The sequence below is a fragment of the Coptis chinensis genome, chromosome 1, assembly GCF_015680905.1.
Source record: "Coptis chinensis isolate HL-2020 chromosome 1, ASM1568090v1, whole genome shotgun sequence".
Classification (NCBI taxonomy): domain Eukaryota; kingdom Viridiplantae; phylum Streptophyta; class Magnoliopsida; order Ranunculales; family Ranunculaceae; genus Coptis; species Coptis chinensis.
This window is the reverse complement of record NC_141456.1, coordinates 44989939-45062027: the sequence shown is the minus strand read 5'-3', so window position 1 is coordinate 45062027 and position 72089 is coordinate 44989939. Positions and strand designations below refer to the sequence as shown.

Here is a 72089-nt window from a genome sequence, read left to right as displayed (position 1 = left end):
GCATTGATGTTTACGATATATAACACTAGATGGTTTATTTCTTACCAGACCTTAATCTCATGCAAGGCTAAGTCCAATATGAAAGAAATATGAACAATAGTCAAACAACAACCTGATATACTAGAATTAAAACTCCTCCGATAGAAGAGACGAGGAGTGAAAGAAAGAGTACCCGAATGCCTCTTTGCTATGCGTATGAATAGCGTCTTGTATACGCAATCCCAGTGTATTTAAGAAGATGGAAACACTGAATATATATAAAAATATGAACAAAGCGAGAGCTGGTGACTCACCTAGGAAAATCGGGTTTTGCTTCAGATGGGCGTGGGTGCACTTGGAATCAGGCTAATAAGGTCGCGGGCGCGCTCTTGCTTGACACGATGTCCAGTAATTTGAGGGCGGGCGCACTCAAATGATAGGCTTAATAAGGCACAGGTGCACACTCCAAAAAATTTGAAATTTTTACAGTTGTTTGCTAGGATGTCTAATACATCATTTGTAAAATTTCAGATCAATCAGAGTTATGAAAGTCCTTCTACTGCCCTTCAAAGTGTGTGAAACAGTTTTCGAACACAACACAAACAACTGAATGGTTAACCAATCAACCCAAAGCAAAAAATTGCCAAAATTTTACTGAAGATTTCTGACAGATCATGCGGATTCCTGTAAAAATATTACAGTAATTGGAGTTCTACAAACCCACCTTATCGGCTGTTGTTCCATAAATTAAGTGTTGCAAAACTGCAGAAACACACTGAAAACAATCAACTAGTTAGATAGTCAAAACAAATCAAAAAATCTTCAACATTTTATTGTAAACTCCTGAGTAATGATAGATACTCCTGTAAAAATCTTAGAATTTTAGGAACTACCTATATAACCTTACTCATCAGTTTTTTCGAAAACTTACGGTTTGAAAGCTGAAATGCAGCACTGTAAAGATGCTATTAGTTCGCTAGGTACAATAACTTGGAAAACTCTGAAAATATTTCAGTAAATCAATAACACCTTAAGGATTGTGTCTGTAAATTTTTTAGAATATTTCAAAATTTACAAATACCTTTTCGGCAATGTTCTTCACTGTGAATCTGCAGACACAAGGGAGGGCGGGGGCGCTCTGAGCAAGGTAAAATGGAAGGCATGCGCCCCTGTGCCTAAAATAGTGAACAGTACCGAAAATGCAAGAAATAAGAAAGAAAAATTAAAAGGGTGGGTGGGTTGAGAATGGGGGATTGCCTTTTGGATTCAACCAATTGAATTCTTGTCCTGAATGAGTTTAAGATGGATAACCCATAAAAACTACGGGATAATGTCGTTGTAGTATAGTGGTGAGTATTCCCGCCTGTCAAGCGGGTGACCCGGGTTCGATCCCCGACAACGGTGCCATTTGATAACTCGTAAAAACTCAACTAGATTACTTTAACTTTATTCTTACGGTATAAATTATCTATTTCCTACTCTCACGTGTATATTCATGCAATATATAGAGTAAGAAATCGTTCCACTCCTAAACTACCAAGATATAATAGAATCTAATTAATCATACGGAATCGTTCCACTCCTAAACTACCAAGACATAATAGAATCCAATTAATCAAACACAAGGAACAATGGTGAGAGTAATATTTATAGAGGTGAATTTATACTATGAAACTAAATATATGAATTTAACTTATACTAATTTAACTAAGCAATTAAATATGACTTGAATAAAATATGGAGAAGAAATTAGGTGGATTTGATTCCACTTTGATTTATTCATAATATGCTAGTGTAGATTATTACAATCCTAACCAATTAAGATTAAATATTTGATCCCTAATTATTCATGGCAATCTCGGCCAGCTAATAATTAACTTGTGAGGAAGTTGAACCCATTTTCATGGCAAACCAACTAACCTACTAGAGTGAAACTTTAAATAAGCAATAATTCTAACTAACATATCAAGTCTTCATCAAACCCCTCTAATGGAGGTTTATCTAGAAGTCATTAGACTATCATTAATAGAAGAATAAGAAGAAGACATAATGAAGAACAATAACTTGACTTTTATTAAACTAATGGAGGTTACAAACTAAAATAATTAACTAAAACTAAACTAAACTAAAAAGGGAGAGAGAGAGAGAACCCTAATTTAAAACTAAACTAAAGATGGGAGTAGCTAACTTTTGTTTTAGCCTTAACCCTCTTTATATATGAGAGGGTTAGGTTATAATTTCGTGCATGGGCTTTGGATCCATGTTTTGGGCCATGAAATCAAGCCCAAAACCTAATTACATATATCTAAGAAGGGTTTCTCTATGTGAAATTACTTCAACACTCTTTTTCTCCACTTTTACTACTCTGATTGGGTCAAAGATTGGACCATTAGAAAGCTCTTTCCGAGCAGGTCGTTTTGACATATTATAGGCCCAATTATGAGGTCTGAGTCCAAATATACGGCCTGTGGAAGTTCTGTTGACTTTTCTACTCTTTTTCTACCCGCGTTAACTTTGACTTTTCATATTTGACTAGGCTTTAAAATGGCTTTTTCTCCTTGAAACTTGGGCTTTAACTATAGAACTTCTTAGCAACCAACCTTTGCTCCTTTCTCTTACAAAAGTGACATATTTCTTTACATATTTAACTCCAAGACCTGAAATACACAAAAGCACGTAAACAATACTAACTCTCATTTATTATATACATAATTGGTCTAAATATAATATTATTAAGGGGTTAAAACTACATTTTTGGGCTCTTATAAGTCATGCTTACTATCGTTTTCTTGATGGCTATTCCGGCTACTTCCAAATTGTCATCGATCCAGTTGATAAAGAAAAAACAACTTTCACATGTCCTTTTGGAACCTTTGCATAAAAACGAATGCTTTTGGTATTTACAATGCCCCTGGTACTTTCCAACGCTAGCATGTTTCACATTTTTAATGATATAGTGGAACATTATATGGAAGTCTTCATGGACGACTTTTCCATTTATGGAAACTCCTTTGACGACTGCCTATCCAACCTTTCTAAAGTGTTAACAAGTTGTGAAGAGAAAAATCTGGTAGTTAATTGGGAGAAGTGTCATTTCATGGTTACCAAAGGAATTATTCTAGGTCATGTTGTTTTGAAAGACCGGATAGAGGTTGATAAAGATAAAATTGTTAAAATTGCTTCTATACTTATTCCTTGAACAGTTCGCGATATCCGTGCTTTTTTAGGCCATGTTGGGTTTTATAGGCGATTCATTCAGGATTTTTCTAAAGTTGCTCGACCCTTTACCAATCTTCTGCTTAAGGATGTGATCTTCGACTTCAATTTCAATTGCAAACAAGCTTTTGAAACTCTAATAATTTCCCTGACAACCGCTCCTATCATTCAACCCCCTGATTGGTCTCAACAATTCGTACTGATGTGTGATGCTACCGACTTTGCTATTTGTGTCGTACTAGGCCAACGACGTGATGACAAACCTGTTGTCATTTACTACGCTAGTCAAACTCTTAATGACGCTCAACCTAATCACATGACAATTAAGAAAGAGTTTGTTGTCTATGCTTTGGATAAGTTTTGCCCTTACCTGGTCGGATCTTCAACCATCGTATATACTGACCTTGCCGCACTTCGGTACCTACTTGCGAAAAAGGATGCAAAATAGAGATTGTTCCGCTGGATCCTTCCCTTGCAAGAATTCACCTTGGAAATCAAAGATAAGAAAGGAACCGAAAATGTGGTGGCCGACCATTTATCAAGGTCGTTGGTTAGTGGCATTGATACTGATTCTGACGCCATCTATGATTCCTTTCGAGATGAGCATTTGTACTCCATTTTCTCCTCTCCATGGTACGCAGATATCGTTAACTACCTAGTTATTGAGGAAGTTCCTTCCTCTTGGTCACACCCTGATCGTAAAAAGTTCTTATCCACTGTAAAATATTATTTTTGGGATGATCCCTACCTCTTTAAGTATTGTTCCGACCAACTCATTCATCACTGCAATCCCGACTGGGAACACACCGACGTGTTATCTTTTTGCCATGAACAATCTTACAGTGGTCATTTCAGTGGGAAGACAATTGCGGCCAAGGTTTTACAATGTGATTTTTATTGGCCTACCATTTTTTGAGATGCACACGAACATTGCAAAGCTTGCATTCATTGTCAACACCTGGGTTGCATTACCCAACACAATATGATGCCCCTAAATCCCATTTTAATTGTGGAAATTTTTGATGTTTAGGGCATTGATTTTATGGGATGCTTCCTTATTTCTCAAGGTTTTCTCTACATTCTAGTCGTTGTGGACAATGTGTCCAAATGGATTGAGGCACTCACATGTCACTCAAATGACCATAAGACTGTTGTGAATTTGTAAAAGAAAACATTTTCTCTCGTTTTGGTGTCCCCGAAACTATCATCAGTGATGGGGGTACACATTTTTGTAATCAATTTTTTGGGTTTTTGATGAACAAATATGGAGTTACTCACAAAGTTGCTACTCCGTATCACCCACAGACAAGTGGCTAAGTGGAAGTCTCCAACAGAGAGATAAAGTTCATTCTGGAGAAAAATGTCAATCCATCAAGGAAAGATTGGTCTCTCCGCTTATCAGATGCCTTGTGGGCATACCAAATGCCCTTTAAGACACCTATAGGGATGTCTCCTTACTGCATCGTTTTTGAAAAACCTTGTCATTTGATGGTTGAACTTGAGCATCGTGCCCTATGGGCCATCAAAAGCCTCAATTACAATATCAACGCGACAGGCGAGAAGGAGATTCGTAGTGATGCATATGATCTCTTGAAATCTTACAAAGCACATTTTGCGTAAAGATTTCAAAATTGTCTAAAAAGTTTTACTTTACAACTCTAGATTACACATTTTTCCTGGTAAATTGAAAACTCGATGGTATGGTCTTTTCATTATATCAGCTGTGACCCATTATGGGGCAATCTCTTTGCTTAATCGACAAGATAACAACAAATTTCAAGTAAATGACCAACGTCTCAAACATTACCACAAGTTACACTCCCCAACTGTTGCTCAGACTCTTCTTCAGGATCCGGTCTACATAGACTAGATGTTTCATTTGACGTACTCAATCTTGTTTTTATGTAAAGGGTACGTCATTTTGGTAGCCGGGCCATCTTCTATTTTATGATCTCAAAAGTACTTTGAAGTGTGTGGTTGCATGCGCCAGAGCCGTAGTCCACAAAAACTATATTTCATAACTGAGTATAAATTTCTTCTGAAATGCGAGCAAACGTTCCTATTGGTAAATGGTGGGTTCCAAAAATTTCTCCTCCTTCTTTCTCCACTCTCTTCTACTCTCTTCCTACCCACGTTCAAATCATCATTTAGACAAAGTTTCACCCCTCTCAAATTGGACAAGGTCGCAGTACTTTTGCTCGTCGACGACATGCACGCAGAATGGGGTGGTGTATGCATTGTCAAACCCCTAACTACCCTGGTGTTCATCTGCTTGGTGAAGGTGTTTATTATAACGTTTACACTTGTTTAACACTAGCAGCTCGAGATCAACTTTGCCATGTCGTTCCTCCCACAGGTTGGGATTCATCTTGAGGATCTGACGTTAAAAGACTCACCCTGTATATATGTATATGTTGAGGCCTTTTAAATTTCCCCTTGCATTAATATTGTACACAAAGAGATTCGTGTTTGACCTCGAATGTTGCCTACTTGGGACATGGGCAATGGATTCCACCAGGCCAACCCCTAGATATTGGTTACATTGAGTTCCCTTTTGGGTGGTTTGAGGCTAGCCATATGTAATAAGGGTAATATTATTAGATCGTAGCGCGCACGGTCAAGGATGGTACTGTCCTGCACCCTAGACATAAAGTTATAATACATAAAGGTGAAGGATGGTTGGATTGGCAGAGCCGACATGACAGTTGCCTAAGAGTTTAGATGGAGAGTCTTCTAGTCATCCAGTGTTGTTCACATTAATCTCCCTTGTATTAAAAAAAAAATTGTTTATAAATAAAACATCCCTCATTTTTTTCAAAAACTCTTTTGGCCTTTAAGCATGCCACATATAATTGGATTGAATTTTTCATGCCGATTATTTCTGTAGCTTATTTATCCAATTTGTAGTCCGAATGAGTCATGTGTGTGCGATTATATTTCTTTAGGTTTGATTTAGGCTTGGAAAACAATTGGGCCTGACCAAATCTTGTGATTCTCGGCCCATTTATAACCCGAGACACCTCACCACGCATCACCGTTCCCTTTTTCTTCTCCCACAAAAACCGGATCTCGTCCCCTCCCATTCCAGTCTCGCACGAGACAACCATAGGTTAAAATTGAGTCTCGCACGCGACCACCACAACTCCATTTCAAGTTTTATTTCGCCACCAACTTCAAATTCTTCCCCTCATCTCAAAACAATACCCGTCCTCTTCCTCCGATCACCAAATGGCCGGAAACAAACGAATTTTAGTCGAACAGAATTTTGTATCCCTCTTTGAAAGTGGGATGTTTGCCCCATTTTTTGATACTAAAATTCAATCTAGAGGATGGGAGTATCTATTGTATGCTAATAGAGGTCTGTATTCGATGGATTTGTTGTTGAAGTTTTACAACAATGGCGACTTTAATAACGACCATTTTTGGGTCACCATTGACGACGTGCCCCACCAAGTCAGACCTGCCATAATCTCCGGAATCACTGGCATACCTTTGGTCGACCAGGTACTGACCTAGTAGCAGTCCGTGTATCTATGGACTTATGACCTCATACTCAACACGCTAATCAAGGGTGATTATAATCTAGATGGAAAATGCGCGTATCAACATTCTGTGTGTCATAACCAACTTGTCGTGACTCAATGGCTGGGTCAGAATGTCATTGGCACCTCTAAGCCATCAGACATTAACAAGACATTTCTCCACCTACTCTAGGTCCTCCAAGAGCGAATGGGAAACTTCTGCATGGTGACCTTTCTTTTCGACATCATTAGTCATGCCACACTCAGGTTAGCCCCTCTTGCCGTTCTTGTCATGCAAGTTATGATAAATTTGGGTTTCATGTTGGCTACACCTTTAGTTCCTATGCTGCAACATGAGAACATGCATATTTTCAAGAAGTGCATACAGTCCCTATAGGAACCCACAACAAGCATGACAATGGAACACGATAAAGTGACTCCACTTCCACCATCCCCTCCAACTTTCTTTGATGAGGCTGCTATAAGCCAGATAAGCCATCTTATAGATGCCCTACACACTATGAACAGTGGCATGTGAGACATGTATACGCGCTAAGTATAGATGGAACGTTACATGGGCAAATTTAGGGAAGATATGAGCACTCATCATGAGTCACTAACTGACACCATGGGATAATTTCAGCAAGAAATGCGCACTTCCATGAATGCATTTTAGGATCAGCTAAGTACTCGCCATAACCAGTTTCAGCGAATGCTCATGGCCAACTAGCACCAGTTTCAAGCCCAGGTGATGCATACTCTAGGCGATATCCAAGAGCAGTTAGCCTCCTTGGGAGCTCATCCTGTACGTCGTCGCAGGACTCCTGGTTTTTCTTCAACAACCCCTGAGGATTCCCAGTAGACATTTTATTTTCCTGGCCTTGTATTTTATTTATTTCGGATATTTTATTTACGTATTTCCATTTTAATTTTCTATCTACGCATGTCATATATTTCCTACATTTTCCACAATATTCTGCTTGGTCAAGTATTATATTAGGTCTTATATATCTCCAGTATCTATTCTAAAAAAAATAAAAAAAAAAATAAATAAATAAAAATTAATTAATTAATTAAAACAGTTGACGTCACACATAACGACAAGCTTTTCGTCAACTAACGATCTGCAACGGTCAGAAAATGGCTCCATTTCCTTTCTATAAATAAAAAGTTTGCCACCTCCTTCACATTAACTCCTTTCATCTTCTTCCCTCTATACTTTTTTTTTTAATTCCAATTACATTTTTTAAGTTCTTACAAATCTTCAACTTCATGGATGCTCTAGAAAAGTTTGAGCAACAACAAATTGAATATGCTACTCATGACTTCATGCTCTTTAGTTTTATTATCGTAATGTTGTTGATGTGGCATATAGTCCTATCTAATATCTAGATATGTATTTTGTTTTCCCGTTGTCATTATGGTGTGTTTTCACATCCCTGTACATTGTTACAACTTATTGTGAGATTACATTTACGTATTCCTTGTTCTTCTACTTACGCTACTTATGCTTGAAAAAAAAAATATATAAAAAAAATAAAAAATAAATAAATTAGGAAGAGTGCGCCACTCCTTGTAGTCACATGCACTATTCTTTCCCCTCCACACTACATCCACTTTTGCGCCTTGTTGAATTGATTTATGAATATACAAGTTGGTCAAACTACCCTGTGAAACCTTCACTTGTATATTCTATCTCTTCCCACGTTTGATTCATAGTCTCAAGGATTTGACTTTAAATTATCTTTTGGGCAAGCACCTCGATAGAATTATTTTAGAAGATACACGTGGTCTAACTACCCTGTGACACCTCGATCTGTATTTTCTTAACTTTCGGATTGGTGCCTATTTATAGCAAGGCTAGACACCTCTCAAATCCTGTCTTCCCTTTTTCACTAAATTATCTTCACTACTCCATTCCTTCCATCTTTAATGGCACTTACTCGAATTTTCGTGCCTGAGCAAAACTTTATGGAAAATTTTCAGATTAGTCTATTTCAACCATATTTTGATACTGAAATTTTACTTCGAGGATGGTTCCCTCTATTACATCATAAGGAGGCACTTTATTCCAGAGAATTGGTTCTGCATTTCTATAAACACAATTATTTCCAAAACGGGCAATTCTTTGTCCGTGCAAACGGATGCGAGCGCGAGTTGACTCTGGAAATCATCTCCGAGGTCTTTCAAATTTCCATAATGAACCCTGGGGTACACCTTCAGGATTCACCATTCGACAATATAAGGCATCTAATGTTTGCAACTATCCTTTACAGCGAATACAACCAGAAAAACCGCATTGTTTATCGGTGATCCTTACAAAGGAACCAATTATCTGTGATCCAATGGCTAGCCCATAATGTGCTCAACACATCTAAAACTTCCAAAATAAGAAAATCCCTCCTCCATCTACTCTGGGTACTGCAGACTAAAAACAATGATTTTTACACAATTCAATTTCTCTGGAACGCGATTGCACGTGCCAGGAAAAAGTCAGCTCCTTCGCCAACCATTGTGACACTTATCATGGTGCGTTGCTGCTCCTACTACTTACCTTAGAACAACTAACATTCTCACCATTCACTTTGTCTATATGAACAGTTTTTGGACTCCCGACGTTGCAAAGAACCATGCCGGTGCAGAAACCAGAGAAACTTGTTCCTCTGTCAACATCTTCGTTGAAAATACAATACACAACGTATTTAATCCTATGGAAGGCCTTCGTTTAATTCACCAAGGACTAATGACATTATACACACATCAGAACATCATTATCACTAGTCTTCTTGAATTTCACGACCTTCAGACAATACAAGATGAGGAACAAGCACAATTCTTGAACAGCCACAACCCGTTCTTGGCAAATCACAATCTCATAATGGAGAATCAATTTGAGATTTACCAGACATAAAACACCCTATTGCACAAGTTGATTTCATTAAGAATTTTATAAATGGATTTCTCCCACCGAAGGATCCTCGCCATTGCCCGGGCCATGACCCAAATTAAATTTCGCAAATTTCCGTTAAAATTTCCATTCTTTGTCATTTTCTGTTTTTTTTTTAGTTTTTAGTAAATCCTAATTAAATGTAGTGCAATTTACCTGTTGTAATCAATGCCATTTGTTTTTTACTTAGTCATTTCCATCGTATTCTAATATTTGGTTTATCTTTGTCTACAGGTGGTATCTTTCATCACATGTCTTCTGCATCTCCAATAATGGCACCACCAAAGATCATCCCTAAACAATCCTTCCAAGCTTTGTTCGATTCTTCTGTGTATGGACTTCATTTCAAAGACCTTATCACCCAAGTCGGTTTGACTTTCTTCATTCTGCACCCTGAGCAAACATACTCTCCAGGTTTAGTGGCTTATTTTTATGATAATATGGAGGATACAACAACATTTAATAATGCCCGTGGTTTCTTTTTGAACAGATTCACAATCCGTATGGGTAACACCAGACATCTCTTTTACGAGCCAACAGTTGCTATGACTTTGGACCTTCCCTATCACCAGCCAACCCCCACCATTCAATACATCATACAAAACTCCTTTAATCACTACTTTTGGGAAGATTTTGCCAGCCTCTATGGTGATGGCCTCACCCAAGTCATTGAACGTGAGGAATCTGAACGATGGCCGGACAAAACAATTCCCCTAGCAAGTATGACAATGAATGTCGAAACTACCATGTTAGTTATCCTTCTGAACATCATGGGGGATTGGCATTTTTCCACTTCCTCCGAATCAGCTTGCAAGACTTTCCATGCTCTCGCTTAGCAACATACCTTCTTCGACATCACGAAACTTGTAATTGAGAACGTGAAAAGGGTTCATCTTGTTCACCACCATTATATCACCTTGCCAGTTACCACATGCCGGATCATGAGGGCATTCTTCTCATAGTTTTCGGCCACTTTTCATGACTGGGTACGAGTAGATTCTATGTGTTCAGTGAATAGGATAACTCGTTCTTTGAGATTTTGGGTCTGGCGTCGGCGCTCTTCAAGGTAACTGAGGTACGTTCATTGCTTCCCTAAAGACAAACACATCATAACTCATTTGGACACTTCTAAAAAGAGAAAGTGGAGTGAAGTTTGGCAGACCATGATAAACTGGCGTGACGCCAAAGAATGGAACTTCGATAGAGATGAAGCTAGAATGGACATACCCCTAATTCGTAATTAGGGCAATGTAAGTTGATGTACATATTTGTTGTTTTACTTTTTGATGTGAAAAATAAATAACCTAACAGTGTCCTTTCCATTTTGTGTTGTATACTATATGTGGTGTTAGCATAATTTTTTGTTGAAGATATCAGCTTTATTTTTGCTAAAGCCTCTCAAGTATATTCTTTTTTCCTCTTGACATTTTGAGGACACAGCGTCCTACTGTTTAGGGGTGGTTAGAACCTTTTGCAAAAATTAAGCATTTATAGGTTGTATATAGTTTTATTTTCTGTCTAAATAAGTGTATTTAGTGACAAAGTCTCGCTTCCTTTTCGGTGATGAAAAATATCTAGAAATCTCACCCTAGCATTATAATTAGGATTTGTTCTTAGAAACTTAAGTTAATACGTATGCAATAGTTTTTACATCTTTTCATGAGCATTCATGCACTAACTGTCATTAAATGTACATAGCAGTAAGTTTCGGGACCCACGGTTAGACAACTTAATTTCCATATCCTGTGAGAATCTAACCAAAATGCCTCAAATGTGTGATATATGAGTAATGACACAGAGGAGTAGTTTTTTCCGAATAGAGAAGTTCACACGTCTACTTACTTGATCACTACCCGAATCCTAGGCAAGAATTTAGGCCTTCCTTGGATCGATATAGCCAAAAATTCATACTTGTAAAAAAATTTACTGCTAGTCGCCCCACTGAACCTTTTAATAACCCTTTCATTTTCACCAAAAAAAAAAATCCTTACCCATCTATTAATCACAAATAAATAAGCCCACCTAGATGATGGGTATGAGAAATAAGATGAAGTGTGGAAAAATGAAAAGAAAAACTTGTCACAAATCAAAATCAGTTACCTATTTCAGAATAAAAGAAAAAGAAAAATAGAAATATGTTTCCAAAAATCAAATGAAAAATCAAATTTAGAATTTGCCCCAAAATCAAATCAAAAGGGAATACAAAAGCTTAAAAAAACCAAATATGGAAACTCATGTTAGAAGTAGGAAAGAAAATAAGGATTTCTATAGTGTAAATATCTCGAAGACCTTATTTTCTCAAACTTATCATTTTTGAATTTTCCATTATGTTTTGTTCTACACTACCACCTAAGCCCCATAACACCTATTAAAGACCTCTAACTCAATTAGGAGTAAGATGATGTGATAATAAGTAGTAGATGTGAATTCTCGACCTCAGCTCCTCTGACTGTCATTGAGTATGTGAGGAAACGTGTACCCACTACACACTGGAGTTAGCAAAACTTGAGTGGAAAAATATGAGCAAATTTGTGTTTCAACGCATACCTGTGAGAACCTACTTAAAGACGTTATCCAAAGGATCCAGAAACGGCCCTGCTCATACATTTCATTGTAAAGATCACTGCATGCATATTCATATGTAGATGTTTTAATTATTGTATGTATATTAACTTGAATTTCCAAAGAATTAATCTTTCTTTCCCCCGCTAGTGAGATGTATAGATTTCTGAGATTAATTAAGAGAACAAGCCTTTGTTGCTGAGTCATTATAGTATAGATGGAGTTTATAAGTATCTCCTCTAGAAAACTTTCACGAGGCTATAACTCGTCCACTAGAGAATTCATATTGGTTTAATGCCTTGTTGTATATGGTCAATGCAACCACACTCTACAAAATGAGACTTAGTTTAGGAAAACTGATAAGTGTCCAAAATTGTAGTTTAAACCCGACCTTTAATAATATTTCTATTTAGCCAATTATGTTATTAATAATATAGGTTTATCATTAATTACGTGCTTTTGAGTATATTTCAGGCTTTGGAGTTAAATAAATGTCAATTCGTTACTAATTAGGCGCTAAAAAGAGCTTAAGTGATTGCTAGGGACGTTCCATGAAGAAAACCAAAGTTTCATAGAGAAAAAACCTTTAAAAAGCCCAAGTCAAAACTGTTAAGTGAAAGTCAAACCGGATTAGAGAGCTTAAGAAAAGTCAACAGAACTTCTAAAGGTCATATCTTTGGACTCAGGCCTCGGATATATGTCCATTTTATATAAAAATGGCCGGCTCAAAAAGCCTTTTCCAATGGTCTAGGTCTTGACTCGATAAGGGCAGTATAAGTTAGAGAAAACACGCAATACAGTAACACGCCCAGAATTGGAATTCTTGGATTCAACCAAATTGGGGTTATGGACTTGATTTATGGGTCCATAACCTAGCTTAAAAACCTATGCACGATTTTGTATCATGAGATAAGAGAATAAAAACCCTAAACCCTGATATCTGCTTCCTCCCCTATTAGTTTAAAGTAATTAGGGTTTAATGTTCTTGCCTCCAACTCCATTACACCATTAGTTTTATTAATATAAGTTTAGTTTAATTTAATTATATCTTATTATTATTGTTTATTGTTAATAAACCCAATGAAACTAGGCTAAAACTCCATTATAAGAGTTTTATGAAGTCTATGCGAGGGTTATGATTGTTCTTATTTAGTTTTCTTAGTCTTATGCGCTTCAAGTTCAAGTTCTATAGTTGTCTAGAGACAGAGATTATAGAAGTTGAACTATAGAGAAAGGAAACTCAACAAAGAGATTTGTGGAGGAAAATTTCTCTTATGCTAATCATATCTTAGTACAGAGATTGCTAGGATTGGTTAGGGATCAATAAAATTTTGTGACTTTTGTTGTTTTACCTTGTGTAGATTAATAAAGGTTAAGATTAATACATGAGAAACTAGTTAGAATAATCATAGCTTCACATACATGAATCCAAGGGGAAATCCCTCATTCTCTACTCACCCACCCTTTGGTAGGAATCTGACCGTGTGTGTTGTTTCTTGAAAAAACAAGATTTTTGCTCCTGGAAGTCGACTTTTGACACAGTACTTGGAGCATGCCGCGCCCCCCTTTTAACTCTATTTCTGAGTGCGCACGGCCCCTTGTTACTGGAAAAAAAAACAAAAAAAAATCGCCACAGTACTCGGAGCGCGCCCGCACCCTTGTTTACTCTATTTCTAAGCGCGCCGCGCCTTTTTGAAGAAAGCTCGATTTTAACTAGGTTAGCAACCGGTCCTTGTTTTCGTTGGAATTTATTGTTTATTCAGTATTCCAAGCATCCATAGAACAAGTAGGTTCGTATTAAAGACGTTATTCACACGCGTAGCAAGGAGGCATTCAAGTACTCCTCGTCTCTTCGGTCAGAGGAGTTTTAATTCTAGTATATCAGGTTGTTGTTTGACTGCTGTTAGTATGTCTTTCATATTGGACTTAACCTTGCATGAGATTAAGGTCTGGTAAGAGAAAACCATCTAACGTTAACTATCGTAAACGTCAACACACACACCTATCTAGAATATCACACACTACACCTGCATCAATGGCTAAAGAACCAGAGACTCCTCCCTCTGATTTTTGTAAAGCACTAAACGATGGCCCTAAGTCGTGCATCGTTCTTGCAGACCTAGTGGAGGATTTTCGAATTCCCTCAAATATATTTAACTTGTTACCGATTTTCCATGGTTTAGACCACGAGAAGCCTTACCAACACATGTGTAGGATAGAACAAGTTCTCACTACATTCCATCATTCTAGCGTAAGTCTAGATCAAGTTAAACTTAGGGTGTTTTCATTCACCCTAGCCAACAAGGCGGCGTCTTGGTTAACTGCCCAAATGCCAAACTCTATGGACTCATGGGCTTATCTTGTTCAATTGTTCATGGAACAGTTTTACCCACCACTGAAGACATATGAATTGCTTCAAAAGATTCATTTCTTCCAACCAAATCCTCATGAATCCTTTTCAGAGGCCTGAAATCATTTCACTGATCTTCTCATTGAATACCCGCATCATAATCTTGGGAAAGACACGCTTGTTCGTGCCTTCTTCAAGGGGCTTTTACATCATCATAAAGAGGTTCTGGATATCATGACTGGGGGTAGTTTTCTTAGTAAAGGAGCCTTGGAGGCTTATAAATTCTTAGAATATCAATCTAAGAGGAACAACAATTGGGGAGGTAACGACTCTTCCCGCTCCACTCCTTCTTCTTTTAAGGTTAAACTTGATCCCGAGCTTAAAACTCTTATCGATTCCCTCACTAAAAACTCCTTTTTGTTCCACAACAACCCACTCCAGTCATGAACATTAACTCTACTCATTGTAATGTCTGTTTTAGTCTTGAACATTCTGACTTCTATTGTCCTCTTCTCTATGCACAACCACCACCACAACCATCAAACTTCAACCAGTTAACTCAACCTCAAGGACAAGAAAACTTTGGTGACCAGAACAGAGGCTTAGTGCCCATGGCCCAGACCTATCAACATCAAGACATGAACGCTCAACAAGCCTTAATTCCAATTCAACCATTTACAGACGAAGTAGTAGTGACCTTGTTGGAAAAACAAAATCAAATTATGAAACAAAACTCCAACTTGATGAAAGATCAACATGATCAAAACTCTAAAATGATGCAACAAACGATGCAAATGATGCAGTCTTTGTGCCAAAAGGTTATTGACATGTATCCTAACCAAAATAATAACCAAACAGGTGTATTTCCATGTCAAGTAGTGTCTAATCCTAAGTCAACAAACACTGCCTTTGAAATAAATAGTATTCAATGTAATGGTAATATAACCCCCAGGGGACCTACAGGCAGTCACTACCCTTCGTTCAGTTAGAGTAGTTGATAACAAAGTAACTATGCCTGAAGATTGCCCGCAAACAGAAGCTGAAAATACTGCCATAGAAACTAAAGACCCTACAACTGTAGAAGTTCCAGTCCCACCACAACCAAAAGGGAAACAACCCTTACAAAATACCACCATAGAAATTGATGATCCTACACCTGTAGAGGTTCCAATATGGACACCTAGATGGAAAATGGCTAAAGATAAAGCAAAGACTAATAATAATACTTTTGACCCTTATGCTAAATATAGAGATAAACCACCGTATCCCCAGAGACTAATTGTGTCTAAAAACGACGAGAATTTTGATGAGATTAGGGAAGTGTTTAAAAATTTGACTATAAACCTACCTTTTCTAGATGCTATAAAAAGTCTACCTAGACACACTAAGTTTCTAAAAGAGTTGTGCACCAAGAAGAGGAAAACCAACATACCCAACAAAGCCTTTTTAACTAAACAATATCCCTCTTTATCTGAACATAACGGAATTATTAAGTACAAGGACCCTAGTCGTCCTACTGTATAATGCACCTTGGGAGATTACTTCATAACAATTGCTCTATTAGACCTGGGGGCGAGTGTTAACTTACTCCCTTTTTATTTATATAAACAACTAGGTTTAACAAAACTCCAACCAGCCAAAATGACTTTGCAACTTTGCAGTTAACCGATCATTCTATTAAGTATCCCAAAGGTGTAGTTGAAAATATTCTCGTTAAAGTTCAAGATTTTTACTACCCAGCTGACTTCGTTATTCTTGACACAGAAGTTGCTCATGATTATATTCCCATCATCTTAGGGCGTCCTTTCTTGGCAACCACCAATGCCCAAATGAATTGTCGGGATAGCTCAATGACTCTTTCTTTTGGAAATCTTTCTGTGGAGGTTAACATATTTAGACTCAAGCAGGGACAACTAGGTTTGCATGTAGAAGGAGAACTGAAGTCCATTGAGAGTTTTGTATCTCACATTAATGCGGCTGACGTTTTTGTCCCCACACTAGTAGATACCCCTCTTATGGAAGAAGAAAAAGATCACAATTTCTACTCCCTAGATGTAGATAACATCGAGGAAGATTTCCTTCTACTCTTTTGCAACCCTTCTTTACCACCTTGCGAGTCCCCTCCTATTGACATCCATTCATCCCCTGACGCCGTGACGGAAGAAGAATTTTTTACCCTCTATCCCAGTAATTCTTCTGACCTACCTATTGAGGAATGTCTAGCATATCTCAAGGTTTCTGATGATCTAGAACTAAGAACACTAGTTGAGAACCATTCACCCACCACACATCCTTATGTCACTCATTCACCTTCCATCACGAATGTTCCTCGCCCTCCACCTTTTCAAAGAACCACTGAGTTTGCACTTAACCTTCTTGTTTCTCCTGTGCTTCATGATTTTTTAAACCCTCTTGATATGGAAATAATACCCAAGGACAAGCCACCTGATACCTTCATTTTTAGATTTGAGACTGTTCATACCTACACCATGAATAAGTTTTGTGCTAAACCCACATTCTCATTTTTTCCATTCCTTCCTTCTAAAACTTATCCATATCCCACGTATCTTCCACAACCATCCATTTTCTCACAATCATTCACTTGGACACCCTTTCGTTCAAAGAAGAAGAAGCAGGTGCATGATCGGTTACGTTGTAGGTCTATCAGGCTTCGTTTTCATTTCACTAAGTTGCGTCGTAGAAAGTCTTGGTTCTTGATTCTATTTGGGGGTTCATTCCATGTTAATTATTTATGGAAAACCCACAACTCTTTAGGTTGTTAATATATGGTAAACTGTACGCATATATATTTTAGATAAAGTCTCGAGTATCTGACTATAAACAACTCATTTTATTCTTCGGTGTACTCCATTCCAATCTTATGTTATGGGAGTGCACCATTAAGGTAACCGGGCCCTCCTTTTGGAGTGAGTGGTTGTAAGTGTCGGATTCTTAGTCCACGTTTCATGTGACTCACGCATTCATCTCTTGCACTTTTTCTTGTTGTTTGAGTAGTGTTTCTCTATGGAGTGAGTTTCATTTTTATTTCTTTTTCATAATTTTGTTTTTCTAAAAATCAAATATATAAAAACTAAATAAAATAAAAACATAAACATATATTATTAAGTCTAGAGGATCTGACTTTAAAAGACCTAAGTTTTTGTACAATACCACATTTCTGGAGTATATGTCAAACAAAAATTTTCAAACTTCAAAAGAGTTTTCCAATTTTGTTTGGAGGTGGTGTATTTAGGTATTTCATTTCAAATCTTTTTGACACCCTTTGCCTGTCATGTTTACTCTGGTACAGTCCATGTTAGTTAGTACGTAACAGTTTAATTGTGTTTCATGTTATCATATCTTCTTTATAATATTTCTGTTATAGGTACTGTCAATTTTTGTCATGTTTCTATGGTAAATTCTTTCCTTATCTCTTTATACTTTGAGGACAAAGCGTTCGATTGGTTGGGGTGGGATAAAAACATTTGCAAAAATTAGGCACTTTTTGGATGTAAATTACGCACTTTTCTTTATAAAATGTTAAAAATCATAAAAATTAGTTAGTTACATAATTTAATTGTGCAATTGAATTAATTCATAAACCCCCTTCTCCCAAATTGTGGGACATTTAATTTTAGCACATTGTATCAAAATCTTGGTTTAATTGGGATGCATAATGTAATTAGGTACCTTAATAACGTGAAATTCACTATTTCACAAAATTTCGAAAGCTAATCCGATAGGAGCCATGATAGGCGCATGCTTGATTTGTGAACGTATGATATTATTTTATTTACGTTAGAGTCCGCTTATGTCCCATGCGCTATTTATTATTTCATGGTATCCCCATAACGGGTAGAACTCATATAGGAGTTGTGTATGTTTTTATTTCTTTATATTAGTATAGATTAACCTTCTTTTTCAGCTGCTCCCATTTACAAGCACGTTTCTATGGTACTCTCTATCCTTTATTTTTATTCCATACTTTGGGGACAAAGCATGATTCTGTTTGGGGGTGGTATAGAAACACGTTGTAAATGTTTAAGCACATATATATATATATATATATATATATATATATATATATATATATATATATATATATATATATATATATATATCAAAAATATAGTTTATGTTATGCACTTAGTGATAATGGTATTGTTCCCTTCTCCATGATGATATTAGTCTAGAAATCTCACGTAGTACTTGAATTAGGATTTAATTTTTGAAACTTAGATTAATACGTAGGTAATAGTCATTGCATCTTTTCACGAACATCTTAAGACTATACCAAAACAGGACATTCTTAACGGTCAGAAACCGTTACTAAAAATATTTGTAATGGTTTTATTGCGTCATAGTTTTGACGTTTCTAATTCATTATTAATATTCGTAACGGTTTAAAACCGTTACATAATTATTTATTGTAACGGTTTTATTCTATAACTGAAAATATTTGCTAATGGTTTTATTTGCTTAATTATGTTACTCTTTTCTAACAATAGTAACGCTTTTATAGAATTAGTAACGTTTTTTGACCGTTACTCTTTTCTAACAACAGTAACGGTTTTATAGAATTAGTAATGTTTTTTTGTGTTACTTTTTTCCAACAACAATAACAATTTTAGAAAGTTAGTAACGTTTTTTTTATGTAATTGATTTATAGAATTTGTAACGTTTTGGTAACGGTTTTGTTGCTTCGTTACAAAGCTTAGTTACAGTTTTCCACCGTTACAAAACTATTTCATATGTAAAAAAAATAATTTCCCCCAAAACCACCCTTTTTGGGAGACTACTAACCTGCATAAAGATGTCCCCACTTATTGGGTATTCTACAATCGTCCATAACATAAACAAGAAATCTCACAAGTACATCCAATCACATAATCTTTTATTAAAATAACATTAACAAAACGTCTTTTCATAAATAGGACTTCCCACGAATGAAATATACATTGTTTTCCAAATCAATGGGACTTGTCCTTAAACTCAAGATCTCACATCATGTGTACAGAACTCCCACCTTCAATAGTTGCAAGCATCAGGGGATGACTTTGGTATGTTATCATCAGAAAAGTCCTTTTCATCATATACACCAATAAAAATAAATAAAAAGGAGTCAGGCAATAGAAAACAAATATGTATAGATATATACTTATATCTTATTCTTAAGTAGTAGCTCCTTATACTCAAACTATAGAATTCAGAAAAGATAGTATGGTAGTAGACTAGTAGCAATAGAAGCATAGTATTCAAAGGTTATGTAACGCCCCCAAAACCCTATAACATTATCAGACACCTTGACAAAAGAAATAAAAATTTCGGTAGAATCTCCTTTGTATTTTCAACATTTCATAGACATAAATCCTGTCATAACCTTAAAATCAAATAATATACTTTCATAACATATATTAAAACCTTAAACCTCGGTTGTAAACCCAACTACTCAAATATATATTGATTCGTAGAACCAGCTACTTAACCATCTCGACCAATGCCAGTTAAGTCAAATAACTAATCCTCGAATCAAAAGGACATTATAAATTATATACCAAATTTAAAATGAAAACAACATATACATCACTTCCACTTATATTAGTGTTATTTATATACCAAAATTAAAATGAATACAACATATACATCACTTCCACTTATATTAGTGTTATACACCTCTATTAGTTCCAACCAGAGATACCACACTTCGAATATATATACACCATACCTTCACACTACTCACATGTAAGAACCTATCTTCCAAAACAAAACTCATGAATATTCCAACATCCTCATACAATTGTCACATATGAAACAAAAGAAAACCACACAAGGATCTTACCTTTCATTAACTAATAGGTCTCCTATTGCTGCTCTCCATTGACGTTCCAACACGGAATACTAAAGCTAGTTCCCTAACAAAATAACTAAAGTAACATATATACAATTATACAAAATAACTACATTCAACTTTACTTTTATCTTTAACTGAGTTAATTTCATAGGGTAGACACAACACAAAAAGTCAGAACCAGCACATTCACTTGATCAAAGACAAAGATCAAACCATGCTTGCTCAGGCAAAACCCACAAAATAATTACACCAAAAGAAATGACACTGTCATGCTAGCCTATTCATGATTATGCAAGTACAAGGTCAATCTAAAGGTAAAAAGAAAGATACATGAGAGAATGCTGGAAACAAAATATATTAAAATTACTGGATCCATGAGATAACATTCACATCTGATTTATGTGCCTTAATAGAAACTGCAGGTGTTTTCCCCAAATGGGTATCCCATATGGCAACATACCATCCACAAAACATGACACAAAAATATCAGCTTCAGTAGGGCTCTACTGCTTGAAGGGATTTAGACAACTTTTAGAACGGAATAGATTTCAAATTGAGGACTTATGGCATTAAAACAGCCACACAAAAAAACGAATAAGTTTTGTTAATCAAGTTAGAGTGTACCTAGAGATCCTCAACACTTTCGGCATGCCCAACAAAAGGAGTAGATTCTACTTTCCATGTTCCACTAGACAAAAGCTCCCACAAATGAATATCCTTCTTACAATCCCCTTAAGACATGAAAAAATAAGAAAGAAAATAGTAGCAGTGTTAGTTTTGAGTAGATTGTTTTGCGGCATCATAATTCAAATACACTAGTATACTACATTGCGATTAAAGGGGCATGAGCGGAGGGGAAGATTTTTTGGGGGTTCAAGAATTTGAAATGTCCATCTTACTTAGGTTTAAACGATTTTGATGCTTTCATACATAGCTTGACTGGATGGGATTGGAATATCAATAAGCTACAAAGAAATCACGAACATACCTTAGGGAGTTTTCCAGCACCCATAACAAAACTGGCATCAGTGTTTCCAATTCCATCGGGCGAATCGCCAAATGCACCAAAGATTGCATGTGTGTGAATCAGTACCAAGCAGGACCTGCAAGCAAATTAAATAAAGTCATAAAAGGGACCACAAAAATAAAAGAAGCCTATTGGGAGAGATAGAGAGAGAGAGGCACCTCCCCAGGCCTACAATGATGACATACCTTTATAATCTGGGTTAGCTTGCAATACAATTAAACAAATACTTGATAAATACTAGCAGAATATTAAATTCACTTAGCTGGAAAGATCAATGGCAAGTTCACAACCAAAACAAGAGATAACACATACCTAGAAATCACCAAGATCCTTGATATCTTAGTCTCCACAAAAGTCCGACAAGATGTCCACGTTACGGTTCGCACGCTCATCACTTGTGAATATATAATGATCAAGTATTACTATGATCTTTTGGTGATCCCATACCTGAAACCAAAGACAAAAAAGTTAAGGCATAATATAAAGAGATGAATAAGCAGGGTAACCAGACAAGTCTTCACTCCTCAACAAGAAAGTAGTGTACACATGGCTAATAGGTGAATGACCAACCAAGTGAAAACCAGGCTTCTTCACTCTTTTCACCAAGTAAAATCTAAAACTAAAGGACCATGATTTATGATTGTTAAATTATTAGCGTGAGATCGACCTGAATGTGCTCGCACAAAAACTCCAAGCATCCATAAGTTGGTGCCCCAACTTACCAAAACTCACCCAATGTCAAGAAATTTTAGCCTTAGAATTCCCGCCATTCCAGGAATTTATTACAATTTTGGCAAGAGGATAATAACGAAATCAACATTAAATCCCTGATGTCACCTCTGCTATACAATCATAATAGTCATCGCGTGACAACCCTGATGTCACCTTTGCTATACAAACCACCCTTTTGTCCAGTGACATTATTCTCCCACAGCTGATCAACCAACAAAACAAGCTCACTAATTAACAACTTAACAAAATTCCCAGCGAACCCAAAAAAAAGAAATGATCAATAAACCCAACCATATCATAATACCGCATAGCCAATTCAGCCATGTAAAAACTATTCTCTCGGGATAACTTTGGTGCCATTTCCATGTTCATACGTATTTTCTGCAACCAATAGTTCAACTAGGTAGTAAATCACAGATAAAAAAAATGACTAGACAGAACAAAATAAATCATCAACTATTAATGCCAAAATTGAAATCCTGTGTTGTGCGGCTAGGCACCAACAACAGAGATGAGTAAAAATGGGAAACCTATATTATTACCATGAATGCTCCTTTGGTTTGACTGGGAGGATGCTTTGTCATTGAAATGAATCATAAAAACCACCAGGCGAGAGATGGTAGATGAATCTGTTCACAACTCTCTTTGGTTTGAAAGGTGATTATCAATTAGACGTTGGATTAGGAGCTGGTAGTTTGTAAATTTCAGTTCGATCTTGTACTAGAAGTTTCCGGCGTAAGTACTTGCCAAAAGCAGCAGCAAGGAAGCCTTGTATAATATCGCCGGAGCATATCAGCAAGGAAACATTTGTGCGAGTTAAATATATAACTTCAAGGTAGTACTAACAGTTTAAACAAGAAAAATAAAATGCAGTGAAAGAAATATAGTAGTAGTACCTCAGGCATTTCTTGCTTTTGCACTCTAACAATCTCTTGCACATCAGCTTCTTTCACATTTGGTATTTCCTGCACAATCAATTCAACAAAATTAATAATAAAACTAACAAATATATGACCCTATAATGAAGTGAATGAACTATAAAGAAAATTTGAGTTTTGCACGAATAATGAGCAGATCAAAAACCTGATCTTTGTGGCCATCAGATTGTATATGCTCAATGATTCCATCAATACTCCAGTTGGAAATAACTTGAATAGGAGATGTCACTTGTAAAAGAACTTCAACAGCTGAGTGGTTGCTTCTTTGAGCTGCAACTTGAATAGGCTTCAGGCCATCTTATGATGACGAAACACATTTAAGTAACATAGACTAGAAATACCAATTTCATGATCCAGAATATCAAATAAATTAAAATCTATAGATTGGAAGAGATGAGTCCAAGGCACCACCATCCTCCCTCCTATATTCGGGCTTGGACAACCATGCAAAAGCAATAAGAACAATATTTACCTTTATTTGAAAGTACCGCCAAAAAAGCTAAGTGACTACAGACTGTGACCTGCATGTTACAAGCACCCCACATTAAGGCTATTACGCTACTGCTTAAGCTTCTAAAAAGTATAGAAGGTAGGGAAAATAACAAAAACTCAACAGGCAGAACCTCCTTATCTCCATCAGCTCTATTGACTCCACCTTTAGTTTGAGAATCCCAACATTCAATGGAAAAATAGTCCAAGGCTCCACCATCCTCCCTCTTCCTTTATCCGGGCTTGGGACCAGCAATGCAAACCAATTATATTGATTTGCACAGGCGGAGTTAAAAATGGGTTAGTACTTTCTTCAACCTGCTAAGCAAACAAGCACACATATACTACAATCAAATTTAATAAATAGATATAGTACGAACATATTAAAGTTAATACTCATCCATACCAAAAAAAGACCATAAGTTTGTCAAGTCACTATGACATCCATATTAAATAAGAAACAAACGACATTCAAAACATAAAGTAACCAAACCATATTGAAAAATCCCAAGTTCAAAAAGTTTGCATATCCTAAACAACTTATTAAGAAAACTGCATCCTTGACTCAAGCCAAATTAAAGGATCTCCTGCACTAAAGCCATCCAAAAATCTAACTCCATCTTGGGGCCCATCGTAAACAAGAGCATCACCAACCAAGACTTCCTCTATGTAGACCTTTTTTTCACTTACAGGAACTTTTCTGCCATTGCAATCTCCAGCTGTCTCTGCCATGACATACCCCTTAGCAACCACTACACCATCCCTATCTAATAAAGATACATTTGGTGAAGAACCAAGCGTCCCAGAAGGAGGATTCAAATTTGCAAACATATTCATGAAGTTTTGTTGAGTCGAGTGACGAACAGAACTAGAACCGACTTCAGTTTCTGGTGTTGTTGGGTCGCATGGTGGTTGAGCAGTTGGTGTTCCATTGCTTTTGACAGCCTTAAGTACATCCTGACATAATTTATAGTAACAATTGGTTATACATAATGATATTGTATGCAATAAAGCACAAGTGCAAACTGCAAACTCACCTTTAACATGCCCATGACATTAGCTAAGGAAGACTTCATCTCACTCATTTCCCCCTTCAACTCATAATTGGATGAAGAGCTTGCTTGCTGCAATAATGCCTTCGTAATACCTGTATGTTGCAATTGCTTCCTAGACTTGTTGGAGCTAATTCCACGAGTTCTACTCCCTTTGTCGGGCCCAAAGACTTCAGACAACTCATCATTATCGAAGTCTACTTCCATTACACTGCCCTCACCACCTGCGCTTGCTTCTTTTCTTCTTTTATGAGAAGCCTCCACTTGTTCCTACAATATTAACCACCGATATGAGTAATACAATATGCAACATAGTCTATGTATAATACCAACACACAGGTAAGTTCAAGCTTCAATGTTATTAGAACTTACATAATGGGTCCGAGCGCTCGCTAATATAGTTCCATCACGATGCTCATGTCCTTTTTCCTAACTATCTACCCGTCCATGTTTTCTGCTAGGATCTTCTTTATCCTACAAAAAAAAATCTTTAGTAGTTGTTAGCATAACTTGATAAGAAATTGTTAGTGCAAGAATAGACACCTACCATTTTATCCAGTTTATGGGCATATGTGTCCCGCCCATTAGTATGTCGATATATGTTCTTTTTGGCATTCTCTGCATTCTTTGCATTTCTAGCTCTCACTTCAGCGGTACTCTCATTTCTAACAAATGCAACCCAATGATTTGGGTCCTTACCATCTGGGCATGCTGCAATAGTTTCTTCCACGCTCCCGCACTTACGCAAAATTTCTTTCCGCAGGGTATACTTTGTTGATCTAAACTTTTGGGGAAAGTCCTTTTCAACTTCTCGGTGTGTCGTTGCTTGGGGAACATTGGGCTCAAATTCTTCCTACATGAACAAAGTGACTTTTGTTCATTTCATATTAAGTAAATTTCCATACATAGGGTTGGACAACATGTAGATATAGGATTTGAAAAACATACTAATATTCAAGAATAATGGATGCTATCATCAACATTAAAGTACATGCATGTAAACCTTACCATTAATTTATTCCAGACATTATCCTTGAAGCTTCCATCTATTTTCCTCCAATCCTTGTAATGAATTGGAATATGAGATCGAACAAAAATACCAACCTGGATATTCCATTTGGCATGGTTAGGACCCACAGCGACACCATCCTCATCGAACTCTATAGGTAACTTGGTAATTGTTGGTGAGTTTCCTAAAAGCTGAGATGTGTGAGAGTCTGAAGTTGAATTATGAGATGGAAGTGGGACTGAACTCGATGGCTAGGAAGTAATAGATTGAGATTGACCTGGTGCCATTATTAATAGCCTACTATACGACCAAAAAATGTTAGAACAAATAGGTAAAAATAGGAAACCACAAAAAAATGACAAAGTTCAAAAGTATACATTTATAGAGACTATTCTTGATTAAAAAAAAGATAAAAAACAACTCAAACACACCTTTCACCCAACTGCACAAACAAACTTCAAAATAGAAAGAGTTTATATATCTAAAAGTAGAAAATGAGAAATTCGAATGCACTAAAAATCTCACAGTATGATAGTGCAACTATTACAATCAGGTTAGACTTTCCATCAATGGCTGCACATCAGGTTGGTCCTTAAGAATAGATTGGAAGTCAGTTGGTGCATCTAGTTCATCAACTCAACTTGTCAATTGCCTAGGCGAATTTATGATTACCCACTAGTTAGGATTTCTCAAATCCTTCGAGTAAAACACTTGACTAGCCTTAGAAGCAAGAATCACCAGCTCATCAAAGTACTTATCAACACTCTTTAGCCTATTGAGATTAACCATCACCAAATTAGAATCTGGACAAAGTTTACAACCATTGGTCTTGTCCTCCACCCTCACCCAATTGCAGTAAAAGACAACATGCTGGAAGGTTGTATAGTCCAACTCTATTTTCTGTTCGATAACCCCATACCACTTAGTCGATGCATTAATGGGATTTTTGCCTTTCCTATTTGACGTAAACGTAGTGATTGCTTTCATGCAAACACCACTGTCCTGTGTGGCAACTGTTTCGTCATGCGACCTAGTAGAGAACACAAAACCATTAACATGGTACTTTTTATATGTTTTAGCTTTGAACAATGGTCCTTGGACAAATCGCCATAAGTCACAATCTGTGTCTTTTGCAGGCAACAACCGTGAAGTAAAAAAAATGACAATTAGGAAGATAAAATTAAAATACTAATTGTAATATCCTACTAAACTAAATTATATATAAAACAATACCTTGTCATATAACCACACAATAAACTTAGTCTGTATCTCTACTTCTGTCTTTGCTACCCTTTTTTTTACGCACGTCGCGGTTTAGCATAAGGCACGATATTCAGTACAATTTGTTTATGCAGTTTGACACGACTATTTATTATGACTTTTTAGACTAGTAAATGTTTGAGTCAAATCTATCAAAAAAATAAAACCTGTAATGTTCATCAAGCTTTTCAATGTGAAGTCGAAAAAGAACCCATCTACGGATTTGTATCCATTGTTCCTTGCCTAAGATCACAGTTTTACACTCAAGTATAGGCCCCTCATTACTATACTCTCCATCTTCATCTAGAAATGCCTCACGAGTAGGTTTGTGATTTCCATCCCGAGAATTTGGCATGTACTCCATAGCATACCTCACAGACTCAGAAACAATATAGGACTCCACAATGGAGCCTTCAACATAACGTTTATTGCTCAGAATATTTTTAGACTACTTCATTGCCCTATTAAAATAAGCAAAAGAAAAATTGTACTTTGTAGTTTCATCAATAATAATTGCCACTAAATAAGAAATAAAAGTAAAGGCATTTTACATACCGTTCAAATGGAAACATCCACCTAGGATACACAGGTCCACAAATCAGCCCTTCATCAGCCAAATGCACCGAAGAGCTGGATGCTGATATCAAAGAAAGTGGTTGGAAAATACTTTTCCAATACACACAATGCCTCTGCAACCATGTATTTAGCAACTTGGATTTCCTTTCGGATTAAGACTTTCGAGCATAGAAGATTAAAAGATAAGCTAATCTAATGAATAGCTCTACATAAATCGCGGTGTTTTCGAAAAGCGTGTTGAAGCAAAACTGGAAGAAAGTAACACATAATCACGTGATAGTCATGTGATTTCATTGTAAGCAAACCAGGAGGACTTAAAGTGACAATGTTTTTTAAGTTCGATGAAAAACCTATAGGAAGCTTCAAGTTCTTCAAAATTCTGCAGAACTCAAGCTTCTTATCTTTATTCAAGACAAATGGGGCATTTGGTTTAACATATCTCCCTGTGATTGGGTCTGTTTGCATCTATTGACCATTATGAATCCCCATTTTCTTCAAATCCTCTCGTGCCTAAACTGTATCTTTTGTTTTATCTTTCTTGTCAAGAATCGCATTTATTATGTGTTCTGCCATGTTCTTCTCATCATGCATCACGTCAATAACATGTTGAATTTTATGCTTCGACCAATATTCCAGTTCAAAGGGAATAGACCTCTTATACCATGCTTCAGTAACTTCATAATCTTCATTATCTTCGTCATCTCCAATAGCAACCACATCCACATCATCTATACTCCATTTGGTACCTTTTAATACTTTCCCAGGTACATAATGGACACGACTTAACATTTTCTCAATTAATTCTCCCTTTAACCTTGGCGGAGGAGAGTTTAACTCTTTTGTCTTAAGTCCTAAGTACTTGCCTTGCCTAAATAGGTGATCAGATTTAAGAAACATCTGATAATTTGTATAGATGATCTTCCTTGCATTTCGAAGATGCATATACAGAGTTTCATCACCACAAATAGGACAGGCTTTGTAACCATGTGTTACACAGCCTAATAAATTGCCATACACTGGTAAATCATGAATGTCGCACATCAACATAACCCTCAAAGTAAAATGCTCATGTTTATACATGTCATAAGTCACCACCCCTTCTTTCTATAACTGTTGTAACTCATTAACTAGTGGTCTAAGGAATACATCGATGTTTTGACTCGGTGCCTTCGGCCCAGGTACTAACAACGACATCATATTGAACTCAGATTTCATGTACAAAGACAGTGGCATATTATAAAGTACCACAAAAACAGGCCAACAACTATAACCAGTGGATTGAACGCCACGTGGATTGAATCCATTAATTGCAATTCCAATCCAAACATTACGCCATTCTTTAGCAAAATCTGGCCAATCATCTTTACGTGTCTTCCACTGAAGTGAGTCGATTGGATGCCTCATATAATTCCAAGAAGGTGTTGCTCTACTGTGCCATGTCATTTCACGTTCTATCCAAGATATAGTGTACACCTTTTAAGTTTAGGAATCAAAGGGAAATGTCTCAATACTTTTCTTGCCTCTTTTGTTTCTTTCTTCCCCGATTTCCCCTTCTTTACTTTGTACCTAGGCGTTTCACATTGAGGACACACCGTCAAATCAGCTTCAGTCTTATAATATAGCATACAATTATTTTCACATGCATCTATTCACTCAGCTTTCATTACCACATCTTTCAACATTGCCTTCATTGCATGATATACTTAGAAGGCAAAGTGTTTCCATCTGGCAATCACGTTTTCAACATAGACAAAAGTGCGGTCACACTATTTCCCGACCAATTATACTACTTCTTCAAGTTATGGAGGTCCACAGCTGCTGAAAGGGTTGTGAGAGGAGCCTCACATGAGGGGTATAATTTTTCTTCTGCTTTTTTCTTATATTCATTGTACCTCTTACCCAAATCAGGTTTTAGAACAATAGGTGGTTCAACATCTTTGGCTTGACTTCCATCGCCTCCACTCAATCACCCAATAATTCTTCATGCATGCCATAAGCAACATCAACAAAATTCCCTATCCCTAGTCCTTCCTCAGTATTTTCTTCTTCAACTCAGTTTACCATTCGATCCTTATATGGGTTCTCACCATGTAAAACCTATACACCATATGTTGATTCTATACCGTTATGAATCAAATGTTTTCTAATTATATCATACGCAAACCTTTTCCTATTTCAACATTTGTTACATGGGCAAGGACACGTGGCCGACCTTTCGTCTTTGCCACTAACAAATAGAATAAAATCGGGAACCCCCTACCTATACACACTCCCAAGTCTATCAATTTCATTCATCCATTCTTTTGGAATCGGTTGAGACATTCTGCAAGTAACACAACAAGTAAACACATGGAACAAGTGATAGGGTCAATGCGTTTTACAAGGATATTGCCCACATGAATATTCGACAAGGGGGGAGGTGGTAGAAAAGTTATTTTATTTCATTTCCTAAGCCCGACTTTTAGCACTATCTGTTTATGAAAATTTGATGCATAAAATTGTATAAATATTAAACTATCTCGGTAAACAAGCTAAACGGTGCCTACATTTTAACCATTAAATAGCTAAGCATGATTAGATGTACTTCAATTGGTAAACACAATCAGATATGAACTATTTTGGCACTGGAAGGATTAGGTGTGAACTGATTTCAAACACTTTACTTTGGAGACATTATAACATATAAGCACAAAATGCAAGACAAAATAAAAATGGAACAGGATTGATCTCGCCCCCCCCCCCCCCGTCCCACACACACAAACATAATTCTTATCAATAGTTCAGCACAATCCATTCACCACAGTCAAGCATAACATTAAATAAAGTTATAACAGAAAGTACAAGCACCTACAATTCCAGATATGCAAATTTTCAAAACGTTGCGAACAGGTTAAAGCTAAATAATCCAAGTACACAAAAAGTTGTATAAAGACTTCTCATTCCCCCAACACACGCAATCTACTCAAGATAATTTCCTGACATTCAGTCTTAAAAAAATATAAATGTATGCTATCTATTTGCACATATATACAAAATCATGTGGTTCATTGTAGATTTTATTCCAAAGGCTTGGCCAATAGGATGCAGACTGTCAAATCACTTCAATACGAGTTTGAAAATTTTGAACCTGCTTCAAATATGAGTCTAAATTTCAAAAAGAGATACTTTGTGTGCTAGTTCAGATTTCATCTATTAAAACCCCCAGTTACCAGAAACAAGACATAGGTTATTCTTTGTTTAAAATATTTCAGCCCATTCCAGCATGAACTCTAGAAAACCCTATCCATGCTATCTAACCCAAAAAAAAAGGGAAAGTGAGGAACAATCCACAAACCAGGAAAAATATAAATCAAAACATAACTAAAATAAGTAATTTTAATACTCAGCATTAATTACTAATTACATATAGAAGAGCAAAATCAAACAACAAAAATCGAATTTTTTAAGGAATAACACAAGTAATAAAAATCGCACCTTTGGTTATAACTGGAGCAACTAACACCCAAGTTAATTTCAGTTGTGATATCACCTCGTAGTAGTGTGACAAATCAAAAAAGAGATATGAGATGATGAAAAATAGAAAACCATAGAAGAAGAAGGCGAAGGAAGGACATTACCTAATAGCCCGGCAGCAGCGGCGACTGGTGCTGATTCCCAAAAGTTGTGGAACGATGAAAAATATGAGAGATGAGATGATATAAGAGAGAGGCGATGAAAAGAGCAGACGATATAAAGATGTTTTTTTAGTAATCTTAAATAAGAGAGAAGAGCGCGATCATTTTGGTCTTTCCCTCTCATTGAAAATTCTTATTTAGTAATCTTAAATTCTAATTTAGCTATTATTTTAATATTACGTTTAACCTTCATGATTTCTTTACGCTTTCTAGTCGAAGCAAACAATTTAAAAACGTAACAAATTAATTCTCAAATCGGGCAAAATTAATGTAACACTTTATATATAATTTTAACGCTTATAAAATGTTAGGAACCTAGTTACACTTTAAAACCGTTACTAAGCAAAAAACTTGAGCGTTACTAATATCCTATTTTGGTGTAGTGCTTACATGAGCATCTTTGATTGTACTTGGCAGTATTTTTCTGAAACCTAGGTTAGAGTACTTTTTTTTAAAAAAAAAATAGCTAGGGGTTAAGGATGCCCCAACCTTTTATTAATGGCACATTCTCAGATACAATTTTCCTTCTTTATCCCCCTTGACCAGTTCATATAGTTTTTGGTCCATAGGTGGAATATAGTACAAAATATCATTACTTCTCTCTCTACTTGCTTTAGCTAGGTAGTTTGCCACTTGCTTTCCTTCCCTAAAAGCATGTTGGAAAATTACTTCCTTAAACTTTCTTACCACTTCTCGAATATGAGCAACCAAATTTCTGCAGTACCAAGGTGGCTCCTCTTTTGTACTTATTATTTGAATTACCCTCATTGAGTTTGATTGCACTTGCAGACACTTTATATTCATGGCTTCACTACAAGAAAATGGGGTTTTAGCCACGGACTACCCGAAACGTTAGCGACGACCCAAAGCTGTTGAAGATTTCCCCACGGCTAACTACTGTTGGCAAACTAATACTAGCCACGCATTATATCATAGTATTTTACTACCTTTGTCGACGGTCATAGTCGTTGATATTCCCACGGTTTGGACCGTCGGATCAAATCTTGATGGTGTGTAATAGTTGTGGATTTTAACCCACGACAATACTTCGACGAGATAGGTCCAAAAGTGGTGGAAAATTTTGGGTGCTGAGCACCAAAATTTTCTTCTAACGAAAACGAGATAACTTAGAAAATAAATTGAGTACCGCCTCTCTCTCTTCTCATCTCTTCCACTACCGCCTCTCTCCCCAATTCTCTCATCTTCTTATCTCAAAATCCGTCGACCACCACCTCTGTCTCTCACAGTTTGTCACCATTGCCCTCTCTCACCATCTCTCTCGTACTATATTCTTCACTCATCAAAGGTAATGTTTATTAATGTTTAAAGGTTTGTTTTTTTTATTTTTAAAGGTTGTTTTTTTAGATGAAAATTAGTTCCTTTTAATGTTGTTTCAACATTAAAAAGAAAAAACTATTTTTCTAATAATTATTTTAATTTCTTCCAACTTTTGGTACATCTCTGAGAATCCCATGACTGTATATGTGCTATCATACATCCTATGAGATTTTAATGCTTATGCAATGTTCTATTTTGATTGTATACAGACCGCATTGGCTTTTCTTCGAAATCCAAAGTACTGCATCTCTTGTTATTCATATGTAAGTACCGTTTATCTCTAAAGATATATGTGGATGTTGTTGTTATTCTCACTGGTTTAGTTCGGTTTAAGATTTGATTTTAGTGCTTGTTTTGTTTCCTTATTTTAACTTGTATGATTGATGGTTTGCTGATAATTGAAGATGGTACTCTTAGTTTTTTATGAAAATAAGGTTGAACGAAATTTGTTAAGTTTTGATAATGTTACTGCTTTTGAGTGTTGGCCTTAATTGTTTGTTTCATGGATGTTTTTTCACAGAACAATTCTTTTCAGAATGGATCGTGCTATTTATCTTGTATATAATTTGTCATTTGATCAATTATTTTTGAACTTGTGTGATTCTTGTTTATTTGTAGATACGTCATGGAGGGTTTTTTTTCCAAATGATAGAAGTAGTTGGGTCAATTTAGACTACCATGACACCCGTTTTATAAATGGGGTAAAATATTTTATGGACTTTGTGGTAAAAAAAACTACCATAACAAACTCTTAATGCCATGTCCTTGTCATGTGTGTAAAAATGGAGGGAAAGCAAAGACCTATGAACTCGTGAGGTATCACATCTATAAAAACCGATTCGACCTAACATATTAAAATTGGATATTTCATGGTGAAGAAAGACATGATTCGAATGTGGAGTCCCATGGGAACTCTAATCTGCATTAGATGAATCTTTACTTTATAGAAAACTGTGGGGGTCGAGTAACAGTGACTTTGGTGTACGTCCCAGGGGCAAAATTGTAATTTCACTTTTTCTAAAATATTTTTTGTTTTTTGGAAGGGTATTACAGTAATTTCATTTTTAAAATTTGTTTTTAAAGCAGATTTTCAAAACTGGTGGGCCATTATGTTTGCGGAAAGTTAGACAAACAGGGCTATAAGGATAAATTCACTCTTAAATTAGTATTTTTGGTCAATTTGTAGGACCTTCCCTGTTGAGAAAATACAACACAACGTGTTTTTACACGTGCACGAGGCTAGTATAAATAATGCATTTACTACTGTGGTTGAAGAATTTGGTGGTGGATAGTTGGATTCATTTCTTGGAGGTTTTGAAGTTGATAATGGAGAGGCACCGGGCATTGATGATGCTGAATCGACATTGTCAGATAAGAACTTTGAAGAGGCCATGAGTGCTTTGTACCCTGGTTGCAAGAATTTCACTGTCTTAAGGTTTGTCATAAAGCTGTTTAGAATCAAAGTTACACGTGGGTGGTCTAACATAAGTGTTACCGAGTTGCTTCAGTTACTTAAGGCAGCGTTACAGGCGGATAATAAAGTTCTGAAAGACACGTATCGATCTGAAAAATTAGTTAAGGAGTTGGGGTTAACTTATGAGAAGATCGATGCATGCCAAAATGATTGTATTTTATATTAGGGGAAGAAAAATGAATTGTTGTAAGAATGTCCTACTTGTAAGGTGTCGAGATATAAAATTGCAACAATTGAGGAGAGAAAAAACTGTGTAAAACTACCTGCGAAGTAGTTACGGTACTTTCTAATTGGGGATAGGTTGAAGAGAATGTACGGTGTCGGTTGGGTAGCCAAAGCTATGTGTTAGCATTCCACAAATAGATTGGGGGATGGTGAGTTGGGTCACCCAGTTGACTCATCATCTTGGAAACACATTGATAGGACATACCCAAGCTTTTCTTCTGAGCCACGTAATGTTCGATTGGGCCTCGCCACTGATGGGTTCAACCCCTTTGGAATGCAAAGCACATCGTATAGTTCTTGGCCAGTGATGTGTGTCACATATAACCTCCCTCCTTGGCTATGTATGAAACCGTAATTCACTATGCTAGCATTACTCATTCGAGGGACGATGACAACCTGGTAATGATATAAATATTTATTTACAGCCGTTGGTCCATGAATTGCAATCCTTGTGGGATAAAGGAGTGCTAGTCAAAGATGCTAATAGGGGTGATGTCTTCAATATGCGTGCAGTTCTCTTATGAATAATTCACGACTTCCCAGCTTTTGGGAACATCTCTGGATGTAGGACTAAGGGGAGATATGCTTGTCCCCATTGTGGTATAAATACATCTACTATGAGACTTGTTCATGGGAGAAAAAATGTTTACCTTGGTCATAGAAGATTTTTGCCTCAATTAGATCCAAATAGACTTGATGTGAGAGAATCTACTTTCAACAAGGAAGAAAAGCTCAGGTCATAACCCCTGCGTTTGTCTAGGGAGAAGGTTAAAGAGTTAACTCAGAATCTCCAAGTGAAATGGGGAAAGTTAAAGAAAAGGAAACAGGGAGGTGGTGACTGCGAGGATGAGGAAGATGTGGACAGTGATTCTAGTTTTTTTAAGCAGTCAATATTTTCTAAACTTCTTCCATATTGGGAAGAACTCCCCGTTCATCATAACATTGATGTGATGCACACTGAGAAGAATGTATGTGAAATTCTTATTGCTTTGATGTTAGACACGAAAAAAACCAAAGATGATCTCAATGCACGCAAAGACTTGAAACTTTTGGGGATAAAGAAGTATTGGGTGACAGACAATAATTGTAAAAAGCGTGGAGTGTTCTATCTTACACCTGCCGAGAAATATTTGTTTTTTACCACCTTAAGAAACATGCGCGTACCTATTGGTTTTAGTAGCAATTGGAGGATTATTGTCAAGGAGGGGTCCATGGAACTCAAAGGGATGAAGTCTTATGACTATCACATTCTAATGCAACATTTGCTTCCTGTATTGATCTAACACGCATATAAAGATCGGAAGGAGGCCCGGGCTGTTATATTGAGTTTTTGTACTTTTTTCCGTGCTTTATGCTCGAGGAGAATTGATGTTGATTCTTTGGTTATACTTGAGATGGGTATGGCCAGAACCTTATGTGAGCTTGAGAAGATGTGTCCTCCGTCACTTTTTGTCATAATGATGCATCTTCCCATTCATTTAGTCTATGAGGACCGCGTGTTAGGACCAGTATTCTTTGAAAGGTATACTTAGATCAAAAACTTTTCATATGATTATTTGGTTTTATTTCTCGTACTTTCAATTTAAGTTTTGTTATTTAAAGGTTAATGAAGTAGTACAAGGATTATGTTACGAATAAAGCACGCCCAGAAGGTTGCATTGCTGAGCGATACTTGAAGGAGAAGACAATGATATACTGTGGAGGATACGAAGGAGGGGGTGGCCTCCTTTAAAAGCTAGAAGAGTGCACCGAGGGTTTTGAGGTAACAATGCCTCCTGGTTTGCTCGATGAAGTTGATGAAGTAGGTCCTCTTGGTTCAAGTAAACGTTACCTTTCAGAGGGTGTTGAGTGGGAGCAAGCACGTAAGTGGATATTGAAAAGTCATCCAAACTATGAAATGTGAGAGAAGTAAGTCTATTATAGTTTACGTGTATGTATTTTTCAATTACCAAATAGACATTTTTATATTATTTATTGTGCTTTTATTAATGATATTGAATAGAGAGTACAATAACTTCCTCGAGGTCTGCAAGAGAAACACAGGAAGAAAGTCTGGCCAGTTCAAAGAACCTGAAAAAGACGAGTTCATGCCATGGTTAAGGAGACAACTTGATGTTCAAAACCCGAAAGATGACGAGCACGTTTTGCCATAACATATGAGAAGTATGCAATCAATGGTTTTTTATTTGTCACCAAAGATTATGAGTTGACTAGAAGAAACCAAAACAGTAGAGTTTGTACCAAGTGCCCAACTACCTTTCGCTCGAGTGCTAAGAATAAAAATCCTATAGAATCATCTACTGAATACTACAGTGTTCTTAGGAAAATTGTTCAATTGGAGTACCGAAATACTGATTACAAACTAGTGTTATTCAAGTGCGATTGGGTTAAGCTCCCAAAAGGTGCAAAGGTGGATAACGAGTCAAAACTGTTGTTAGTCAATCTATCCAATATGCTTGGTTCATCTCAAATGAATGGTGAGCCATTCATTCTTACTGAGCATGTATCCCAGGTATTTTAGTCTAAAGACCCAGTCAACCTTGATTGGCATGTGGTTATTGAGGTTCCAAGAAAGTTTTACTCTAATCTGGACTCAACAAGAGTAGTGTCAGAAAATATAGTTGTGGATGAATCGTTCGCGAGGCCTATCATTCCAGAACGTATGGAGGATGAGTTGATCTTTAATGAAGAGAATATGGTTGCTGATGTTGAGGTTTATCAACCGAAGAAAAAGACCTAGAAAGAAATGAGATGTTATTTTATTATATGAAGTCTTTTGTTCCGACAATTACATATTTAAACCTGTTTTGCTGCTTTTTCTGAATTCATATTTAAATTAGTGGTTCACGTTTTTAAATTAGTGTTTCACATTTTGACTAATTTCTAAATTTATTTTTTGTTATTTGTGCATTGATCCTTATTGTATTGATCATTAACTTAACTGTATATGCAAGTGCTTGTTTAATTTGCAGAGTTTAGTTGTTGCTTTGTACTATGGCTAGTAGCACATCCCCAGATTCAGCTCACCCACTAGAGGACTCCCCCAACGCTAACACTAGTAATTAGTTAATAATTCATGATTATCTGATTAAGTTAATTATTTCCATTTCATCCTTGTATAACATCATCAGTTTTTGCATTATCAGGTGGGTTTGTTACTTCACGACCGCGCTCAGATAACATTAGAGGTCCTACTTTACCTATATCTGATCATTTGGAAGAGGGGCAGAGAATTGAACTTTGGCTTAATATCTATAACCAGCCTGATTTTCCTGAAGAAGGTGTCAGCAGGCTATCTAGTGAAGCTGCTCGCCTTGTGGACCGTGAGATCACATGTTTCTATAAGGATTGGCCAACTATGATGAAACTTAGTAAAGGAACTCACTATAACAGAATCATTAAAAGCTTGAACAACACTTTTGTATTTCTTAATGGTGATGAAGACAAGGGGGTAGATTGTAAGTATGTTCGGGATAAAGTCATGGCTGCATGGAGGAGCCACAAGGGTGAACTTAAAAAGAAATATGTTGATGGTAAGGATCCAGAAATTGTGGAAATGAAGGCACTAGATGGAATCCCTCTAGTGGATTGGAAAGATTTTGTGAATCATTGTCATTCAGATGAATTTAAGGTACTGTCTTAGACATTCTAACAATATACTATACGATATGCCCTGTCCTTACTAGCTTATAAGATGCAAAGCAAACTGTAATTTAATTTGTGTATGTTATGTAGGCATTAAGTGTGAGAAATATTCAGAACCGTGCAATGCAAATTGAACCAAACTGTGGGGAGAGGACACCAGCACAAGTTTATCGCCGTAAAATTGAAAAGGAACAAGGTGTGTCGGTGGAAGAAGTTGATTAGGGTGATATGTACGTAGAAATGCACACACTTAAAAAAACTGGTACACCCTAACGACATAGTTGATAGGGTTATATACTAAAAGTATTAGTTTTGAATTAACTCTAATTCTTTATATTTTGAATGAGAATCATATGGGCAAATGTTATACATATTATATATGTTACTAGTTATATTCATGTGTCTAATACTTTATGTTGTAGATGATATGGTGTGAACACATAGAATATCATATCATCAGTACCTTATAAAGGATAAGTAATCGTTCACAACCTAGATGGATTTGGACAAACCATTAGTACGGTTGTAGTATAATCTGGTATTAGTCTATCTTGACTATAGGATTACACTAGTACACTTTGTGTGTATTGAACAGGACCAAGTGAGGTTGTTTCTCCTTATACTGACTATATAAGAGAACAAACGCCTGTGTTATTATGGATGCTTGTCCTCCTAATCCGGATATAATAACGGGCACTTACGTGTATTGAACATTACTTTAAATCATCAATGAGTGAGATTCATTGGTGAATCAACAAACTCGATGGATTGGGTAATGACATTGTATGTAAGGTGTGCTGTTGATTATAAAAGGAATCTGTGTCCTGCAAGAAGTCGGGTTGATGATGTCCCATTTGAGGAGCTCAAAAAGATTGTCATGTAAACCCTGCAGGTGGATTTATTCCGACATGACAATGAGGTTGAGTAGTACTACTCAAGGACATAAGAAGTTGATTAATGTAGTTGTCAGTAACTTAACTTAATCAACGGACATTCGATATCTTAAACACGGGGAGATCAACGAGCATAAAATATGGAGCCCATAAACGCTGACATGTAATTTGGGATTAGGGCGGTAGTGCAACAATGGCCTTTAGTGGAATAAGCCATTTGTTGATGGACTTGGACAGTGTGTTCGGGGCGAACATGGGAAGCCCAAGCCCATCAGGAAGCCCAACCCTAATTTCTCCTCATGGTCCCTGTTGTAGCCTATAAATAGAATACTCTTTCTCTCTGGCCAAAATTCACTATTCATTATTCTAAAAAAGAGGTAAGAAAAGTAGATCTGAATTCATTTATGATCTTGAGAGAAAGAAGGGGATTGGTAGATCATTGTCCACACAACGACCAATCTATTCTAAAGGAATACAACAGAAGATCAAGGGGTTGATTGTTGATTCGGATTCACAAAGCTTGGATTCTCAGAGTTATCAAAACCAGATCTAAAAGGTATGTTTTCCAATCACAAATCGTGGACACCTATTAATTCCATTGCGCGTGGTGTTCACGGTTTGTAAAAATATTTGCATTCTGAATAACGGTTCCTATAAGAGTTTGGCAGTAAGTCTTTATTTTATATGTTTTTTTCTTGGATTCTTAGTCAATGCATCACTTATATATATATATACTATTTAAAAGTGTATGCTTAGTCAGTGATACATCTGTGTTATCTATATGATTTTAGATTTTTTTTATGTTTTCCATTGAATAGGATAAGATTTCTCAACGTTCCCCTTTGAACTCTAACACAACCTCCAACTTTGACTTTGAAGCATGCGACAATGATGTTGTGACAGCGGTATGAATTTATACTTTCCTCAATTTTTTTTGGGCTTTTTAGACTTTGGTCCTACGCATAGTTGGTTTATTAGACTTTGGTCCAGAAAAACATGAATATTAGACTTTAGTCCTAGTTATGTTTGTTTACCGTTAGTCAACGTGGTCAATCTGCCTACATACGATTGAGTTGACTAACGGTGAACAAACAGAACTAGGACTAAATTCTAATATTCAAGCTTTTTTGGACCAAAGTCTAATAAACCAACTATGCGTAGGACCAAAGTCTAAAAAACCATTTTCTTTTATTCCTCGAATTAAAATCTCCAAGTACACAGGTTGTTGGTAAAGACTCAAGGGGTGTATGCGGGTCATGGGTTCTGGTATCTCTAAGTCCTCATTTAAGCATTTGGCTCCTTATAGGAAGAGATATCAGAAACAAATTAAGGTCACTGTGGAGTTAAAAAATCAGTTTGAAAAGAAAATTGATGAGCTGAAGGACTCATTTGATGGAAAAGTAAATCAAATTAATGAAACGGTGTAGAATCTTGTCTGCCAGATGCCACCCAAATGTAATTCCCCTGTTGGGCCCTCTTCTTCTGGATCACATGATATATTCTCTCAAGTACGAATACATATGACTTTACTTTATTCTCATAGTAATAGTAAAATTTAATGGTTTGTGTATTTGAACTTTTAACTAATGTTATTTTATTTTATTTTTTATCTATTTTTTAAGGGACCGGATTACATGAATGCTGAAGTCAATGTGAGAGCCTTTTGGCCCTTGAGAAAGGTTGCATCTGGGAGGGTGAAACAAGTTGATCCATCATTTAAGATTGGAGATAGAACTTTGGAGGATGGAAAATTCTTGGTTTAGATTGAGGTGATTACTGTAGGTTCTTGCGAATTGCCTGAGCCCTATAATCACCTTCGTACCCTTGGTCAAGTTGGGCAAGGACATGTTATTTGGCTTAAGGAATTTCTGTAGTTTCTCCCCCCTCGTTGTTAAAGGCCATTTCCCCTCTTTTAGTAGACACATAGTGTCATTTTCATCTTAGACTTGGAAGTATTTTATTTTGTATTAGTCAAGTCAAGATTTTGGACATGTTACTTTACTTTCTGGATACGTTGTTTTGTAATGGATACTTCCGATGTGTTATTTTGGTTGTGTTATATGTTAGATGAACTTGTTTTATAGATTTTTTGGTTGTGCTATATATGTGGTACTTGCAATTGTGTGGTTGTTTGTTTACTTTTTCAGGTGGCAGGATTCGCTTTTTAGCTCCGCCAACGAAAACTAGATATTTGTGTTGCTGGTCCCAAGCCCAGATAAAGGAGGAGGGAAAAGGCAGAACTGATTGGTTTTTGTAGGTTATAAAGTGAAAGCAACCTCACCTATCCCTTGAAGCACAAGAATATGCAGATTTAGTTCCCAAGTTGAATAAGATAGTGTCTGTAATTCAAGTGTTTGGTAAGTTATTGCGTATAGCCGTGTTACTTTGATAATTATCCATTTTTTTTCTTCCAACGAACACTGAATCTCTTGATAGTTTCTTGAAGGTGAGAATTTTTTGTAGCCTGAGAGGTTTGAGTTTTCTAGAGGTTCTTATTGGAATCCAGAAAATTCCAACTAGAAATTCCAACCAGTCCGTGATGTGGAGATGGGAATTTTCTACAGACCAGTCACTGTAAGTACATCTACATTGATAGTACATTAGTGCCTGCTTACATCATTGACAATAATTTTTTCTCATTCAACCTCTTTTGTTCGCTTACGTCATGGTTATTATGCAAGGAGGCTATGGGAGGAGCGGTAAAAACATCACAATCAAAATAAGCAACATGTGGATATGGAATCAGTACCAAGTCTGCAGAAGGAATTAGTACCAAGTATGTAGAAGATGACTGCAGAAAGCTGTGGTAGAATTATAGGCGAGAAACCTTTGGAGAGAAGTTACAAAGATTCCAGCCCATTCATTTCTTCTGCAAATGCCGTTAAATTTTAGTTTAATCTTTCAGATACATTTACAAAACAGGCATCACTTGTGAGTGGCGCATCTCTTCTGTATGTTTTTCCTTTGAAATTTACCTTAAAGTAGTAACTTTGTGGGAAGGTTCCACTGTCTTCTCGGATGCAATCACCATATTTTTTAGAAGTGACTATCTATTACCCTTCCCCACCCCTCACTGAACTTCCTTATTCCATACCAATTTAACTCTTTCATGAGGATGAAAATTTCAACTCTGTTGTTGTGCACTACTTGCAGATGGAATCTGTCCAAAGGCATTGTTTTGTTATGAGCCCCAAAGAATTTCTTAAAGCCACAAATGAGGGAGATGATGTCTTTCTCTGTGAGTATGAATATGATGTCCATTGGCACAGTTTCAAGCGTCTCGCTGAGATTGATAATGGAGATGAGGTATGTCCCAGAAACCAGAAAGTAGCATTTTGTCAGATTAAGTGGAAAGTTAATTATGCAAATCTGGTATATAACTGGTGTATACTTTTATATTGAGGATTCTTGTTTTAATTTTTTTAATTTTTTTCATTTTTCTTGCATATTTTGTCTAGTGCATGCATTTTTCTAATCAAATTCTAGAACTATACAAAAAGATAAAATGTATAGGAAATTTTTCTCTAGGAATTACATTGTGAAACTTAATTGTACTTGTATCTTATTGTGTGCTAGGATGATAGATGATCTGACAATGATGAAGAATGGAATTCCTATAAGGATTCAGGCTCTGATACGAACAAAGACTTGGACTTAGAGAAAGAAGACCTGAAGGGATCATTTATTGGGCGACTGCCTACTCATCAATTGGCTGCAGTGCATTCACTTATCTCTTTTATTGTATTCTTGTGTCCTTAATTTGATGGGTACCAAAATGTTAATGCTTATCACGTTGTCTTTGCATGCAGAACTCACGGAAAGGGCAAATCTATGGACTTCAAAAAATAGGGACAAAAAAGATATCAGAGCATGTGAGATTTCGCAAGTAATCTATACTGGAAAAAGCACAAGCAACATTGTTGTTGGCTACTCTACCTAAACATCTGCCTTGCAGAAATAAGTATGTAGCTGGTGTTAGATAATGTAGGTTGCTATTTTGTGCTTTTAGATTTCATAACGAGTTTGTTTGTATATGCCAGAGAAATGGATGATATAACCGCATTTGTCAAAGGCGCATCTGTGATGATCAATGCCTAGGCAATCGCCTTTATATCCATGGTGTTCCCGAACTGCAAGGTAGGTTCAAGACCATTTTCTCTGTGTTTTATTCTTTAAGTGGCTGGGAGATTAATTATTGTTTTAGTCTATCAAGCTTGTGATCACGAGTATTTACTTTCTTTTCGGTTTCCCTCATGGAGTGAAAACCATAGTTGTGCAATCCGTGACCATAATCTGAAGGTGTGATAATTTGCATTCTATCTGCTTTCTATTGCAGACCATGACTGTCCTTTCAATGATGAGGAATCTAAGATCTGAAGTTGATGCAGGAAGTATTAAACCATATTGGTTCGTTGAAATTAATGGTCTAAGATTGCCATCTCCTAAGAATATTTACAAGGTAATGGAATTACGAGTGTAATATGACTTTTGCTGTTTTTTGTATTGTTGTCTTCATTTTTAGTAATGGCTTGGTTTCACAGGTTACATATGAATCACTAAGTGGACATAGAGTTGGTTGGAAAAAGGCTTTCCAGTTACTAAATGAGAGGTTTTCAGATGATACTAGAGTTGGCAAAGAGGATAACCAGCCTTGTGTTTTACTCATTGATGAACTTGATCTCCTTGTGACCAGGAACCAATCGGTAACTTTTACTCTGCATTTCGGTATTCTTTTTTGTTGTCACCATCATAGGACTTCCAATTCTTAACCATCTCTGTGACTGCAGGTCTTATACAACATTCTTGTTTGGCCTACAAAGCCAAATTCCAAGTTAGTTGTAATAGGTACCATTTATTCTCATTGTACTTGCTTTGATCCCTTGTTATGCGGCCACTAAGCCACTCTAGTTTCTTTTAAATCAACTGCGGATACTTTATTTTTGCAGGGATTGCAAATACCATGGACCTTCCAGAGAAGTTGCTTCCTCGTATTTCGAGTCGAATGGGGATACAAAGGCTGTCTTTTGGCCTTTCCATCTATCAACAGCTTCAAGAAATCATATCAAGTCATCTTAAAGGCATTGACGCAGTTGCAAAACAAACTGTAGAGTTTGCTTCGAGAAAGGTGAGTCCATTCATTTTGTTGGCTTTGTTATTTACCGTAAAATCAACTTTCTCAATTTATGATTCGTTGTAAATGTATACATGACCATAATGAGTTGCAAAGTTGTAATAAATTGTCCATCCATTTCAATATCTCGCAATGGCACTTCAGGTGGCAGCTATTTCAAGAGATGCACGTCGTGCCCTGGAAATATGTAGGCATGCAACGGAACTTGCAAACTACCGAATAAAGAAATTCCCATCCATCCAAGAATTTGCATCCGCAGGTATAATCAGTTTCTCACCTGCAACCCGAAATTGGTTTATCATTAGCTAGAACTGTAAGTAGTTGGGAGATGAAGTTGTACAATATTACTTTAAATTAAGCTACTCATATGGTTAATTGCTTCCATTCTACCTTATGCAGTTCCTAGTCATATTTGATTTTGGACCTCTACAACTTGGCTTGCTTGTCAAACTTTAGCCAAGCCTGGATCAGTTCCTCATCCACTTAAGAAATTGGATATTTTTCTTTATAACAAAGACATGGGTACAGTACACACATATCACTGTTTGACAGAGATGAGGTGTATATCAAACTTATGAGATGCCAATTATGGCCCATGTTTCTGTATGTAGAAGACTAAAGGCATACTTTTGGTGGATTCTCTAGTCTTTACATCAGATTTTGTCAAAGCAACCAAAAGTGAAGATATTGTTCCTGCGAGTGGAAATTCCATGTTTGTATCTAAACCAGAAACTCAAGTGACTGCTGATGAAGTATTGAACATTGAAACTGAAATTGAGATAAACAGTACTAATGTCCCAGAACATTGGTTAAGGAGGACAAGGAGTTTTTAGAGAAGAAAAAGAAGTTGCACAATCTTGAGCAGCAACTTAGCAATGCCTTTAAGTAGGTAGTTTGTCTAATCTTTACTGTTTATCCTTGTTATACATTCCTCCATTTCTGTCTTTTCAATCATGTAGCTGAATCTCGTCCAAACTCAGCTATATATTGGAGGGAAAATGGAGAGATAGGGTTGGCACTTATAAACTTCCTTTCAAACAGTAATTATGGTTTCATTTACAATTCTAACTTGCTTTCTACGCTTTTAGATTTTGTGTGTCTTCTGTAGAATGAGGCAAATTTGCAAGATAAGTGATTGACATTATTTTGGTCATGCAGAGTAAAGGGGATTAACTATAAGGTTATTCTGCAAAATGAAAATCAGCTAGAGATTTCCTTCACAAGAACATGGAATTTCTCCTAGAAAGGCACCCATGTTCCCTTGATTATTGACACAAGGTACACTTCAATACTGCTTCGCATATTAGCTAGAGTTTGACATATCATTTTTGTTTGTTGTTGAATCTAGAAGTCGATAGCTCATTCAATAGCCATCTGATAAAGATAAAAATCTGTTGTTGAAGAACTCATGAATGTCTCCGAGGAGGATGATTTACATCTTTGACCAATTCTACCTTTGTATTCAAATCTGCTTCTCTAGGACATACATTTCCACATGGGGGAAAGCTCCCTACCCCCCACCTAAAAAAAACAACACCGACAGGGACCTCTTGCACTGAGGGCTAGCTCTTTTTTCCCTAGCCCTCTCAGACATACTTTATTACTATTGTACATGTTTAATCTTCCAATTTGGATGCAAAACTGATTAATTGATTTGTTTCAATATTAAAAGGGATCAAAGTTGAGTGCGTCAAGTATTGCTTATAATTTCTACCTTTTCATAGGTAAGAAATTTCTTGATTTGCTTCTCTCCTTGCCATTTTCTGGAGTTGGAAAGCATCCTTTAGTTATTTAGTGATTCTGCAGGCACATCAACTAAGGCATTCTTTAAGGGTGTAGAGACATGGAAAAAAGAAACTATTTTAAAGAAGGTAATTCGAACCTTCATTCATCTGTTGTGGAGTTCTAATCCATTTTAAACCAATTCTTTCCTATCCTTGAATTAGTCGTTTCTTCCTTGATTTTAGGAAGCTGCTAAACGATTAGAGTCAAATGGTACATCGGTATGCTTTCTTTGAAGTATCAGATAGCATCAAGATTTCATACTATCACTTCATTTGTTGTACTTCAACTTGATAGTTACCATCCCTTCCTGTTTAATAAGGTAACGAAGAAGTAGAATACAAGGCCTTACCTGGTGGACCAAGCAACGGTACTCACAAGGAGACAAATACTAATGGAGATCAAGAGGTCAGTATATGCTACTACTGTGTCACTCTGTTTAAGCAGCCTAGTATTTACATAAAAGAGGAAATAGAGTTAAGGTTAGTAACGAACTTATACTTTTAGAAATTTTCTAATCGGCCTTATGGCGAACTTCCTTATATTTATGGTTGTGTATATGTGTTTTGTCTTATTTGGTTAATCTCTTTACTGTCAGGTAATTGAGATATGTCTTATTTCCCTGATTACCTCGGTTATTTCCTTTGGGTTGCCACTTCTTAGGAAATGTAGTCCTTGCCCGAAAGCAGACGCTAATTCTGATATAGAGTGCCTGCGTCCTCCAGGAATGTATGGGAATTATGTCAATTTCAACAGATCGATCATATAGTGTAACCATTCAATCGTAACCAATATGATCATGACATACAATAAGATGGTCTCTGCATAATTTGGATAGTACAATTAGTGATTTTTATTTACACAAATATAACTTTCTGCAGGTGGACGACAAGTACCAAAATTCCTCCAATATTGAAGTTTAGGAGGGCCTTAGAAGTAGCAACTCACCTCTCATGCTGGTCCAACCACTCTCTCGGTAAGAATCTCCATCATCTCATCTTTTTACGTACATTAGTAGAACATGTGGCATTTTTTCTCTGGAGTTTCTGTAGATAGCTTATAGAAATTAGAAATATATGTTACGCACTTACACATGATGAATGCGACTTGATTGGATACAATTAGGTAATGTAGAGCAGCCCAAGTTCAATGAGTTATGCAGAGTAGATGTCAAGCCCAAGTTAGTGGAAACCACTGTCCATTGATTAATTTAATTTCCTTTAGATGGTATTTTTTAGAGCAAGTAAAAACAAAGTAAGATGCTAATTTAAGTTTTAATTGTAGCACATAGAAATGCTCTTGCTATGTGCTACGACTTTTTTCCATTTAGCTAGGTTCCTACTTTTAGACTTATGGGATTTTGACTTTAATATTATTTCCTTGTGATTCATTTGTATGTAGGCATTTGTATGTAGGTGGATGCTCATGAAACGGTTATTAAGGCTAGTGTTCTATGAAGCTAGGACTTCAAATCATTTTCGAAAGTATTCAAGTGCAAGGGAATGATAAAACGTAACGGAGAAACATGCTCGAGGTGAACTAAGGCATTATTACTTGTATAGGGTGATGAAATATATTGAAAAATATTTCGAAATTCATATTATATTGAGTTTTTAGTAATAAATGCTACATACTTTTTTTTTTACATGTATGAATATTCATCTCTTTATCTATTTTTCGGCAAAGGAATTTTGATTGGGAATGTGGCTTCTTTGTAATATTGTTATTAATATAGATGGATTATTAGTTGGATTAAAAGGCAAAGGTGGGTATATATATATATATATATATATATATATATATATATATATATATATATATATATATATATATATTTATTTTTATTTTTTTTTTTTTTTTTTTTAATTCTAAAACGTTTTAGCCACGGCCAATGTCCGTAGATAACGCAAAAAGATGTGTGTGGCAGAGGTACTTTTACCACGGATTATGCCACAACTTTTGTTCCTCACAAAAATAATTGCAACGGATTATGCAACGGTCATTATCTATGGCACTTGCCACGGTCGAGAGCTATGGCAGTTGCTACGGCTATTCCCACGCTCATTATCTATGGCACTTGCGACGGCGTTTGCCACGGTCATTCGCAGTGGCAAGTTCCTACAACTTGAGCTGTTGCGTGGACCGTTGCATTTGCCCACGGTCATTCGTTGTAGCTAACCTTTTCCCGACAGATCAAAACCTCATGGACTTGCAATAGACGATAGCCGTGGCTAAAGCCCTTTACCCACGGTTTTGGTCCATGGATAAAAGTCAGCTTTCTTATAGTGCTTCCACCCTTTCTAGTCCTTTTAGCACTCCCAATAGCTCTTGGTACAGCATTGATAATCTTTTTGAGCTTCCACTAAAGGCCAGCAGAACATCCCCATTGCGATCTCTCAAAACTTCACCATGACTAGCTCGACCAGCCTACACCGACCCATCTGTGTTTAGAATGGGTATATCTTCCTCTGACTTGCTCCACTTAACCCATTTTTAAAACCAATAAAAAAAATAAAATTAGCCTACCTATCTAGATAAGTTAGAGAAATAGGATGAGTAAAGAAAATAAAGAGAAAGACCGTGGAAAACCAAAAATTAGTTAGTTACTTCAGAAAAGAAAAAAAGAAAAGAAGTTTCCATCTAAAGAAAAGAAAAGAAAAATAAAAATGAAAATAGAAATAAAATAAAAACTCCAAAAATAGAATAAAATGAGTCAGAAAGCCAAAATAAAAAGGCTAAGGATGGAAACAAAGTGTAGAAGCAAATTAAGAACGAGGTTTTCTCTAGTTACATAATATGAAGACCCTATTTTCTAAGATTTGTCTTTTTGAATATCCATTTCCTTCATTCTTTAACCAATACCTATGCCCCGTATCACCTAATAAAGACCTCTCGCTCAATTAGGAATAGGTTGGTGTGATAGTAAGTGGTAGATGTGTTTGATCGACCTCGACTTCCTTAGATTGTCATTGAGATTGTGAGGAAATGTGTGCCCACTCCACACTGGAGTTAGCAAATTTCAGTGAAAAAATCAGAGTGTTATGTGTTTTGACACATTCCTTGTGAGAACTACTTAGGTACGCTACCCAAAAGTTTCATAAACGGACCTGCCATTGCATTTCATATCATAGTTCATTGTATAGTTGTTTATCTTAAGATAATTTGATTATTATGCATGAAGTTTTAGAATGATCATCCTTGTTTAAATACTAGTGAGATGTATAAATTCTGAGATAAAATTAGGGAGCAGTTACTTTTATTTCTTAGTTGTTGTAGTATAAATGATGTTTGTGAGTACCTTCTCTAGAAAACTCTCACGAGCCTATAACTCATCCATTCAGGAATTCCTAATGGTTTAAGGCCTTATTGCATATGATCAGTGCAATCACACTCAGCGAAACGAGACTAGTTAAAAATACAATTTTGGCCACTTATTTTAATTTCACATATTTTCTTGAGGACAAGCAAAATGCTGTTTGGGGGTGGTTTGATAAGAGCCCAAAACTGTAGTTTAAACCCTTTAATAGTATTTCTATTTAGCCAATTATGTTATTAATAATATAGGTTTATCACTAATTATGTGCTTTTGAGTATTTCAGGCTTCGGAATTAAATAAATATCAGTTCGTTACTAATTAGGTGCTAAAAGGAGCTAAAGTGATAAAAGTGATTGCTAGGGAAGTTCCATGAAGAAAGCACAGGTTTCATGGAGAAAAAGTTGTTAAAAAGCCCAAGTCAAAAGTGTCAAGTGAAAGTCAAATCGAATTAGAGAGCTGAAAAAAAGTCAACAAAATGAACTTCAAAAGGCCATGTCTTTGGATTCAGGCCTCGGATTTGGGCCCATTTTTATCAAAATGACCGGCTCAGAAAGCCCTTTCCAATGGTCTAGGCCTTGATGCGATCAGAGTAGTATATGTCAGTGAAAATACACACTACAGTAACACGACCAGAATTAGAAGTCTTGGATTCAACCAATTGGGTTATAGACTTGATTTATGGGTCCATAACCTAGCCTAAAAACCCACGCACAATTTTGTATCATGAGATAAGAGAATAAAAACCCTAAACCCTGATATTTGATTCCTCCCCCATTAGTTTAGAGTAATTAGGGTTTAATGTTCTTTCCTCTAACTCCATTACACCATTAGTTTCATTAATATAAGTTTAGTTTAATTTAATTATGTTTTCTTATTATTGTTTATTTTTAATAAACCCAATGAAACTAGGCTAAAACTCCATTAGAGGAGTTTTATGAAGTCTATGTGGGGGTTATGATTGTTTTTCTATAGTTTTTTTATTATCTTATTTGCTTCAAGTTCAAGTTTTATAGTTGTCTAAGGGTAGAGATTATAGAAGTTGAACTAGAGAAAAGAAACTACACAGAGATTTATGGAGTAGAATTTCTCTTATGCTAATCATATCTTAGTACAGAGATTGCTAGGATTGGTTAGGGATCAATAAAAATTATGACTTTTGTTGCTTTACCTTATGTATATTAATAAAGGTTAAGAGTAAAACATGAGAAACTAGTTAAAATAATCATAACTTCACATAGATGGATTAATCCTTCCTCTATGTTCTTCCTATTCATTAAATTCACCTTTTAATTGCTTAGTTTAAATTAGTTTAATTTATAATTAGTTTATTTCATTGTTAGTTTAATTAATTTATAATTAGTTTTAGTTTAAATAAATCACAACACTACTCGCATTGTTCTTACCTTGATTTCTAGTAGAATTCTAAGCTCTTAACGATTAAGAGTGGAACGAATCCTGTCTCTATATTGCATAATGAATTGAGGGTAGTAATAATATTGATAAGGTAGTTGATCATTAGTTATTTGTGTTCTTCTATAGATAATTAAGTATCAATTTTAACCATTATCAACAACACATTTTTGCCTACTTATCGTTTTAATGTCTCTTCTTTGCTTAAGGACAAGCAAAGTGCTGTTTGGGGGTGGTGTGATAAGCATCCAAAACTGTAATACTAAACCCCGAGAGACATAGCATTTTAGTTATTTATGTGTTTAACAATCATGAAATAATTATATTTTCGTACTTTTGTAAGTTTTCGCAGTTAACGTGAGTATGATGATAAAATATGCATTAAAGTACAGTAATACTGTGCATACTCAAAGTCTTCCCACTCAGCCCCAGTGAAGCCCAACAGAGCCTGACTAGAGTCGAAGATTCCAAAGGGACAAAACCAGTGCAGAACGGGTTCACGTGTAAAGAAGCAGCAAACTTCCGAAGCTCACATCTTTCAAACCTGGACGCCGATTTTGGCAAGTGAACTGCCAAAACAACTAGGGCGACGAGCTCTACGCAAAGATAGGAAGTTGTAAAAACATCAAAATCTGAGCCGCCACTGGACACAACACGTGGACCCACTCTGTGGGCCCACAAGAAATGTTGAGTCATCATGCATAGACAAGTGGCAAGACACTTGTGTGCCACCTTGCAAATAAAGAAAAGACAAAACAAGAAATTAATACATGATTTGATGTTTGGAAAGAAGAAAAGACAAAACAAGAAAATATAAACTTTGTTAATACAAAGTTTGAATTTTTAGAAATAGGAAAGGACAAAACTTATAAATGGAAGGCTTCTCGTGAGATTCAAAGTGGGGGTATATAGTTTGATGTTGGAGAAAGAGGGGGGGACTTCATTCTTGCATATTTTCATTTTGTTGTTACATTTTCATACAGTAGCTTTTTTTCCTTTCAAGCTTTTGTATTTGGTACCGTAAGTATTTACTTAAATAAAATCTATTTTTCTTCAAGTTAAATTATTGCTTTTCATTCATTTCTTTTTACTTATTCATTGCATACAGCAAGACCAATTAATCTATCCTAGGACCATGAGCTAAAGTCCTCCCGAGGGGAGAGTTAATGAATATAAAGAAGGAATTAGGGAGATTTGATATCCACCTTAATTAATCCCTAACATGTTAGTATAGATTTTTATTACAACCCTACTCTTTATGTTTTCACACAAGGTTCAACATAAATGATAGGTCTTTTTATCCCTAATTATTCATGGCATCTTTAACCAACTAATAATTAGCATGAGAAAAATTTTAAACCTAATATCATGGTGAATGAACTATTCTCTAGAATTAAAACTCTTAAAAACAATAATTTTATACTAACACATTAAGTCTTCATCAAACCTTCAATTAAACCCCTCTAATAGAGGTTTCTCTATGAATCATGGAACTATCATGGAATAAATAATAGAAAGAAGACATAATAGGAAGAGAAACAATTGAATAATAATCTTGAAGGTATTTTAATAGTGGCTAGGTTCACAAAACATAAACTTAGGTTTAGACTAAATTAAATAACTAATGGGAGAGAGAGAGAGAGAGAGAGCTAATTAAAATTAGACTAATGAGGGTTAAAGTTATTTTGCCTTAGTCCTTTTGATATAGGAGAGGGCTAGGTTTACAATTTCATGCATGGGCTTTGGAGCTATGTTTTGGCCCACTAAATCAAACCCAAAACCTAATTACGTAAGTTTAAAAAGGGATTCTCTGCTGGAAATTTCTGCAACAACCTTTTTGTCCACATTTATTCCTCTTATTAGATTACAGCATTGACCTTTAGAAAGCTCTTTCCGAGACAGTCGTTTTGACATACAATGGGCCAAATTATGAGGTCTGAGTCCAAATATACGGCCAGCAAAAATTCTGTTGACTTTTATGCTCTATTTCTACCAGCATTGACTTTGACTTTTCAGCTTTGACTTGGCTTTAAAGAGACTTTTTCTCCTTGAAATTTGGGCTTTAACCATAAAACTTCTTAGCAACCAACCTTTGCTCCTTTCTCTTGCAAAAGTGACCATATTTTTTCATATATTTGACTCCAAGAACTGAAATACACAAAAGTAAATAAACAGTATTAACTCTTATTTATTATAAACATAATTGGTCTAAATGTAATATTATTAAGGGGTTAAAACTAAAATTTTGGGCTCTTATCAAACCACCCCCAAACAGCATTTTGCTTGTCCTCAAACAAATATGAGAAATTAAAATAAGTGACCAAAAATGGAATTATAACTAATCATGTTTCGCCGAGTACGATTGCATTGACCATATGCAATAAGGCCTTAAACCACTAGAAATTCCCTAATGGGCGAGTTATAGTCTCGTGAAAGTTTTACAGAGAAGATACTCACAAACTTCACTTATACTACAATGACTAAGAAATAAAATTAATGTTTCCGTATTTAATATCAGATATCTATACATCTCACTGGCAATGAATACAAAATAATCAATTAGAAATCTAAGCTAATACGTGCATAATAATTAATCATCTATGGATAAACATATATATAATTAACTACGCTATGAAATACAATAATAGGTCCGTTTCTAAAACTTTGGAATAACGTCCTTAAGTAGGTCCTCACAAATATGTCAAGATAAAAACACTCTGATTTTTCCACTCAAGTTTTGCTCACTCTAGTGTGTAATGGGCACACTTTTCCTCACAAACTTAATGATGTACAAGAAAGCCAAAGTCGATCAAACACATCTGCGACTAACTATCACACTAACCTATTCCTAATTGAGCTAGAGGTCTTTATTAGGTGTTGCAGGGATTAGGTGATGGTTTTAAGAATGAAGGAAATGGATATTGAAAAGGACAAGTCTAAGATAATAGGATCTTCAAAATATGTAACTAGAGAAAACCTTGTTATTACTTTGCTTTGACACTTTGTTTCCATCCTTAGCCATTTTTTCTTTTTCTTTTGGCTTTTGACTCCTTTGATTATGTTTTTGGAGTTCTAACATTTTATTTTATTTTATTTATTTATTTATTCTTTTCTTTGGATGGAAACTTTCTTTTCCTTTCTTATTTGAAGCAACTAAGAAATTCTTGGTTTTCCACAGGTTTTTCTCTTTTCTTCATTTCATCTTTATTCTCAGACTCATTCAAAAATGGGTAGGCTGATTTTATTTTTATTTTGTTTTTGTAAAAGGGTAAAGGATTTGTGGTTTATGAAAAGGTTAAAGAAGGCTCAGAGGGGCGACTAACGGAAAATAATTTCATATAGGTTTTAATTTCTGGCTATATCGATCCAAAAAGGGCCTAAATTCTCGCTTAGGTTATGGTATAGTGAACATGCAAGTAGACGTGTGATTTTTCTATTCAGAAGTTACTTCTCCCTTATTTCATTGCTCAGATATTTCACTCATATAAGGCTTTTAGGCTATATTCTCATAGGATTTGTAGAATAAGTATTCTAGGCCAGATTTCAGAAACTTACTGTCAATACAAACATAGATGCTCATGCAATATATTTATGGAAAGATGCAATGACTATTAACCTCATATTAACCTATGTTTCTAAAAACTATTCTAATTTAAGAGCTAACATGAAACTTCTAGACTATTATCATCAAAGAAAAAGAAACAATACCAATATTCCTAAGTGCATAGTATAAATACTTATTATTTATATTTTTTTACTAGAAAGGAAAGTGCATATTATACATATATAAATCCTAATACATATTATACAATTATCATAGAAATAAGAAATAAGTTTAGGAGAGTAAGATTCATCAGCACTTACCATTAGAGGCTGTCATCCGGACTACACAACCAAGTTGCAAAACCAGTACCCATAGGTGTCACTCTCGAGCAATTTTTCAAAGGACTGCTCTGGTATGATTTGAGGAGATTTCATAGCAAATAAACACATTACTGAACTCCTAGAAGTGACTGTGGAAATCCCAGAAAAAAGAACTGGAGGTATGTTGAGGCAAGGGCGCTGGCGCACTCATAATGGCTTATGTCAGAGGGCGGGCACTGATAACCAGATAAAATTGAATATAACTCTACTTACGAATAAACGATGAAATTCAAACGCAAGTAAAACTAAAACTTTATCGTATACTATTTATCAAAGATTTCTACTCTCGATACTATTGAAGTAGAGTTGGAATAGAAGATTCGTTCCACTCCTAGTTCTTTAGCATTCAAGTTTTCTACGACTATCAATCCTACCAAAGTCAATGAGAGTTTTACGAATTATTCTACAATACAATTTATACTAACAAGATAATGGGATTATAATGATTCAACTATGAAATACTACAGAATAATAAAGTTTGAATCTAGAATAAGAATTAGGGGGAATTGAATCCACCTTGAATCCAACTTAATAAACTAGCATAGATTGTTGTAATCCAATTATCACGTTCTTGTGGTAAGAATTGGTCATTCTAATCCCTAATTATACATGGCATCTCTACCAATTCATAACTTGCATGTGAGGAAGTCCAACCCATTCTCATGGCGAATCAATGACCATCTACAGTGGAATAGACTCTTACACGATTGTACACTACACAATCAAGTTTTCATCAAGGTTTTATCAAACCCCTCTAATGGAGGTTTAGCCTTGATTCACCAAACTATCATTTCCATATGAATTAAAACTAGACATCATAAAAAGATTGGAACTTTGCTTATTTAAACTCAAATGGAAACTACTCATGCAATAATTGATTTAAACGAATAATGACAAATAAGTAAATCTAAGAAATGAAGCTAATAATTAATGGAAAACAAAATTAGATTATCAAGAACTAAATATTTTATTGATCTAACAACTAAATAACAATCATTCAATACTAAAATTAAAACAAGAATAACAACTAATTAATTAATTGAAAAACTAGATCTACCACTAAGCTTTAATGGCTCCTTTCTATCCTAACCTAATTGATATTTCAGAGCTAAGTCTTGTGTGTGGAAATAGAGGAGACCAAATCCACATTTTTGTGCATGGGTTGAGGGTCCATGTTTTGGGCCGGAATATCGAGCCCAAAGCCCAATTTCTTCAGTCCACAGGGCCCTTTTCATCTAGCTTTGATTTCAATAGGCTTTTCATCAACTTTTCCTCCTCTGATTGTGTTAAAGTTTGGACCATTGGAAAGCTCTATCCGAGCCGGTCGTTTTGACATAAGGTACGCCCAATTCCAAGGCCTGAGTCCAAAGATACGGTCTTCGGAAGTTCTACTGACTTTTTTGTGCTATTTCTGCCCGTTTTGGCCTTTAATCACAGAACTTCTTAGCAACCAACCCTTGCTCTTTTATATCGCCAAAGTGGAACATTTCTGCACATAATTGACTTTAATGCCTGAAATACATAAAAGCACGTAATTAGCATTAACTCTTATTTATTACTCGCATAATTGGTCTAAAAGTATTATTGTTAAGGGGTTAAAACTACAGTTTTGGGCTCTTATCAAACCACCATTTTGCTTGTCCTCAAGCAAATATGACAAATTAGCATAAGTGACCAAAAATGTAGTTCTAACTAATCTAGTTTTGCCGAGTGCGATTGCATTGACCATATCCAACAAGGCCTTAAACCACTAGAAATTCCCTAGTGGACGAGTTATAGCATCGTGAGAGTTTTCCAGTGAAGGTACTCACAAACTTCATCTATACTACAACGACTCAGAAATAAAACTATTATTTCCTTATCTATGTCTCAATTAGCTATACATCTCACTAGCAATGAATACAGAATAATCAAGTCGAAACCTAAGCTAATATATGCATAATAATCAATCATCTACGAATAAACATATATACAATGAGTAATACTATGAGATGTACTAGCAGGTCTGTTTCTGAAAACTCGGAATAGTGTCTTTAAGTAGGTCCTCACATAAATGTCAAGACAAAAACCACTCTGATTTTTCCGATCAAGTTTCGCTACTCCAGTGTGCAGTGGGCACACTTTACCTTACAAACTCAATGACACATAAGGAAGCCGGAGTCGATCAAACACATTTGCCACTTACTATCACACTAACCTATTCCTAATTAAGCTAGAGGTCTTTATTAGGTGTTGCGGGGATTATTAGGAGATGGTTTAAGAAGGAAGGAAATGGATATTCAAAAAGGAGAAGTCTGAGATACTAGAGGTTTCATATTATGCAACTAGAGAAACCCTTGTTTTTTTCTTTTACTTCTACACTTTGTTTCCATCCTTAGCCATATTTTTTTTCTTTTCTTTTACTTTTGAATCCTTGATCTATTTTTAGAGTTCTAACTCTTTATTTTCTTTTATTTTTATTTTTTTATTTGGATGGAAACTTACTTTTCTCATCTGAAGTGACTAACGAATTCTTGATTTCAAAGGTCCTTCTCTTTTCTATTCTTCATTTCTATTCTCAGACTTATTCAAAGAATTGGGTAGGTTGACTTTTTTTTTTTTTTTTTTTTTTTTTTTTTTTTTTTTTTTTTGTTTTGTAATAGGGTAAAGGATTTGTAGTTTATGAAAGGCTAAAGAAAGGCTCAAAGGGGCGACTAGCGGAAAATAATTCATAGGTTTGAATTTCTGGCTATATCGATCCAAAGAGGGCCTAAATTCTCTCTTAGGATATGGTATAGTAATCAAGCAAGTGGACGTGTGATTTCTTTATCCGGATTTCACTTCTCCCTTGTGTTATTTCTCAAATGTTCACTCTTATAAGGCTTTAGGCTATATTCTCACAAGATTTGTAGAATAATTACTCTAGCCTAGATTTCAGAAACTTACTACCAACAATCATAGATACTCATATAACATATTTATAGATAGATGCATAGATTATTACCTACATATTAGCCTAAGTTTCTAAAAACTATTCTAATGCAAAAACTACGTGAGATTTGTAGATTATCAAGGGCCTAGAGAAGGAAACAATACCAATATTCCAAAGTGTATAGCATAAACTTTTTGTTAATATATATATATATTTTATTATTTTTTTTTTGAATTTTTAACTAGAAAACAAGTGCATATTATACATATCTATATCCTAATAGATGCCTTAATTACACATGTTTCTATCCCCCCCCCCCCCCAGCCGCAAACAAGAAGCATGCTTTGTCCTCAAAGTATTTAAATAAATAGGGTAGAGAAATACCATGGAAACTCGTGAAATTCTAGAACATCTGCAAAACAAGGTTTAAACATACTAATATAGAAAATAAAACTGACACAACTCTATAAGAGTTCCACCCGTAATGGGGTTAATGAGAAATAAAGTGTTTGGGACATAAACAGACACTAACTGAAATAAATACTAACCTTAACTCCCATTTAGTCATCATCCTCATTTCCCTCTCCAAAGAGAGGAGGTTCCTTCGCATCCTGCCATGCCATGATAACTTGCCAAGCCCGCCGCCGTGTCTCGTCAACTTGTGCTAACCTGTCTAGTGTTACTATGTCTGATATGGTGTAAGGAGCAACCAAATGAGGTTGCACCTGCCATCCTGGCCAAGTCATTACTCCAAATGGGCGAACCACCCAATTGGTGGGTCTCATGACTTCAACCCTTTTCCAATCCGTGAACTGGGTACAGAATTTAGGTAGACAACTGAGCATGATGCGGCAAACCAAAAAAGGCATAAGAAGATACTTATGTCGCATGCTTTGGGCTCTCTTAAGACTAGCCACTAATACTCAGGGAATGTCATATCGGCGACGTCCCTCATCTAAAACAAGGAAAACGTCACCAGCAGTACTATTTGCAGAGGTAAACTGCCAATCCCCTAAAATATTCATCAGTATGAATAACATAGTGGTGCCTACATTTAGGGACAGGCAACCAAGGGCTATGTTGTAATGCCCTTGGTCCATTATACGAAATACCCCTCCCCCATAATACTCATGGAAATATGTATAGTCATAGAGGTATGCATTATCGGTCATATATCCCCACGTGTGAATTCTAGTGGTGTGTCATCAACCATGACGGAGAATTCTTGTTCTCCATCCTGGTTACAATAGAACTTAACATTATTGTAAAAAAATTCAGTAAGCTTAGGTGAATATAAGTCGTCTTCACTTACAAGAAGATGCCTCCATCCGAACTACATGCCTTTCGCAGAACCAATGTCCATAAGTCTCGCTCTCCAACAAGTGTTTGAAAGACTGCTCCGGTATTACTATAGGAGAAGTCATCACAAAACTACTCTCTAGAACAGATGCAACGATCCTGGAACAACCCACAAAAAATTGGAATTTTTCTTGACCATGGGGTTCTGGGCGCAAGGTGCGCTCAACCTATGCCTGGGTAGGGCGCGGGGTGCGCCTTGGTGATTTTAGAGTTCTAGGCACTTGGGCGCGGGTGGTGCTCACTTTTTGCCTGTGATGGGTGCGGGTCGCGCTCGGATGAAAACTGGAATTCCAGTTTTGTGGGCTTAGGTCGCACTCAGCTCTAGGCTTGGTAGGGCGCGGGTCGTGCTCTGATGAAATTCTGGATGGCAGTGCCTAGGGCGCAGGTAGCGCTCCCCTGGGGCGCGGGAGTGCTCGGAGCGGCTGAGTTGCCAAAATGGTGAAGAAAAATGGGAAACGTGGGAGTGAAAGGTGAGAGATGGAAGTGAGGTGTAGTGTGGGTTGTGAGTGTAGAATGAATGAAGTTTTTATAGGTTTTAAGTTGCTAAAATGTATCGGGAAGTTGCCAAAAAGCTTTAAGGCAATTGTCGAAACAAAAAAAATTTCAAAACTGAAAACGGAAACAACTCATATTCTTGATTTTAAAACAACCCTAATATCTTTTATGTTGAATTTAGGATAGAAACTGCCTAACTTATCGAGATTTCATCCTACCACAATATCTATTTATAGCCATGCCCATATTGGCAATATTCTCAACCCTCACTCCAACACAAATTCTAAACTAGAGGATCATATCAAAAATCATGCTAGAGTAAATAATACCACCCCCAAACAATTCGGGAAGGTGGGATTAACGATAAAAACAATGCACAATTTGAAAAAAACCATATTATATTAAAACTGAAATTCAAACAACATTTAACAACAAATTTCAAATTTAACTACGGAATTCATAAATTAACATCCGAACTAAATAAAAAGCAAATACAAAACAACATCAACTCATAATATTCTTAAACCACTCGCTGCTGGTAGTAGAAGGGACATGGGAAGGTGATGGCTCCTGAGCTCCTGATGGGCCAGAGCCATCCGTCCTGTGGCGATGATGCTCGTGCCTCACAGACTGCTCCTCATAGGAAGCACCCCCCTGGGGTGGAAAGCGTGCAAGCATATCATCTTGGAACTTGCGCTGAGCTTCCATCTCGGCCTTCGTCTGTTTCCAACGCTCATCCTCGTGCTGGGCACGAGTCTCGAAGTTATGATGCATGGTAGCCTGCCAAGTTCGAAGGTCTTCGCAAATAGTATTGGGAGAACGCATGCCACGATGAATCACAGCCATGCGTTCTGCATCCGACCTACACCTCTCCAAGGTATCGGCATCAAAACATGTCGTGTCCTCCTCATCCTCCGAGTCATCATCTTCGACTACCCTCTCTTCAGGCAACCTTCAAACTCTTTGGATACACTCCGTATAAATATGAGGATTTTGGTGCTCTTTTAGGCAAATCCTATCAGATGTCAGAGTCGCTCTCAAGGTCATCATGATCTTCGTTATCAAAACATGGAGAGGTGCAATACTCTTCCCAACTCCCCTAATCATGGTACTCAAAAACTCCAAAATACAAAACTCATACTTCTACTCCTGGAGTATCCATAGAACGTGAAGGCAGTTCAGACCAATGTCGCTGACTTTCTCCTTCCCTATGACATTCCTACCAATCCACTGAGCTACATCCAGCTGGTTGGTTCTAAGAGACAACTGGTGAACACAATGCGAGCTCGCATTGTAGTTCCCTTCCGAAACAGTCGCGTTCATCAAAAGCCTGACCACAGTAAATTGGAAATCCTATAATGTGGCATCGAGATGGCGTCTAGGCGGAATGCGTAAAATCTCAACCAACAACCCAGTAGATACTTCTCTCCTCCTCCCAGCCACCTTAACAAAAATTCTATTCCCATCCAACTTCCTTGTCATATAAAACTGTCGGACCAAATCTTCATGGTAAAAATCATCTGCTGAGTACCACAAGCCACTCTAATCTCTCCTAACCATCTCGTCACCATAAAACGATGCGAAGTGGTCGGCAGTAAACGCGTGCTCCGGCAAAATCCTACGTCTTTGAGCCATTTTTAAGTGTTGAAAGGATTTGAGGGTTTGTAGGAGGTGCAGGAACAAGTTGAAACAACCTTACAAAAAAAATCGATGGTGGTGGCGCATGGGTGGCGCGGCAGTTCAAATTTTTGTGATTTTTGGTGGTGGAAATTGTTGGGGGAATGAGTTGGAGAAGAATATATGGGTTGGGAATGAATTTGGGCGTGGGTTAAGTTAGGATTTTCTTTTTTTTTTTACTTTTGGTTCTAGGGTTGAAAACATGTTAATGGCGGTGGTGAAGGTGAAGAAGAAGAGCGCGATGCATTCTTGGGTTGTACTGTGGGCTTGGGCCCAAGCCCAATTCGAATTCCACAAAAATTTGATTTTTAGCGCAACTTCAAACTAAAATTGCCGCTTCGTCACCGATCCGATTTTTGCAAATAAGATATGGAAATGATCAGGAGAGAATTTCCAATCCAATGAACCATAAAATACTCTATTCTGACCATGGATGACATATAAGAAAATGAAAAACACCTCAAAGTGCATGCATGACGTAAGTTATGCGAACGAATGAACTCTAATTTCATAGATAATGTCAACCCGAATCGGAATACAATTAAACGGCCTAAACAACACAACTGGAAAGTTGAATAATCTAGGATGGAAATGAACACCCCAAACCCAAACAAATTTTAGATACAGAGTTTAAAAATTTTGTTTTAAAAGTGGGTCTTTTAAAGTTAGATTCCCGAGACTTCCTAAATTACTTTGTTTGTGATTTTAACAAATTTTTTTTTTCTATGAAAAATATTTAATATAAGAAAAACAAGAAAATAATAATTGCATAATTCACAACATAGAGGAACATGACTCAAAATCCGAGAAAACATGCAAGAGTGGAAAACGTGAATTATGTTTAACGTGGACTTAGGATCCGGTACTTACAGCCACACACTCCATAGGGAGAGCCTGGTTACCTAAATGGTGCACTTACCAATATATGGAAATGAAAGGAAGTACACCAACAAAAAGGTCAGTCCGCATAGATAGGGTTTTGTAAAAGGACTTCCTCTACATCAGGGGACAAAAGCTCCTAGAAATGTTTCAACCGTTGGCCATTGACTTAAAATGTATTGTTGTCCTTGGGATTTACCAAGGGATTGCCCCGTGAGGGGTGACTTCAGTAACCAGAAAAGGACCAGACCAACGGGTTTTTAATTTCCCTGAAAAAATATGTAGATAGGAGTTGTAAAGTAAGACCTTTTGACCTACCACAAACTCTTTGCGCAAGATTTGCTTATCATGAACATGTTTCTTGTTAGTTTTATAATCCTTTGTGAGATCATAAGAATCGCTACGGATTTCTTCAAGCTCATTCAATTGCAACTTGTGCTTGACACCCGCCTCATCAAAATTGAAGTTAAGGCTCTTTGTAACCCACATAGCGTGGTGCTCCAATTTAACGGGCAAATGGCAAGGTTTCCCAAATACAAGTCTAAAGGGACACATACCTATATGAGTTTTGAAAGCAGTCCTATATACCCATAAGGCATCAGATTGACGCTTTGACCAGTCTTTCCTATCAGGATTTACAGTTGTTTCTAATATCTTTTTGATTTCCCTATTATAAACTTCTACTTCTCTGCTAGTTTGTGGATGATATGGAGTTGCTACTTTATGTGTAACTCCATACTTTTTCACGAGAGATGCAACAACTCTGTTGCAAAAATGTGTTCTACCATCACTGATGATGACTTTGGGAATGCCAAATCGACAGAAAATATACTCTTTAACAAAAAATACAACTGTCTTATGGTCATTGTTACGACAAGACATGGCATCTATCCATTTAGACACGTAGTCCACGACAACTAGAATATAAATAAAACCGTGGGAAACTGGAAAGGGACCCATGAAGTCAATGCCCCATACGTCAAACATTTCTACCACAATGATTGGATTTAATGGTATCATATTACGCTTCGTGATTCGCCCAAGTTGTTGGCAACGAATGCACGTCTTGCAATACACTTGGGCATCTTTAAAGAGAGTAGGCCAATAAAACCCACATTAAAGAATTTTAGCAGCTATTTTCATACCACTAAAATGGCCACCACACTCTTTGTCATGGCAGAATGAGAGAACCTCATTATATTCCCATTGGGGAATACAACGACGAATAATCTGATCCGCACAATACTTGAAAAGGTAGGGCTCATCCCAGTAGTATAGCTTAACTCTGGCCAAGAACTTCTTACGTTCATTTCTTGAATAATCATAAGGAATAACATCAGACGCTAAATAATTCACAATGTCAGCAAACCATGGTGCAGAAAAAATAGCATACAGATGCTCATAAGGAAAAGAGTCTGGTATGGACTCAGAATCACTATCATCGTCGTTTATAAGTCTAGATAAGTGGTCGGCAACTACGTTTTGGACCCCTCATTTGTCCTTTATTTCTAATGTGAATTCTGGCAGGAGAAAAATCCATCGGATTAATCTCTGCTTAGCATCCTTCTTTGCGAGAAGGTACCTAGGGGCTGCATGGTCCGTATAAACTAGAGTCTTAGAACCAACCAAATAAGGACGAAACTTATCTAAAGCATAAATGACAGCTAAGAATTCTTTTTTAGTAGTTGTATAATTCCTTTGAGCATCATTTAGAGTTTTACTAGCATAATAAATAACAGTGGATTTACTATCTAGTTTCTGTCCCAAGACAACACCAACTGCATAATCACTAGCATCACACATGAGTTCGAAAGGTTTAGACCAATCGGGAGGCTGTATAATGGGTGCAGAAGATAAAGGCGCTTTTAAAGTTTCAAAAGCCTGTTTACAGTTAAAATTAAAATCAAAGATGGCATCCTTTAAAAGAATATTAGTTAACGGCCTAGCTATTTTTGAAAAATCTTTGATAAAGCGCCTATAAAAACCTGCATGGCCTAGAAAGGATCTAATATCATGGACAGTCTGTGGTATAGGTAGAGTCGCTATCTTATCTAGTTTGGCCTTATCTACTTCGATGCCATCACTAGATACTATGTGACCTAGTACTATGCCTTTTTTCACCATGAAATGACATTTTTCCTAATTTTAAACCTGACTTTTCTCTTCACACCGTGTCAAAACTTTAGATAGGTTAGATAGGCAGTCCTTGACAGAGTCTCCATAGATAGAAAAATCATCCATTAATACTTTCATGAAACACTCTACCATGTCACTAAATATATAAAGCATACACCGCTGGAAGGTCCCAGTAGCATTACAAAGGCCAAAAGGCATTCATTTATAGGCGTATGTCCCAAAAGGACATGTGAAGGTAGTCTTTTCTTGGTCATCAATATCAATAATAATTTGGAAATAGCCAGAGTAGCCATCCAAAAAATAATAAAAAGCATGACCAGCTAGGCGTTCAAGCATCTGATCTATAAAAGGTAAATGAAAATGATCATTTCATGTCATTGCATTTAAACGTCTGTAATCAATACAGATCCTCCATTTCATAGGACCATACGTGGCAACATATTCACCCTTGGCATTACGTACCATGGTAATCCCTGATTTCTTTGGAACTACATGAATAAGACTTACCCATTCGCTACCAGAGATTGGGTATATGATACCCGCATCGAGTAACCGTAAGACCTCTTCCCTGACCACCTCTTTCATGGCAGGGTTCAAGCGACGCTGAGGTTTGTGAGAAATCTTTGCGTTATCCTCCAAATAGATACGATGAGTGCATACATTAGGGTCAATTCTCTTAATGTCGGCTAGGGACCAACCAATCGCAGAACGATGTCCCCTAATCACCCTGATCAACCGTGTCTCTTCCTCTTTAGATAACAGAGAAGATATAATTACCGAATGAATACCATCCGGATCAAGTTAAATATACTTTAACTTAGGAGGAAGAGGTTTAAGCACTGGGGTGGAAGGAATATAGATAAATGCTTCTGGAGGGTCCTCATCTTGAGTAATGAATACTTGCTTAGGCAGCAGGTCTTCAAACTCTGTATATGGAGCAACCGAAGGGTCTACGATTTGTGTAAACTTGAAGATGGTGTTGACTTCCTTTACGTAGGAGTCATCGACAAAATCTGAAATTCCAAAAGAAAGGAATTTATGCATATGGTTTTCTAGAAATGTGTTATTAAAGTAATATTGAGCTAAGCTCTCGATCATACTAACCTCTCCATCTATAGACGAATCTGGTAATTGTTTCGTCATTTTAAAAACATTTATCTCAACTGAAAGATGGCCAAAAGACAAGGACATCAAACCATCGCGGCAGTTTAGAAACGTATTGGCGCCAAGAAGGGATGCCCTAAGATGATTGGAACAGAGTCGTTAGCGACTTCTGTATCGAGGATAACAAAATCAGCAGGATAGTAGAAATCCTGGACCTTAACAGGCACGTTTTCAACCACACCCTTAGGGTACTTAATAGATCGATCTGCTAATTAAAACGTCATTTTAGTAGGTTGCATCTCTTGTAAACCTATTTGTTTGTATAGATAATACGAGAGTAAGCTAACACTCGCCCCCAGGTCTAGTAAATTGGTCATCGTGTGAGAATCTCCTAAGGTGCATTGTACAGTAGGACGACCAGGGTCCTTATACTTAACGATTCCATTGGGTTCCGTTAAAGTTGGAAACTGTTTAGTTAAAAAGGCGTCTTTAGGAATATTTGTCTTATGCCTTTTAGTGCACAACTCTTTGAGAAACTTAGCATGGTGAGGTAATTTTTTAATTGCGTCCAGAAAAGGTAAGTTTATCGTTAGATTTTTAAAAACTTCCCTAATCTCGTCGAAGTTTGTATCTATGTTTAACATAGCTAATTTAAGGGGAAACGGTGGTTTCTCTCTATATTTAGCGTATGGATCAACTAGATGTCTAACCTTTGCTTTCTGTTTCTTAGGTTGTGGTTTAACTGGTACCTCTACAGGGGGTAGGCTCTTCAGTTTCTATTACAGTATCTAGTTCAATCTCTAGTGTAGGGACAACTGGTGGGGTAACTATAGGCATAGTTACTTTGTTATCAACCATTCTCCCAGAATGGAGAGTGGTGATGGCATTTAGCTCACTTACGTTTTCATTTTCTGTACTAGTATTACCATTCACCTTAAAGGTTGTGTTTGTTGTTTTAGGATTAACTATCGCTTGACTTGGAAACACACCTTTGGGTTGTACTTTCTCTTGAGCTAACTGTTGTAAGGAAAGTTGGATGGCTTGTAAAATCTGTTGTTGAGATTGCATAAAGGTATCAAAACGATCCGGTTGTGGATGAGTGTTAGCTATAGGTTGTGTGATAGGAACTATGTCACGTTGATTATTAATTGGTGGATTTTGAAAGTTATTATTTACCGGAACGATACCTCTATTAGTATTATAATTATTATTGTTATAATTATTATAATTACCCTGACCTTGTCCTTGTCGTGGTTGAGCTTGGTTGCTATAATTATAATTACCCTGACCTGGTCCTTGACCTTGTCGTGGTGGGCCTTGGTTATAATTGTTTGCTGGCCTAACATTTTGATTATTAAACCCTGGAGGTGTTACTTGTTGATTATTTCTCCAACTAAAGTTGGGATGTTGTCTCCAAGGGGCGTTAGGAATAGGAAAACTATTAATCGAGCAAACATTATCTTGTTGTGATTGTTGTTGTTCATAAGCGAGAGGACAATAAGAGTCGGGATGCTCTAGACTCAAACAGAAATTACATGGATTGGTGTTGACATTCATGACGGGGATAGGCGTTTGTTAAACAGAAATAGCCTCTACCTTTTTAGTTAGAAATTCGATTAAATTTTTAAGTTCCGGATCTGGTTTCATCTCAAACTTACCGGCGGCTTTAACTGTTGTAGAAGAACTAGCGGAACAAGAGAAATCGTCACTACCCCCCCAGTTATTATTATGCTTAGTTTGATCTTCTAAAAATTTATAAGCCTCTGAGGCTCCTTTACTTAGGAAACTATCCCCAATTCATTATGTCAAGCACCTCCTTGTGGTGGTGTAACAGTCCCTTGAAAAAGGCATGAACTATCTTGTCTTTCACGAGGTTATGGTGTGGACACTCTATAAGTATATCGGTGAAACGATTCCAAGCCTCTGAAAATGATTCATGAAGATTCTATCGAAAGAAATGAATCTTGGAAAGCATTTCATCGGTCTTCAGTGGTGGGTAAAAATGTTCCATAAATAGTTGAACAAGTTTAGCCCATGAGTCCATAAAATTTGGCGCTTGGGCAGTTAACCAAGACGCCGCCTTATCGGCTAAAGTGAAGGGAAATACCCTAAGTTTAATTTGTTCAGCACCAAATGTAGGATGGTGGAATGTAGTCAGGACTTGGTCAATCCTACACATGTGTTGATAAAGCTTTTCATGGTCTAACCCATGAAAAACAGGTAACAAATTAAATATATTTGGGGGGATTCGGAAATCCCCCACTGGGTCTGATAGAACGATGCAAGATTTAATTAGGGCTATCGTTCAAGGCTTTGTAAAAGTCAGAGTAAGGAGACTCTCTTTCTTCAGCCATTACTTCAGGTGGTGTGTGTGGTATATTAGCTAGAGGTGTAGTGAATGGTATACTAGAAAGGTGTGTTTGTTGACGTTGCCGGTTGATTACGTTAGGCGTTTTTCTTTGGCCTGACCTTAATCTCATGCAAGGCTAAGCCAATCTTTACGAAACACAACAACACTCTAAACAATCCTGATATGCTAGTATGAACCTCTAACAGGAGATACGAGGTGTGGAAGAAAAGAGTACCTGAATGCCTCCTTGCTTCGCTTATGAATAACGTCTTGTTTATGTGTGTTAGTGTGTATAACAAGTTAAAACACTGAAAACTATGAAGAAATTGAAATTTGAAACAAACCTGTGGAAACAGGGTAGTTTTAGCAGAGGGCGCAGGTCGCGCTTTGGATGAGCCTAGGTAGGGCACACGTCAAGTTGCGCTTTCGAGGGGAAAAAGTTCAAGGTCTAGGCACTTTAGCCTTGGTAGGACACTCATGTTTTGCCTTTCAGCAGCAGGGGGACACTCATGTTTTGTTTTGGCGGGGTCATCTAATCTAAAAGTGGAGTTCCGGTTCTTGGCACGGGTGGCTCCAATTTAGCTTGCCTGTATGCTGGTCGCGCGTGTAATTCTTCGAGGAAAATTTTCAGTGCTGAAACGGACAACCACAGTGAGAATCAAATAAGGGTGGGTGGGTTATGGGACTTTGGAAAACTAACAATTCTAAAGAAACAATACCAAAGGGAACTAAGATGGCAGCGGCGCCATTTGATAACCAGATAAAATTGAATATAACTCTACTTATGAATAAATGATGAAATTCAAATGCAAGTAAAACTAAAACTTTATCGTATACTATTTATCAAAGATTTCTACTCTCGATACTATTGAAGTAGAGTAGGAATAGAAGATTCGTTCCACTCCTAGTTCTTTAACATTCAAGTTTTCTACGACTATCAATCCTACCAAAGTCAATGAGAGTTTTACGAATTATTCTACGATGCAATTTATACTAACAAGATAATGGGATTATAATGATTCAACTACGAAATGCTACGGAATACTAAAGTTTGAATCTAGAATAAGAATTAGGGGGGAATTGAATCCACCTTGAATCCAACTTAATAAACTAGGCATAGATTGTTGTAATCCAATTCTCACGTTCTTACGGTAAGAATTGGTTGTTCTAATCCCTAATTATACATGGCATCTCCACCAATTCATAGCTAACATGTGAGGAAGTCCAACCCATTCTCATGGCAAATCAACGACCTTCTAGAGTGGAATAGACTCTTATACGATTCTTCACTACACAATCAAGTTTTCATCAAGGTTTCATCAAACCTCTCTAATGGAGGTTTAGCCTTGATTCATCAAACTATAATTTCCATATGAATTAAAACTAGACATCATAAAAAGATTGGAACTTTCCTTATTTAAACTCAAATGGAAACTACTCATGCAATAATTGATTTAAACGAATAATGACAAATAAGTAAATCTAAAAATTGAAGCTAATAATTAATGGAAAACAAAATTAGATTATCAAGAATTAAATATTTTATTGATCTAACAACTAAATAACAATCATTCAATACTGAAATTAAAACAAGAATAACAACTAATTAATTAATTGAAAAACTGGATCTACCACTAAGCTTTAATGACTCCTTTCTATCCTAACCTAATTGATACTTCGGAGCTAAGTCTTGTGTGTGGAAATGGAGGAGACCAGATCCACATTTTCGTGCATGAGCTGAGGGTCCATGTTTTGGGCCGGAAAATCGAGCCCGAAGCCCAATTTCTTCAGTCCACAGGGCCCTTTTCAGCTGGCTTTGACTTCAATAGGCTTTTCATCTACTTTTAATCCTCTGATTGGATGGACCATTGGAAATCTCTTTCCGAGCCAATCATTTTGAAATAAGGTACGCCTAATTCTGAGGCTTGAGTCCAAAGATACAGTCTTCATAAGTTCTGCTGACTTTTGTGTGCTGTTTCTACCCATCTTGGCCTTTAATCACAGAACTTCTTAGCAACCAACCCTTGCTTCTTTATATTGCCAAAGCGGCACATTTCTGTACATAATTGACTTCAATATCTGAAATACATAAAAGCACGTAATTAGCTATAACTCTTATTTATTACTCGCATAATTGGTCTAAAAATATTATTGTTAAGGGGTTAAAACTACAGTTTTGGGCTCTTATCAGGCGCGCTATCTTCTGACAAAAGCAAAATCTGCGATACTGAAAGTTGGGCGCGGGCGCGCTCTGTGTCAATGTAAAATAAGGGCGTGCACACTCTGAACAAGGCCTGTGGTATGAAATTGAGAGGTACGGTGTGAAGTATATGGTGTGTCATGTATTTATAGAGCACTAGTTTCTTAAACAAAGGTCCTCAAGGTTCCCTAATTGATAAGGAAAGAGATGGAATAAGAAAAGGGTTGCTAAAAACCAAAATAGAAATAGCCGAGAGAAACCTCAGCAGCCATTTTAAATGGTTTTAAACATCCTATCAAAATAGCAATCTCAATGCCTTTAACCCTTGTGGTTGAACCGAACAACAGTAGATAATTCTAGCTACACCACATTAACAGCATGCTCATATATAAACTATATTCTTACAACCTTGATATATTAACTTCCAAAAACATGTGGATAGGGTAAATACAATGCTAAACAAAAAATGCCACCCCCAAACAAGTCGGAAAAGTAGGATTCATGAAAAATAGATAGCATGCTTGGACAAAAATTAAACTAACTTGAAATTCAAATAACAACCAAATATATAATCCAATATTAACTACTTAACTAAACAACTGGGAATAAATTTTTTACTAAAATAGGGAAATATTCTTAAAAATATTACAAAGGAACTAGCCACGAGATGAGAAAGGGATAAAAATAGGAAGTTGAGTGATCAAGAATGGAAAGACCAAACACCCCACCCCCAAACAAATTTTTGAAAACAGGGTTTAGATTTTTTTTAAAACATGGGCCTTTTAAAGTCAGATTCCTGAGACTTACTAGACAAATTTTTATAAGGTTTTAAATTTTTTTACTTTTTAGGAATAAGGTTTTATATAAAAGAAAACAATAAAGCAATAAGGACGTAAATCACTCCATATAGAAACACGACTCAAAAACAAGAAAACATGCAAGAGTTGAAAGCGTGAATTACATTAAACGTGGACTTATGATCCGTTTACCTTAATGGTGCACTCCCATAATATAAGATTGGAATGGAGTATACCGAAGAATAAAATGAGTCTTTTATAGTCAGATACTCGAGACTTTATCTAAAACATCTATTAACATGCAGTTTACTATATATCAACAATCTAAAAAGTTGCGGGCTTGTCCATAAATAATTAACACGGATTGCAAACCCAAACAGAATTAGGCACCAAGATTTCCTATGACGTGGCATAGCAAAATAAGAGTGAATACTAATAGATCTAGAACCTAACCTAGCATGCAATTTCTTCTTTTTTCTCCAACGAAAGGGTAGCCAAGTGAATGATCGTGAAAAAATGGATGGTTGTGGAAGATATGTGGGATATGGAAAAGTTTTAGAAGGAAGGAATAGAAAAAATGAGAATATGGGTTTAACACAAAACTCATTAGTGGCGTGGGTTGGGTGCCTTGTCCTTGGTTATTATTTCCGTATCAAGAGGGTTTAAATAATCATGAAGCACAGGAGAAGCAAGAGGGTCTTGTGCAAACTCAAGGTTCCTTTGAAAAGGTGGAAGGTGGGCAATATTGGTGATGGAAGGTGAATGAGTGACACTAGGATGTGAGGTGGGTGAATAGATGTTGATAGGGGGGCTCGCGAGGTAGCAAAGAAGAGTTGCAAAAGAGTCTAAGGAAATCTTCTTCAATTTCATTTACGACCAGGGAGTCATCGTCGAAGTCGGAATTTCTGAAGGAAAGGAATTGGTGCATCTGATTCTCAGGAAACATGTTATTGAAATAATCTTGAGCTAAGCTCTCGTTCATGCTAACTTCTCCATCGATAGTCATATCTGGTAACTGTTTCACCATTTTGAAAACATTCACCTCAACAGAAAGGTGTCCAAAGGACATGGACATCGAACCATAGTGGCAGTTTATGAGTGCATTGGCGGTTGCCAAGAAAGCTCATCCTAAGCTGATAGGAACAGAGTCATTAGCGACTTCTGTGTCGAGAATAACGAAGTCGGTTGGGTAGTAAAAATCTTGAACTTTAAAAAAGACATTTTCAACAACACCCTTAGGATACTTAATAGAACGGTCAGCTAATTGCAACGTCATTTTAGTTGGTTGCATCACTTGTAGACCTATTTGTTTATATAGATAATAAGGGAGTAAGTTAACACTCGCCCCTAGGTCTAATAAAAAAGTTACCGTGTGGGTATCCATTAAGGTCCGTTGTACAGTAGGATGACCAGGGTCTTTATACTTAACGATTCCATTATGTTCAGAAAGGGTGGGAAACTGTTAAGTTAAAAAGGCGTCTTTTAGAATGTTTGTTTTTCGCCTAGTAGTGCACAACTCTTTTAGAAACTGAGCATGTTGTGGTAATTTTTTAATAGCTTCAAGAAAATGTAGGTTTATCATTAGATTTTTAAAAACTTCCCTAATCTCATCAAAATTTGAATCCTTTTTTAACATGGTTAGTCTCGGGGGAAACAGTGGTTTCTCTCTATATTTAGCATATGGGTCAATAGGATTTTAAACCTTGGCCGTTTTTTTCTTGGGTTGTGGTTTAACTGGTACCTTTACAGGGGTAGGATCTTCAGTTTCTATTTCGGTACCTAGTAAATTTTCATTTGCAATGACCACTGGTGGTGTATCAATGTGCATAGTTACGGTGTTATCAACCACTCTGCCAGAAC

General features: G+C 36.5%; 1 protein-coding gene, 1 long non-coding RNA gene and 1 other non-coding gene across 3 annotated transcripts; all 3 read left to right on the top strand.

The window, feature by feature from the left end:
• The first annotated feature begins 41463 nt into the window (after positions 1-41463).
• On the top strand, positions 41464-42661 carry LOC147524232 (uncharacterized). The gene is made up of 3 exons (XR_015196910.1): positions 41464-41689; positions 41912-42064; positions 42335-42661. It is a non-coding gene; the product is annotated as an uncharacterized LOC147524232 (long non-coding RNA).
• On the top strand, positions 41972-42049 carry LOC147524233 (small nucleolar RNA snoR28). The gene has a single exon (XR_015206316.1). It is a non-coding gene; the product is annotated as a small nucleolar RNA snoR28 (small nucleolar RNA).
• Positions 42662-42874: 213 nt separating the features above from the next.
• LOC147524231 (origin of replication complex subunit 1A-like) lies at positions 42875-44855 on the top strand. Its single transcript, XM_086574000.1, has 7 exons — positions 42875-42895; positions 43095-43217; positions 43300-43461; positions 43546-43603; positions 43705-43883; positions 44034-44148; positions 44289-44855. Exons 1-7 carry the CDS (start codon positions 42875-42877, stop codon positions 44303-44305), a joined length of 675 nt encoding a protein of 224 aa, XP_086430126.1. The 3' UTR covers positions 44306-44855.
• The last annotated feature ends 27234 nt before the right edge of the window (positions 44856-72089 follow it).

Excerpts from the sequence above, each read along its gene's own strand:
- LOC147524231 (XM_086574000.1), top strand. The coding sequence starts at position 42,875 with ATGGTGTTCCCGAACTGCAAG. Across the intron at positions 42,896-43,094 it reads TGGTGTTCCCGAACTGCAAG|ACCATGACTGTCCTTTCAAT; the intron begins GTAGGTTCAAGA and ends TTTCTATTGCAG. Across the intron at positions 43,218-43,299 it reads CTCCTAAGAATATTTACAAG|GTTACATATGAATCACTAAG; the intron begins GTAATGGAATTA and ends TTGGTTTCACAG.